The sequence below is a fragment of the Malurus melanocephalus genome, unplaced genomic scaffold (assembly GCF_030028575.1).
Source record: "Malurus melanocephalus ecotype Western Australia unplaced genomic scaffold, MMel_1.1 scaffold_596, whole genome shotgun sequence".
NCBI lineage: Eukaryota > Metazoa > Chordata > Aves > Passeriformes > Maluridae > Malurus > Malurus melanocephalus.
Window position 1 is genome coordinate 320,114 of NW_026623828.1, and position 68,245 is coordinate 388,358.

At 36.9% G+C, this 68,245-nt stretch overlaps 1 protein-coding gene across 1 annotated transcript; it reads right to left on the bottom strand.

Moving 5' to 3' along the window:
• Positions 1-23,403: 23,403 nt before the first annotated feature.
• On the bottom strand, positions 23,404-60,352 carry LOC130583539 (protein O-mannosyl-transferase TMTC2-like). The gene is made up of 4 exons (XM_057382973.1): positions 60,217-60,352; positions 58,893-59,007; positions 52,668-52,731; positions 23,404-25,275 (listed from the first exon to the last, which is right to left on the bottom strand). The coding sequence occupies exons 1-4, from the start codon at positions 60,350-60,352 to the stop codon at positions 25,096-25,098; spliced, it is 495 nt and encodes a 164-aa protein (XP_057238956.1). The 3' UTR covers positions 23,404-25,095.
• Between the last annotated feature and the right edge of the window lie 7,893 nt (positions 60,353-68,245).

The window sequence follows — 68,245 nt, forward strand, 5'->3', positions numbered from 1 at the left end:
CTCTTAGTTTTTAAACAAATACAGGGTTATTAACTCTTGAAATACAATTTTAAAGCAGCAATTGATTCTGAAGCAAGCACCAAAACAATTTATTTTTACATTGACAAATGAAACATTGTTCTTCATTATTTCTTAAGGCCTTCTTTTTTTTTTTGTTTTTCAGGAATATTGTTCATCAGATTAAGAATAAATTCTCAAGGTTTTTTTCCTTAGATCAGTATCTACTTAGTCAGTCGCAAACCTAGCAGAGTACCTGCATATGGGTAAATACAATAGCTGTTKCATTTTATTGTCAAAAAGTATTATGCAAGACTGCTGATTATATAAAGAGTCTAGATATTTGAAAGAAAGCCTGTGGCTAATTCTTTTTGCTATAGAAAGAAACACATCTCAAATGTGACAAGTCTGTGGCTTTTAAATTTCCTTAAACTCAGCCATTCTCCAATGTTCTGTGTAGGACCTGACATTGACAGTCTAGCATTATTCCACTAAACCACCTCCTGGGAACCCTGAGGTGTTGTCTTCTGTGTCAACCTCTGAGATGTGCTAGGAGGTTTTAATTTCATTTTATGTAGGAAATTTTTTGCTGAACAAGGTGTTTAAGAACTCTAGTTTTATGGGCACAATACTGCACCTGCAATAATTGTAAGCACCAGTTACAGTTACACATTTTCAGTGCTCAGCTGCATATAAAAATGCTGACATTTGCCCTAACTACTAGGTTGTGGAGATAAAACCATAATCATAGAGCAGCACACTGGCCCACGCTCACTTTAGCAATAGAAACCACCAAGAAAGCATCTTTAAAATGTCTTATTCTCAGCTAGAACCTCTCATTCCTCACAGCCTTCTAAAAGGATAGGTTAGCAACTGGCCCTCCTTCTTTAAGACTGCCAGAATTAATACTTGCTAAGTGTCTGAACTGTTTCATCACATTGTAGACCTCAAACAATAACTGAACTTACACCCTTTTTTTTTGGCCTGCATTAGAGTTACAGATATGGAACTAATTTCTCATTTGGGATTAATCGAAACAGGCCTTGCTCCTTAAAATTCTTGCTCATCGAGTGATTACTCGTTCAGTGAACATCCCTTCAAGAAGCTCCATTCTGTGAACACCTCAGCCACCCAACCTGGAAGTGCCATTTTCAACATTCACTTACATTTCTGGTGCAAGCAGAGCTGAAAAAAGAAGCTTATACAAATATTTATAGAGACTCTTTAGTCACACCWGGTAACTCATTAGTGCAAATTCAAAATTCTATAGAACCAAACTGTCCTAAAATATGCGGAAAAGACACGCAAATAAGAAACTATTCTGGTTTGTACAATAATTAGCACATCTTCTCAGTTCCTAATATGAGAGAGGATTTTTAAAACAGACTAGAATGCTGTTAAGGAGGATCAGTGTGAACGATGTGCCTGCTCCTTTGTTTCACTGCCCATTAAATCAATCTCAGTACTGTAAGTTGAAGGAAGAGACAAGCAGCATGAAAAGGAGTGACTGGGAATGCAAGACTCATGAATGAGAAGTAGATTCCACCGCACTGTTGTCAAATACAGCATTCTGTTGATAAATGAAGATGAATTCCTGGTTTCCTTTTTGTGCCTTTTCTTCAACCTTCTATTCTGTCTGTGGGGCATGGTTTGTTTTTCCTGACAGTTTGAGATTTCTGAGGTACCGCCTTATGGTGCCAACACACACTGTGCACAGTAAGTGAACAAGAAACAATCTGGCTGTTGTTTCTTGCTTTGCAAATAGCAATTTTCTTCCCATGACTGTATTTTAGATCCTAGTACCAGATACCTGCTTTTAGAAAGCTAAATGTTTCTGTCCTGATTTTATATGTCTATTTTAGATTACTATTCTGATGAAAAATCAAAATTGTCATCCAGTTAAATTAACAAACTATGCAAATAACCAGAATATGTCACAATACTATTTCAGCAAATTGGAGTGAAAATAATTACTGTTTCTACTTATTACTGACCTTGTTTTCTGAGCAATTAGGCTTCCAACATTGAATGGGTTCATCACAGTGAAGTTCATTCAACTAAATTTAAATCAAGGAGAAATTTAAAAGCAATTTTCATAAATTGTATGACTGTTATCTAGCACTAAAATAATAATAACTCAACAAGTCTCTCGTTTTTAACACAGATAAGTAACAAAAGTAATAGATTTACTACTACTACTTACTCTATTTAGACATGCACTGGCTTTGGTTAACTTGTAGCCAGATTTCCAACAGCAGATTTCAGATCTTTTGCCAGACAGTAATGATATCATTAGATATCCTAGACCAAACAGTGCCATAAATGATATGCCGTGTGCAATTAATGATACATTTCATTTCGTTTTAATAGGCTATTTACTGCATGATCTTCTTATGTTATAAATTAACTCAGCTCTGTTGAAGTCAATGGAGCCTGTTTATACCAGCTAAATCTCTTCTCCTTAYTATTGGATAATTAATATTGCTTTTCAATATTCAGTAAAAAAATACGTTGGGATACTGATAGACATGAAGAACAGGCAAATGAACATTAGAACTGCTTTGGGACTTTCCAAGAGATGTTGAGAGCCAAGATTCGAAAGCCAATACTTGTGTAGAAAATTAAAAGCAGAAATCTCATCATAATTGGTTTACAAGATGTTCTAGCTGCTTTATTTCAAAATCTTTAAATTAACTCCCAAGGAAAAAGGGGAGAAGGGAAGTAGTACCAAAAAYGAGCCCTGCATGAAAGTAGCAGTCAATCACACATGTGAGGTAAGATCACTAATTACCTAGTCTAGAGATTATTGAAGATCAGACTGATTCTGCAATAATGACCATTCTTAAACACTGGATTACACAAAATAATCCAGAATAATTCTGTTTAATTACTCGTACTTTTGTCTCTTCAAGAATGTGGCAACTTCATTTGTAAATGCTGTAATGAAGAATGTCAGCTGCTCACATACATCAGTATTAATTGCTCTGTGTTGTTACTGAAGTAATATGTTTTATCTCTTCTATTCCAACAGATTGCTTCCCTGTGTTTAAATTTCTGGAAAAAACAGAAGTCATAGCAACACTTACAAAATAATTAAATATGATAATTCTGGATTATCTCTTAATTAAACCAGAGCTTTGAAACACCCTTTGTGGTTCTATCAACAACTGATTCCAGATAATCTGGGGATAAAATAATTAATCTTTCCTTTTGATTGCATCCCTTAATCCACTTTCTGAAAGCCAGTATTAACATCATTTGCCTTCATCATCATCTGTCTGAGCTTTTGAACTTAGGTTTATTTATAGGTGTATTCAGACATTCCTGATGGATTTGGCACCTTTTCAAGCTGTTTCTGTAATTTATCAAGGATTTTCACACAAACAGAAGCTCCACACCAACCACTTGGGCTCCCCTTGTGTTACACTCTTCAGCTGGATCCTGAGAATAGCCATATTTTGATCTCTCAGTTTCAAAGGTCTGCTATATAGGCTTATTAGTTTCTGCATTTATTGTCATAATATCTGAATAGCTACTGTCAATCAGTCAAAAAGTAGTGGTAGATTTTGAAAAGGACAGAACATGTAAAGGAAATTGGAGCTGAAATGAAAATTTACGTCACATGATTATTTTAATTGACCTACTTAATTAATGGAAAACCACACAGAATTACTTAAAACCCCTGGAGATCAATATCATCCCTTTTACATTCTGTATTACCTCATTTTGGGAAACTGAAAGTCTGCCATTGAATTTGCTTTACTGGATGCAAAGGTTTTTTAATAGTTTGGAAAACAGGATTTATTTTAAAACTTTTCTGAAGAGGCTTACACATGTATTAGTGCTTTATTTCTCTTTCATCCCAATTAATCTCTATGAGGTTTGCTCATAAGGGCCAATATTATCCTAACAAGGTTCATCTCTCCCTGTATATTCAATTCAAAAAAGTGGAGGGCCCTTTAGAAGAGCTACGTCAGGTCTATCTTTCCCAGTTAAATTGTAGCAAGAGTGTAGGGAGTTTTATATCACCCTCTGTGAATATCCTTCTCCAAAACTTTCCCATGTAAAAATAGCTATAACAATTTCAGGCTGTTTCCTGCAAACTATAAAATAATTACCACTGCCATTTGTCTTTCTTTTCATATAGTTCATGTTATCCAGAAAAATATTAACACTGAAGCAGCAGTTGATTATTAACAGATACATTGCAGGGACAAATAAAGTTTCATAATGAGTTGGRATGTACTGAGTTATAACAAAACAAGGTCAAGACTAGTAAAAAGGACACATAGAAATTACTGCTCTATCAGCAGTCATAGGTAAAAAGTATTTGTATTACAACTTTTCATTATGACAGGCTTGCCAAAATGGTGCATGAATTTTCTTACTGGTAAAAGGAAATGGAAATTTTGTTTGCATTGATAAAGAATTTATAATACCTACACCTTGAAAGCTCCCATCTTTAAGGGATACTTTGACTTTAACGTAAGTGTCTTTATTAAATAATTTGTTAAGATGAGAGCAATATGTGGCCCAATAAAATCTACTAAAGAAATCTGCATTAGCTACACTTCTGACTATTATCACCAGGGAAAATGGAGAAATTATCATGTTTCATGTGGAATTTCTGCACATGAAGTACCTGATAAGTTTGTGGACTGATGAGAATAACTGAAACACATGRCAGAGTTGTAGAATTTAGTCCACTATGCTTTACTAGCCATGAATGATACTGAAGAAGATTGCCAAGTTTGAAAAAAAAATTTTGAAAAGTGCTTCCAAAACCAAGGCCATCTCTACCATGAAAGGATTTTCACAACTGTATCCTCTTCTCAGAATCACATACACACTCATATAATCACAGTAAAATGTCAAAAGGACGAGAATTTTTTAACATCATAAAATGCCTGTTGGTGGTAAGAAAATAGTCTCAGATTTTTATACAAAGTTAGTACATAGTTTAGGAAACAAGCAAAAACCTACAMCTGAACCCCGCAGCTGGAGTATGCAGCAGATAAGACTGTCAATCAGAATCTATCTGCCAGATCAATTGGCAAAGTTGTAAAAATTGCATTAATTGAAGTAATAATTCTGCATTGTCTTTCCTAACTTCTTTTTTCAAGAGATACTTGACAATAATCTAAAAATACAAACTAAATCATAAGCTATTCCCTATATCACAGGAAAAGTGAACTTCAGCATCTTAGACACAAAAGAAAAGAAGATATTATGCTTATCTCTCAACAGTTACATTTTTATATGTGGCAAGAAATTATTTTGTGGTAAAGTATATGAAGTTTCAATGCAAAAGTCAGAATTACCTGGTCCTTCAAGGAAATGCTTAACTGAAGCTTATTACAGAATTGCAAACATTGCCTGTGTTTCTTTAATTGTGATTTTGGTATGTATGTAATTAAAAAAAAAATTAACTCTACTTGTGAAGGTGAGGTTTTCCTTTTCTTTCATACTTTACAGAACTAGAATTTGATACTGGCTCCACTTTACCCTTCTAAGTCTTGTCAAACCATTGATTGGAATTTCATCCAAATGACCAAAAGGCCTCTGAACACTTCTTTCTCTCTGATTAGTCTGCAAACTCCTCGGAAAAGAGGTTGTGTCTTGTGTGTGTGAAGAGTAGCAAAGGTAAGCAAAAGTACTACTCTTGCTAAGGTAACAATGATGGCATTACCACTTCTGTCACTTTTCATAGCAATAGTCTGTCTTTCACTGCCCCTTCCTCGGGCTGGAGGAAGACAGGCAATCCAACCTGGAAACCGAACCAGGAACATCCAGAAGGTGGTCAATATGAGGATCTGTTTAGATTGAAGTTGTTACTAAGTTCAGACTGTCCCAAACTGATGGCTGATGACTTTCTTTTTGCCTAAAAGGCCAGCTGACTAGGTTGTAAGAGCACAGTCYAACACCCCCAAAGTCAATGAGAATACCATCATTTACCCCAAAAGGATGAAAACTGAACTCAAAGAAAGAAAAGCGTTATCATGCTGCTTAACTGTTATTTTTCCTGCTCCCAAAGGAAATGTTTCTCCTTTAAGGAATAAGAATGTGGGATTGTGGGGGAAAAAAGTGGCCCCACAAGCCCTGATTCTGAAACATTACTAATATTGTAGCTTTTACAAACGCACCAATTATGTTCTGATTACTAATTAAACAGCTGTCTCTTAACCAATGTATGTTTGACACAAATGTATATTCTGGTTGCTAAAGTGGATAAAAGAGGCTTTTCCCACAATAAAGTCCTTCTTTCTCTCTGTTTTTTTCACCCACTTTTGTATGTTTTTGTATCTATTCTTTTTTGTCGCTGTTTGGCCAGCAGAGACATGGGAGGCCAGTGTGTCTACAAATCGTGAGACTTTGTACAAAAAGGAGACACAACGAGCCTCAGGAGGTCCACAGCTCAAAGCAGCTATCTGGAGATGTAATACTCTCAAATCATTCACCCACTCAGAGACTCTGCTGCAACTTCAGCTCAAAGTGTAAGTACGTGTGTATGCACATGATTGGTGCTCCACTTGACATACCTCATATTATAATCATACTGTGAAGTTCCTCTTGTCTCAACAGCCACAACAAAGGAAGTTGCTGAACAGTACCCAGACCACCATTTGAAAAGAATTTGAAAAGAATTTGAAAAGAATTTGAAAAGAATTTGAAAAGAATTTGAAAAGAATGAGAGAGAGAATGCAAAAATGGCACTCTCTCCATTTTCTGACTTCAGATGGTGAGTAAAGTAGTCTGTGCCATATGCTGAACAATTTGCCTCCACACTGTCTTGTCTGCCACTTGTTTAACATGTAATGTTATATGTCACTCTGACAGGAGCGCAACATTAGCGGGCCCTAACAGGGAATGGGATCTCAATGGGATGACAGCTGACGCCGACTTTGCCTCTGAAATACCGCCAGTTTCATTCCTATCCTCCAGACTCATTTCTCAGGACTATTAATGATAGTTTGAGACTGAATTTGCAGCACACTGAGTTTAGCTCCTGACAATTACTCCCTGTCCTTTCCAGAAGGGAGGCCTGTCGGTGTTATGACAATATCATTTTATTCTTTTAGTTCACATCTTTTTTCCTAGCTGTTTTTTATCACACTCACTCTGTCATTCTCTGTCTTTCTATGTCATTTATTTTGATTTTTTTTCCAAACTTAACATTTCCTTCTTACAAAAGAAACGTCAAGAGTCTATGCTTAGTGTCTTCCCTCTCTGCCATCCCTACTTTTGATGCAGGGGCACACTGAGGAATCTCTGTGGCAGGGTACAGAAATTTTGGACAACAGATGGCTGCTCCAAATTATGCCTGTGATTAATCCAGACCACTAAATTAGAGCCTGAAGCTATGCCATACAATGTTATGATCCCCCAGATACTTCAAACAGAAAATTATCTATGATCACTCACTGTTTACTAGAACAACTCTCATGGTTGCTAGGTTTATCTCACTTTTGTACGCTCCTATCAGCCCTGGATCTTGTATTAAATTTTATGGGGTTTTTCCCAAGTAGAGCCAGAAAGGAATCAGATTTTTTAAGTAACAACTACTGATCAGTTTGCAGGTCCAGCAGCATTTAAAACATTTCATGCTTTCTCTCTTTGAAAATGTGATTTGCAGTCCTGTTAAAATAGAGTATTTTATATAGTAGTTGGAACAAACCATGGGAGCAACTTCATTAAAAAAACAGTTATAGCGAGGTTATTGAAACAAAAGTTGCCCYAGCACTGGTAAGGCTTATGAGCTCCAGCATGGCAATGCATTAATATGTCTTTATGGCTTCCAGGCCAGAGCTGGCTTCCATTCAGACAGCTCAGTGTGCAAGCACATCAAGAGCATGACTGTCTGCACCCGTCTGCACAGACAAAGTCTCGGCTGCTTTCTCTGGCTCATCCTGCTTAGCCTGGTTTTGATGCTCCCCGAAGAAAACACACTAAAGCCATTAAAAGTATTTATGTATGCTCTGCTCAGCATACAAAGGCCTCAAAAAGCTAAGTGTTGGTGGTCAGCAGGGTTTCCATCTCTTTCCTTTTGGCAAAGACTCTGCTAAGTAATCAGACCATAAGCTGAATGCTCATTCGATTACATAGAAAACACCAGCAAGAAATTACCAGTGACTGATAAAGGCTCAACATTAGCTTTACTAAAGAGCATGCCATCTTTCTGAATTTCGCTTACAAATGGAATTAACCACACTTTTCAACTCACTGTATACACAGACCATCTCAGCTCAGGTTTGATCTGGATGCAGTAGTCAGAACTGAGTGTATCAGCTCAATGATGAAACAAGCTTCCTTTTAAAAGCAGTGCATTTCTTCTAATTCCCAAACTGCAGAAAAAGTCCATGATCTTTATTTTATCAAGAAGGCTCATTACCACGTGCTGCTATCACGCCACATCTGAAGAGCAACAAAATGTTCCTTTGTCCTGTTGTGGAATCACAATCTCTTGGGAAATGTTACTTATGCTAAACATGCCTCTTCCTCCAATAACCACATAGACGAGCAAAAGTTATCCTTGGCTTTCTTCAGTGGAAAGAGTCAAGTTTCAGGTCAGATCAGCCAATAAGTTTTCAGATATTTATGCCTAGCATGTAAAATGTTTACATAAACCCCTTGACAAAAATCACAGTATACAGTTTTGCTTTTCTGGCACAACAGAGCACTTCAAAGTAAAGATAAATCTTGCCCAACCATTAGATAATATAATTACACAGCCTGGTCTGAAATTCTGTAATAAATTTCCATATGAGCTAAGGTCCAAAGCCCTCACTGGCTTCCATTCTGAGCATCAGACTCTCTTTTACATCTTTTTGTGCCAAATATGTCCAGCATAAGCACAAAATAGGGCACCTACATTAATGATATTTAAAAAAAAACAAAAAAAAAAACAAAAACAAAAACAAAACAACCTATTAGAAAAATAACTACAAAGCAGATTTTAATTATAAATTTAAGTCATTCACATACATTCATACTCTCTTGTGTCCCGGGAAGAAAATAAAAATGAGCTACAGGTCAATCCTTCAGGTCAGTTTATGAACTTCCAGAACCTATTCAGACACCATTGTAAAAAAAGAAAAAAAAAAAAAAAAAAAAAAAAAAAAAAAAAGCCACAGATAACACAATATAGCATTGCCAATGCTTAAAGCTATATGTAATAAACATAATACTAAATTCCAGTGGTCCATGCTCCCATTGAGTCTATAATTTTGCACCTCCCAAACAGTAACATAAAATAAGGAGATTCCCATTTGTTATGATTCTAAATAATTTTGGATACAGTAAGATGAAAGATACAACGTCAAGATACTATGTTTCTGGGTGGCCAGTTTCTAGTTCACTGCTTTTGATGGTTTGGTCCTTTATGTCAGTTTCAAAATATGGTTTTGTTTATTGGAAGATCTTTGTTATGGTATTTTACACTGATCTCATGACCTCCCTTGATCTCCAGAAATCCCATACTGCAGCAGGAAGTGGGTAACTGAGCAAGGAACTACCACACAGAACCTTGAACATAACACTATAAAGCAGTAAACTTCACAAGGATTCTCTCTCTCTCCAAGAAGAATTAACACAGAGTGTCTCCTCAGCTGTGGTTTGCAAAAGCTTTGTGAATGTTTGGTACAAGAATAGGGGACTAACCTCATTATCTTTCCAAATTTCTAGACACATAATTGCATCTTCCTGGCCTGCATTCCTGTGGCAGATGTAACTGGGTTTAGTACTGTTTCTCATTGACTACTGAAAATGCCTTTGAGGTTCAGTTGCTCTGAAGTATTAAACATGGCTTTGTTTTGCTTCAAAGGCATTTCTGCCATGGGAAAACTATCACTTTATGACCCTTCTGTATGCTGCAGAAGTGATGAGACTTTAAAACATTCTGATAGCCTCAGGAAAAGGTATTAAAGAATACACCAGTATTAATAAAATAGTGAGTGGTGTTTTAAATCTTTCCTTATATCAAAACTCCTAATGTGACAAAGAAATCTATGGAACACACAGTGTATGAGCAGATTGCCAGCATTTCCCAGCTTCTCATAGGGGGAATTGAAGTTTTAAAAACATCAAATGCACAACAATTTAACCAAGTGAAATTTTCCTGCACTGCTGGAAATCATGTCCAAAATACCTTACAGCATATGCCCCAAAACTATGCATCCAGATTTCAATTCTCAGAAGAAAAACCTGCTAGCATAACTGAACCTCTGTACATTAGAAAATCAGGCCTGGGGAGTGCAGAACAAATGAGACCTGGTTTCCTTTGGGTTGTGCCTAAGGGACAGGTCTTCTAATGTCTAAAGAGGGGCAAGCTCTTGTTTTCCAACACTGAGGTTCTCACTCTCCAGTCTGGATTTGCTTTCAACATTTCTCTCTCATAAAGGACTGAAAGAGGGGGACACTGGGGGAAAGCAAAATGAACAGATTTTTTTTTCCTATATTCAGCTGCTATTTTCTGGCTACTAACAGTACAATTACATGTTTGTCACTCATGGTAGAACTTGGCCAAGAAAGGTCCCAAGCTGGTAAGAGAGGGATAGACAGACATCTTGTAAGCCTCATCTCACTAAAAGAGAAGCCGAACTTTATCCATACCCTTGTACTTTCAGCCAGATCTTTCCAAAGTCTTCTACTTGATGTCGGTCTTCCTTAACCACTGTTTCTGTTTAGAAAGCTATTCCTCATCACAGCAGTGAGTGATCTGAGAGTGTGCAAGGAAACATCACTTGAACAGGTAAATGTGTTTTCTTATGTAAAACTACCAATGAGACAAGAAAGCTAAACTGCATGAGTGTCAGTTGAAAAAGGTGTTTTTCTACCTGACTTTGGGTAAAACATTTTGTTTCCTTTAATTTGTGGAGGGTTTTTCTGGTTTCATTTAAATGCTTGTACATCAGGGTTTTTGTTTTTTTTTTTTTTTTTTTTTTTTTCTCACTTTTTTTTTTTTTTTTTTTTTTTTTTTTTTTTTTTTTTTTTTTTTTTTTTTTTTTTTTTTTTTTTGCCTCCTCCCTCTTTTTTTATATTTCTGTCAGCACTTCATAGTCTTTGTTCAGCTAAGTTCACTTGTTCTGGGGAAATGGAATTCCTTTACCACATTAAAATGAATGCAGCAACAATGAAAGATGTAATCAATGTTTTAAATTGTGGAAGCTCAAAGATAAGTTAATCACAAAGAAATAATAAAATCTATTCTGTCAAAATATTGATTTAGACTCCTCTGTTAGAGGCTTCTGAAGCAGAAGTATGAGTAAATTGTTTTCTTAAATGTTTGAAATCAATTAACTATAATGAAATGGAAGAGCGTAATGATTAGTAATCTTGGTATTTTAAAGTAAACTTCTAAATGAAACATATTTATTGAGCAATTTTAAGTTGAGAATATTTTCAAAATATAGCATCTTGGAAATTAATTGCCTCTCAACCAACTGAATAATTCTGTCAAAGTCAAGAGCACTTGGGAAAAAAATCYATGAAGTGAGCAAGAACAGTTTAAAAATATGCTAAACAGAAAGCATGACAAAATTTCTCACTGATGTTAAAGGCTAAATTAAACATTAAAAAAATGAAGCATTWGTACCTCATATGTGCCAAAACCCAACTAGAGAATATAGGACAAATAGGATCAAGAAAAATATTGAACATTTACCTCTTTTGAGAACAAGTCCTATCCATATTTGAAAACACTGAGATGTTGCACGCTTTGTTATTGGGACAGCAGTGCTTCATCTCAGTTCTCTTGACATTGAAAATTAACTGTGCAGTGTCCTCCAAGCTGGAGACAGAAGTGAGGCTGCAAAACAGCACTGCTGGGTGTTACCACTGAGATACAGCCCTATCAGTGTGAAAAGAAATCCACTCTCTGTCGTGTTCAGAATTAGCATCCATATATTACTCTTAAACTGAAATGATTACTTGGAAAGTCCTCAGTACAAAATGTTTTAAATGTAATTAAATCTAATGCTACCCTTCTGAATTATGTGTAGTTGTGCGAAATCAGTTACCTTTAAATCCCACAAGAGGAGCAGACCTGTGGGTAAAATCCGACCTGCTCTTACATTGAAACACATTCCCTTAAGGTTAGTTTTGCCAGACTCGCCTTTGTTGTAAAACTCCAGCTCCAGAAGGCATTTAGCTAGAACCAAAGACAACTAGTGAGTGTTCCAGCTCTTTGAACGGCCAGCTTCAGTCAAAACTATCCTGAGTCCAAATGTAAGAAAAACAGGAATCCTCTTTTGTAACCTAAGAGTGCGGCAAAATGCAGTGACTAATAATAGTAGTGTCTCTAATCCACTGTAAAAAGGTAATTAAAACTAGTAATTCTGCTTTTTCATCTCTTTGCAAGCACTATGAAACAAGGATTAGCAAGTATGGAATCAAACACTGAGCTGGTAGCTATTCAAATAGTTTGGCATGTGTTTGTCATCACTGATTCATCTGTAGTGAATAAAAGATGCTGTTAACTTAGTATGGGGTTTTTTTAAGGGCTTGGAAATAAATCCATGTCCTATTGAATAATACTTATCCTTTACCATGATTACATTTACAAGTGTGCAGTAAAAGAAAATTATCACTTTTCATTATTATTGTTATAAGGAAAAATTGACATGATAAATAACAAGAAAAACCCGGGCCCTTGGGGTTCAATTCTGTGCCCAAGCCTGTAGTGGAACCTTACGATTTTTCTAGATAAGAAAGTGTAAATGTTGGCTTTGCTATAGAATGCAACAAGTTGGGGTTAATTTATCCTGTGACAGACAGCCAGTTTTCAAAAGGCTTACACATCCAATCCTCATTACAGCACTGGACTCAAAATCAGGTAGGATATAAAGGTCATTTTTGCTGTGTTTCTGTAACACATTCTTGTGTGACATTCTCTATCCTTGATGTATCCTATTCCTCCTAGTAATGAGGGATTGTATTAAGACCCACTAGCTTTCCTTTGACCAGTTTCAAATGATCTGTTTATTTCAGCCGGTGTTCTGCTATGCTCATGGCCTTCCCAACCAGACTATTGCATGTCCTGTTTGATCTCACTGGATCTCATTGAATTCACCCAAAATGGGGGAGAGCATATTACAGTTTGGTTTTTTAAAAGATTAGTGATTGCCCAGGCTGGAGTGAGTTCTGTGATCGATTACATTAAGGAAGGGCCTGTCAATAGATCCAATCATTCTGGTTTCTCAGATGGAATAATTGTCCCCATTCATGTCCTGCAAGCATGAAAGACATCAACTGGTACAATTATAGAAGCAGCTTCAACAAAATGAACTTGTCAATTTGCTTTGTTAACACTCTCAAAAATAATTCTAGGCCAGCCTAGGATCCAGCTGTATCACTTCTACTCGTTTTAACTTGTATTTCCCCAAAAAAGTAGATTTTTGCTTCCAGCATGGATAATATTACACAAGTTACTGTAGGTCAGCTGATATATAGCATACATCCATGAAAAAGAAGGAAGTTTAGATACATCAAAAGTGAGGTGACTAGCCTTAAATTAAGCTTCTTGCATTGTTGCTTAATTAAATTACTTTATATTTGACCGCTGACAGTGACTGAACCTCAGCTGGAAGACATCCTGTAATGGCCACAATAGTTTAAAATGAAATTTGGACCCTGCAATTAACTGTAAATTTTGTGCTGGTTTGTTGAGTTTGTATTTGTTTGGTATTTTTTTTAAGGAAAAAAAAAAAAAAAAAAAAAAAAAAAAGTCATTGATTTCTCTGTAAGGTGGTCCTGAAAGATAAGAACTTCTATGAGCTTCAAGCATCAAAACATTTTTTCTTAATCTAGCAAGCAAGTTTGTAATCAAAAGTGCTCTCATCACGAATGGGTTTGAGATTTGGAGTGGGAAGATTTCACATTTCAGGTATAGATGTTTAATCCATACTTCCACAAGAACATCAAACCCTGATGCTTTAAGCTCCACTAAAGCCCACTCCTGTCATTGCACAGACCTGCATTGAAGGGAGCAAAAGCAGCAGCACAGTGAGAGTCAGCTTCAAGCTGAGGAAGGCCCTGAGAAGTGGAGGGGTAATCTACATGCACAACAATAAACCCTTCCAACAGTTCTTTGAAAAGGTAGAGTTCATCAAAGATTAAAATAAGATTAAGGTAAGATTAAAATATTGCATTTTATATTCAAAAGAGAAACCCTCCTTAATAAGCCAGGTGATTCATGAATTTTGAAAAAGCAAGTTTACTGCTTCAGTCATTCTTCAGCTGAATCATTCAACTGTGCTGACAAATTATTTGCTTTGCCTTACCCTGCAAAACCGGAATCTGCCAGCTGAATGACTAGCACTGTGGCAGAAAGCAAACAAATCTGAACCTATTCAAGAGGTGGGAAGTGAGGCTGTTAGAGAATTCAGGGAGGGAGAAGATGCTTTGAGAAAAATCAAGYAAGCATGCAATAAATCACAACTGTGGCACCGAAGGTAGAGCTGAACTAAACATGAGAAACAATCACTGGGAAAAAAACCCAAAATTAGGACAGAAAAATATATCCATTACTGAAGTTATTTTTGGATATTCTTTTGTAAATAAAGTGAGGTACCTATTTTTTCATTGCAAGTTAACAATATGAAAGTCATAAAAGCATTAGCATTTCAGAGGAAAAGGTTGTTCAGCAAGTCTGTAATAAAACTAATTATTAACATACAAGAGTCATTATAACTGGACTTTGCAAAAGAAATGTGTAACAGGGATTAAGTAAACATTTTACCCTCATCCTCATGAGACAGCATATTTGGAACTAGATTCTTTGATTTTTTACCAACTAGAACCTGCTTTTTCTTTTTTTTTATCTACTTGAGTTTACAGAAATCCACATAATTTCAGGAGGCTTGGGATTTATTAGGGGTGCTGGCTTCTCTCTTTCTGTGTGTTAAAAAAACCAGTAAAACAACAACCTAACTCTCAGAAAATGYAGTTTTTTCTTTCAATTATTTTGCTAGAGCAGAAGTTTTAGGCTGAGAATCCTCCCCTTCCCCTTGTTTACTTGGCTTCACCCTATCAATCATGATTATGTTCCCTGTACAATAATAACAGTTTTTAATCAATTTTCAAACAACATTTCTCAGTGGACTGTGAAGTGCATTTGAAGTCAATCATAAGAGAAGTCATACTGAAGCAACTGAAAAATAATGKTTTTTACAGAGTGGAGGGAGAAGGGGTTATACATAGGAATGACAGATCATCCTATCAGGCTTTACTCTTAATTCAGTACAGCACTAAAATAATTACAAATGTGCATTTGACAAACTGAAACATAAATTAGTTCTTAACTCGCTACTCCAGTTGCCTTAACAACAGAACCTCTCCCAGCATTTGGAGGGAATATATCTTCCAACAAATTCTATTTTCCCCAAMTATACAAGAAGAAAATTACTTTTGCAAAACATCCTTGTTATAATTTGACAATGGGACATTGCACAGTGAAACAACAACTCACTGATTGTGCCCAGCCTTTCTCTGCTCCAGCACTGGGGCTTTAAAGCAGCTTCTGTCTTAATGCTCTTGAATAACACAGCTTCACACTGAGTGAAGCAGTAAGCTCTAGCAGAAAAACACAGTGTACCTGAGTGGTTTCTTGTGTAAGACTTCATGTCTTTGCTCCTGAACAAAGTATGTATAAGAGTAATTTTTACTGCACTAGGAGATCAGAAAAACAATCAGCAGAACCAGCATATAAATGTTAGTAAGTCCTTATTGCAAACAGCTTTCTACAGTGAAATTTTAGCCACTTCAGTCAATGACAAAACCATTATCATCTTCAACTGGGACAGAATTTCTCCCTGAGAAGCCTAGTGAGTGAAAAGCAGCAGCACATTGTCTGAAAAGCAGCAGAAACTGTACAGGAGCAATTTCTGAGCAGGCCGTCATGCAGAAGGACCCTTGAGAAGTTTCCTGTTTGAAATAATATGTTTATTTATTTTTTCCAGGTTTGTCACATATACTGCTATGTCTTGTTCTCTTAGGATTTTGTCAGTAATCAAAACTTCTCTCAAAGAGATTTATTGCCCTATTCCAGTTTTCAAAGTACTACCAAGACAGAAATGTCTGGCAGGGGAAATTACTGCCAGAAAAGTGCCAACATATTAAAGCATTTATTAAAAGACATAACTACCTGGACCTTTTCCAGCATTTCAGTATTTCAGACACAGGATATAATGTATCTAATATAGAAGGATTGGAACAAATCATTGTCATTGAGAGTGACACTCCACTAAAAAAACMTCTTCAGTTCTTCTAACTGGGTATCAAACTCCGTAATCCAAGTAGGCTCCAAGGACTTAGGTATACGCAGTTATCAACCCCCTAATACCAGGTCTGCTCCACATGTTCCTAGTAATCATCAATGTTTAATTTAACAGATGGTTGGATCCTGTACAATTCCTCTTACAAGGCACTGAGTATGGTTATATAATTTCCAATATTGAATTAAAAGTAGAAATCCAACACCAAGTGATGCTGCTTATTCAGAATAAGTTCATCTATCACTTCTACAGCTTTCTGAGTCTCTCTGATCTGGTATGTTGGAGGGAATTCTATGTTTTACATATTAATGTCTTTTCATGTCATTTAAGAGGCAAAACCAGAGGTGCATATTAAAAAACTATTAACACTGCAATGAAGTAATTTATATAAACGTTAGATTTGTGTACCCTGTTATTCTTACTTATAGTCCCTTGAATGAAGCAGAAAAACTAATTACTTTTATTTATACAGTCCCATTAGAGCACTTCACAGCCAACTGGAAGGAACAAATCACAGCTCTGGAGACCGTACTGTTTGCAATGATTACAGCAGGGCAAGCAGGGACACGAGCCAATGGTATGAATGGGGTATGGCAAGACAAAGGTTAGGGAAGTTTGAGAGATGATCTCCTCCTCTTGTCACTTACTGAGATTCTAAGGAGGGAACAGTCAAGATGGTCGTGACAATTTGGTATTTGCCAAAAAAATGTAGTTATGTAGTCCTATTCAGGCCAAATTTCTAGGAGCCCAAATATCAGTGAGCATTTTTACAATAAGAAATTAAAATGGTCAAAGCAAGAGCATTTTCCCACATTGCTTGTCTGCCTTTTTTTTTCTCCCTGATGCTATAAGAGATGTCCCAAGGAGCCACTTAAAAAAAAAAAAATAAATAAACCCTGTATAAATTATTAAAAGGCTGCTTTCCCCCTTGTTTTGCCTCTGAATGCCTTCTTTTCTGAAGTTTCTGTTTAATTCTGTTTTAAATATTACACATCTCCATCATGACAGTTTTGTTAGAGAATTTTCTCATCAGATCTTCAATTAAAATAGCTTCTGCTCTCACACCAATCTTCATAGAATTGCTTTTAGAAAGGCATTTTTGTTTTTGCCCTTAGGGCTTGGACTAAAACGGAGATTTCCTCCGTGCTTTTTCTTTAGCTGTTAACGAGTTGTTATGGCTACTTCATAACTTCGAAGTTATAAAAAGCCAACAAAACAAACCAACAGAAAACATCTTTTTGAACCCTTTAGCAAATGAGGACAGTAGGTTCAGCAAGGTTCTGATCTACTGAATACCTTTGCAAGGTAATAATACTTGATTTAAAAACAAAATAATCCTTCTTTTTATATTCTAGATGCTCCAGGGGTGACCATCATTTACTTTATGCGTTCCTCTCAGAAACAGACTTGACCTTGAGACTCAGATGGGCCCACCTGATTTCAGGATTAGCAAAATTACAGTAAATGTCTTAACAAACTCTAGCTGGCATAACTATAGTGTGGAGACTCTGCTTCACAATTTCATGCCTCTTCCAGAGAGAGGTGAGATTATGTTTCCATATCTTCCCTTGGAGTTACCTGTGTCCAGGTGCATGTGCCAGTTTTCTGTGGAACTCTGAAGGTTTTGTATAGCTAATTATTTATTTAAATAAGAACAAAGCTAAAAAAGAAACTAAATACAACCACAAGATTTCTCCTTATTCTCATTCCTAAACTTCCCTCAGAAGAAATATTAAAGAGTTGATCTGTTTGATGACATTTTTATTAGTGATTTCTCAATCAAATTTGAAAATAATATACCTTAATTTATAAATTAGAGATTAAAAAGTTGTTGTGGGTTAAAATTCTTCTCCTTTTGTTCCCTTTCTTTGGGAATTTTTACTTTCCCATTTGTTGCTGGGATACACTAATTGCTGGGTCATCCTTTAAATGGCTGGGTGATTAACAAAGACAATGATACCTATGCCCCACCCTAACGGTCTGGCCAAGCACTCGGACAGGGTGTTTTTGTGTGGTGGGAGGGATTTGCAGTTTTTTTTGCTGCTTCGCTGAGAGGAGGAGGTCTGTTTGCTGGCTGCTAGGGAGAAAGCTGGCCTGCCTTCTTTTCTGCGGGGACCAGCACTCCTGCTCATTTGGGCTCCTGCTTGCTGCACCGTGGTTTTCTCTCCTGTGCCTTGCCRGAGATTCCAGCTTCAGGGGTGAGCTCTGCTCCATCCCGTCTCGCAGCTGCGGGATTTCTGCTCGTCTCTTTGCCATCCTGGGTTTCTTGCTGTCCAGAGGAGCACCGAGATCGGCGTTTCCGCTGTGAGTTTTGCAGAGAAACTTTTCTCCATCCACCTCTGCCATTTTGTGTCAATCATTGGCGCCGCGGGAGATCTGAGCCAGCCGGGACCTGCGCCACCGCATCCCCTGCAGCCACCGGAGAATCGCTGCACAATAATAGATTTTAATGACAGAGCCACTATGCTCTATCAGTGAATTTTAAGGCATAAGTGCCATTTATAGAGCTCTGTTGTTATTAATAGCATGTTTATTAAGACAAAATCAATTGTTAAAAAGTCTTTCATGAAGGAGAAGGACATAAAAGCCTGTGAAATTATGGTGATAGAGAAAAAAAGAAGATCCTATTCTACCATCTTAGGTCTTTATGTTGTCATATAAAAACATTCTCTATCACGATAAGAAAAACAATGTTGTATGCCAGAAACTGTGGGTGTGCAGAAGTAATTCGCTCTGGCAGTGATTTGCTTTGCATTTTGGGTATAAACCAGAAGAGGGAATTGATTTAATATAAGGAACAATACTCTGTATTATACACTCATGCCCTGTCGAGAAACTTATGGTTGTGGTTGTAACAAATATGACAAAATAATAAATAAATCAATTGCATGAAAAACAAATTTCTCATTGTAATAAAGAAAAATACTGGTATGCAGGAACATCTGTTTTCAAGAAAACTAAAGACAAAATAAAATATTCTTCCAGAAAAGAATGAAAAATGCTTTGCTGACTGGAAAATAAAAAAATAGAGAAGAATCAACAAAGACTCTCAAATAATCTCTGCTTTCCAGGATTACTTGTTGCAGCAAAGCACTGTATTATTGGGTTGAAAAAGCTGATCACCTGGGTGAAATAATTCCTGAAATCAAAACTGAGGTCAAGCTTAGCCATCAGAGCCAAGCTCCATTTCTCCTTAGCTCAAAACAGAACTTGTAACTTAAACTACTGAAATTCTGCAAGAGGAAAAAAAAATATCCATGTAGAAATAAAATGTCATCAGCTAAAGGACCAGTGATGCAAGTAAGGGCAGGCTCATGCAGTTCTATCAAATGAAAAAATCCCACAACTGTTCTCACAGTCAATGTGGCTTCCACACCCATTTCTTCAAAAGCAAATCTCAAGTTTTTTTTAAAAATAAGTCTGTACTTAAATACACACAAAGTGATAGAAATTTGTACATATAAACAGAACTTTAATCTCCAGCCTTACACATAAATATCTGTAAACTCAGTAATTTTAGTAAGTAAAACAATGTTTTGTTACTGAAACTATATTCAAAATCATTTCAGTATACAGCAAGAGGGAATTATTTAATCTATTTCATTTTAGACCTTCATAGAAGGTGCACTGTGATGTTTCTGCCCTTCTGAAATGGTTTCTCATTTGTAACATTTAAAGCTGTCCAGCTCTAGAACTGTGCTACCACTAAAGAGACAGAGCACAACGACAGAGTAAATAAGATAAAGAATTTATCTTTAAGGGAATGGAGTAACATGAACTTGAAATGTAAATAAAAATGTAACTTTAGAGGTTTTACAATCAAGTGGCATAACTTGAATTACACATTCAGTCTTTCATGAGTGTCATGGTTTAAACCCTGCTGGCAACTAAGCACTTCAGACCTGCTCACTCACGGGATGGCTGATAAACTAGAAAGGTAAAACTTAGAAAAATCATAGGCTGATTAAGAAAAAAAATAATAATTGAAATTTAAATAAATTTAATACTAACACTAATATAAACAAAAATTACAAAAACATGAGAAAATAAAACTCAAGAAAAACAAGTGATACAAGTGAAAAACAATTGCTCACCATAAACAAACCAATTCCCAAATGGTTCCCAAGCAACAGCTGCCCCCTGCTAACCTCCACCCCAGTTTTATTGCTGAGCATGGCGCCATATGTCTGAAACATCCCTGTCGTCAGCTGTCCTGGCTGTGCCCTGTCCCAACTCCTTGTGCGCCCCCAGCCCCACTCTGGTGGGGAGTGTGAGGGGCAGAAAAGGCCTTGACTCTGTGTGARCTCTGCTCAGCAATGGYTGAAACAACCCTGTGACATCAGCACTGCTTCCAGCACAAATCTGAAACACAGCACCATTCTAGCTACGTGAAGAAAATTAACTCTATCCCAGCCAAAACCAGCACAATGGGGAATACATTTAAATGTCTTGAGCTTTATAATACTATGTTCCAAGGCCAGCTTCTCCTGTTGGCAGTGTTTCCTTTCGATTTATTATTATAACAGAAGAACTTACAAGTTTTTACAAGTCTGTATACTGTATAGCTTCGGGGCTTTGTTTTGTGGTTTTTGTTTGGTTTTTTTTTTGTTTTTTTTGTTTTTTTTTAAATTTATTGATACATATGATTTTCCATAGTTTATCCTAGAATAACTTGATCTTGGGGTTCCTCCTTTGTTGTTGGAATAAAGCCTGTCCCTCTACAGATTTCCTAATTTCCCCCAAAATGTCTGCCTGTGCTCCCTGAACCCAATCAGATGTATTCTATTCCTCTAACAAGATTATTCCATTACTGAATCTCAGGGTGATTGAATGTTCAGCATCTGTGTGAAACAAGGCAGGGACTTTACAAATTGCAGGGTCAGTCTAACTAAGGGAGCCKGAATAACATCTGATCATAATTCAGCTGCCAGTGACTTCCTAGATGTGAACTGGAAGCTCTTGCTACCTGCATTCACCACTGTCAGGCAAACTTGCTACGGGAGTGCCTACCACAGAGTCACAAGCCGGATCCAAATGAGCTGCTGTACTTACACAGAATAATTTGGTGTTTTACCTTTACATTGGTAGAAATCCCAGAAGTGACACAGCCATCCATGCCAACTACCAAGAGCAAGTTCATATGGGTCTGTAAAGCAGGACTAAAAGAAATCACCAGAGAGCTGCCGTCTGCCTCCATCAGAAATGGAGATGAAGCAAGCACCTGTTGCCTGAAAGCGTTATTCTTGGAAGAACAGAAAATTGGAAGGACAGCACAAGGGAGACAGAACAGGATCTCATAGAGAAGGGCTAAGGTGCCAAGCAGGAGCTCAAGCCCCTGCTCAGAACCTGTTTCCACAAGGAATGAGAGACATAGTTCAGATGATTCCTTGCATACTCTGCATTCATCACCTGCCATTTATCAAAACCTACTCAGGCAAGCAATGTCTGAAGGTGAGGCCTGACCTTCAGTAAAAATAAGGCATGACAGGTGAATTCACCAAACCCTATCAACGGGACTGGAATGCAACAGAACTAGGAAGGTGTAAGAATATAGGTGCTGCACTCAGCTAAGAAGGCTCTGTCCATACAAGATTAAGACAAAGCCAAAAGGCAAAAGAACCATGTCGTTTCATAATATCTCTGTGCAGGATGGCAGAAGATTTGAAACTCGCCATAGGCAGCATGAGAAAAAGGTGATCTCATGCATGCAAAACCTTCTCTCCAGCTTTTGTAACCAATTACATTTCAGCAACATTGTTACTGACGTCAATGTTTGTATGTCACGATAAAAGTATTTTATAAATGTATTTTATTTCAGCTTTTTTCCTGTAAACTTCAGATAGAATAATCAAATATGATAGTTATCACATCCCTAGGGCTAGATTTAGTGAGTGTAAATAAAAATTGCTTTTAGGAAACTTTTGAAAATAACCACTGAAGTCTATTTGCAACAGAGTGTAGAAGAAAGCCAAATTGTATTTTGTTGTGGTTGTATTTTACCTAAGCAATACAGTTCTCTCGTACATAAAATTAATCAAGACTACTCATTAAATTAGAACAATTAAAAAAACCCAAAGAGTTGTTACAGTAACACAAAGGAATACACAGTGTATTAGTTATCAATGCTTTATTATTGAAAACAAAATTGAAATTCTTTTATCTGGCACATAAACAATTATTTCTACAAAAAGGAAAGCCTACAAATCTGATAATTTATACAAATAACAGTTTTTCAAAAAATAAAATTTTAATTTAGTAAACTTGTCTTGTGCTCTTTTTTTTTTTTAGCACTGTCTGCAATAATCCACCACAAATCCCTGAGCAGTGAGACATATTTTAAACATGTTTTAAATTTATCCCAAAAGAAGAAAGTTATCAAGCCCAGACCTATATTAAAAAAATGTATTCAGGGACATTCTTGGTAGGTTCATGGTAGTCCTTTTTTCTTTCTTTTCTTTTTCTTTGTTGTTTTTTTTTTAAGAAACAAACAAAACCAGTTATCAATGCAAGCATGACACTGTATCATAGGAGTGCTCCCTCTTCCCCCTTTTGTGTAATGAATAAAAGTTACTAAACAAGAATAAGTACAAGTTGAAGGAGACAAATAACCTGGTGAGTGGTTAAGACCAAGAAGCCATCGAAGTTTGATGGCTGTTGAGCAAATAAAGCTGCAGGATACCACAGTTCTATACCAAGCTCAGTTTCAATTACTATCTATTTCTATATCTTTTCCCAGAAAGTCAGTAAAGCAGGAGAATAAGTTCAAGCTACCATTGTATTCTAACAATGGTTTCAGCAATAAAGTAGAAATTCAACTTTTCATCCTTCAATTTTGCTTTTCTAGCAATAATATTATTTGAGAAAAACTTGACACACTCCATAAAACCCAACAATCTTGCCCCTCAGGCCCTTCTGGTGGGCCAGTTGTAAACTTAGCAACTTATGGTATTTTAGTGAGCAAGAAGAAAGTAAAGGAAACACACATTACTACAGTTTTTCTACTATACTGACTTTGAAACAGCTATTCCCCTATCTATTTCAATATAGTTTTAAAATCCAAGTGTAACAGGAGAATGACCAAGAAGGTAGACTATAACTCAAGTGCTCCCTTTCCCATTAGGTATGTACACTAACCACAAAAAAAAAAAAAAATGCAAGGAAAACCAAATACAAGAAATAGAAAGACTTAGAGACTGTTGTGTTAATGGCAGGTAACATTGCTGCAGTCAAGTAATAAATAAATAAATACAGCAAAGTGTTCTTCTCTACATTTTTGTCGGAATGGTGTTCAACAGTTAAAAAGGAATACATAAACTAGGAACCCCAAACCTCTTCTCAGTAATAAAGAGTTTTTAACAGAAGATCCTGAAGAAGCTTCAGTTCAAGGTGCTCTACCATTTCAACATTTTATCTATCATTATGTAAGGAATACTGAAGCAGATACCAAAGGGCTATTAAATGAAATAGTAAATTTTCTTACAGCAATAATACTTATTCCAAAGAAAGAAAGCAGTTAACAAATGGCCTGGGAAAAAATTACTAAAGCTTCATACACTTCGATTTAAAATAAATTATTTTTACATTTAAAATCTGAAGACTAAAACAGTAATGAGATTAAATCATTCTGAAACATAAATAAATTGAACCTCACCAAAAGTGTAGATATTTAACAGCTTTGCTGCTAGCATGTGTCAGAATACAAACAGAATGCTAATATTTTGTTAGAATCTGAATAGGTTTGTTTAAGCACCAACAATGTGAAAAGTAACTGGCAACCACCGTTACTCATTCCTCTTAATCTACACTATGTTAAGCATAATTGAGTCCCTTCAGTTATTTCCTAGCCTCATCAATGTATAACACTCCCTTTCCTCTGAGTTGCTCATGAAGTCTCATTTTAGCATATCCGAACACTAATGTTTTCAAATCTCATTTTAAGTAGTTATTGTAAAATATCATATGTAGAGTCCAACTTAAAAGTTGGACTTACCTGACAGCAAAATAAAGAGAGTTAAACACATTATTCTATAATACCAATTATTTTTTCCAAGATTACAGTCKGACGACACTGATTTGGTATCAGAGCAAATATCATTCTTGCTTGTATTGCTAAATCACAACTCTGGACTTTTTTTTACAAGCTTAATACCACATCTGATGTAGAACACAGATAGTTCCTTGGTGATTCTGTCTACCTCACAGAAATTTGACTCTGTATCTCAAGAAAACTGCACCGTAACAAACTGAAGTAACAGACATATCTCAGTAAACAACTTTGAATTCTGTAATCTAATTATGTGACAGGTTTGAAAAAAAAAATTGGCCATATAAAATGTTAAATGGGTAAGCAAGTGGTTCAAAAGTGAGATACAGCATCATTAAGACAAACTGCAACACACTGAATTTAGTACACATTTTAATGAGTTAGAGTATCAGCCAAATACTTTAACCTACTATTACCACTTTAACTCCCATATGGCTTAGTGTATACTGTGCAATTTTCCCTTTGTATGTCTATGACAGTATACATTTCAAGTATACACCCAACCAAAAGTAAGCAATAAGGGATTTGCAATTGTTTATCAAATATGCYGAAACAACTTCTCTCATCTGTGATTGTTCCAAATATTTTTGTTGTGTAACAAGTCCTTCATGAATACCTCAAAGTCTCCTTTTTTCTATTTATCTAGCAGAATAGCTTCTCCTAGCAGCAATTAGGACCTCTGATCCTTGCCGTCAAGTCCAACCCGTTCTCTGACCTGACAATTGTGTGGAAGTTTCTTGTTCATGGATTTAATCAACTTAAGAAAAAAAAGTTCAGTTTCTATCATCATGTTTTGGATGTTTTCAAACCTTGTTTCTCCATGATGTTCCACAATTTGCGAAGATTGGACTGGGTGATCACATCATCAGGTTTAAGTTGAAGAGCAAGGAGATAGTTTTCTTCAGCCTCTTTCAGTTTACCATTTAGATGGAGAATGGCTCCAAGATTCATTAGGGCAGCCGGATACTGGTATAAGTAAAAGGAAAAAAAAAAAAGGAAGGAGGAATATTAGGAATATTTTCAATTTTTCCTTTTAGATAATCTTCTTTCACTTAACCAAATTATTCCCTTACGTTTGCCAACTTTTCATGGAAGCAATTTAATAATTTAAGCAAATACAGATAACAAGAAGAAGTTTCTGAACAGCTGCTGTGTACTGTGTCCTTTAAACAGGTCAAGCTCTGGTGTCTACATACACAGACTTCTCTCTCTAATGAGGAAACACAGAACTCAGAAAGATTTAAATGTGGTAATGCTGGCGTAACACAGGTTCCAAGAGAAAATTAAAGTAATCCAAGAGTGAATTAGCAACAGGAATTTAATTTTAATCAAACTTATTGCAAATGAAGAGTTTATAATCATTGGGAATAGTTAACACATTGGAACTCATCCCTTTCTTCTCTTTTTCTTAATTGTAACTGGTAGAAAATACAATCTGTCCTCAGATTCTAACGAAGTTCAGGGTATTCTAGGATATCCATTTAGATTCAGGCTGTGGCAATTATTTCTTAATGAATGATTGAATAAAATTAACAATGGTGGAAACAYGTTATTTTAATAACAAAGACGTTAAAATTTTGTAACAAATCCATTTAAAAGCTTCTTATGTTACTAACATTTTTTTCACATTTAGCTAAAATGAAATGCTTAGCTTGCTCTTATTTTTGCATGTCTAGGTATTCCATTATGAAATAATAGGTTCCTCATGATAATAACATGCCTGGTCATTGAAGTTAAGAAATATTACAAGGACAGAAAAGAACATTCATGAAGCTGAAGAGAGCTGTCTAGCCCACCTTTTGGCAAGTACCAAAGGTATCCACACCCTAGTGAGAGCATAGTAAAGGCATTTGTCAAACCAGTACCTTGCATTTTAAAGAAAAGGGGGGGAAAAATACCACACAATGTTCACTATGGTTCTCCCCCTTAGGTCAGTCAAAGTTTCAATGAGCTTCATGAAAACTCCCTTTGGAAATCACGTAGTTTTGCCTCAGAGGGTAAATGTTTCAAGCCACCACTCAACAGAGTTCTGCTCAAAATACAATACTCAAAAAGTGAAGCCACATGGCATATCAGCTTCAGACTACTGTCAAGGGGTGTTGGAATGCTTTACAAGCCCTTCAGTGACAATAACTTCAGGAAAATGATTAGACACTGGAACAGAGAAGCTGTGAATGTCCCATCCTCTGCAGTGTTGAAAGCCAGGCTGAAGGGGACTCTGAGCAACCTCATCTAGGTGCCCCTGCTCATGGCATGGACGTTGAAATTGGATGATCTTCAAGGTCTCTTCCAACTCAAAACATTCAATGATTCTATGAAAGTGTATTAGGTAGAAGGCCAATAAAACATTCACTGTAGTTGGTCTCCAAGACTGATGTGGTAATAGGAAATCATTATGATGAGGAACACTTACCTTTGTTCCAAACCTCTCCATTACAAAGCTAAGCTTATTACTCATCCATTTTAATCAACTTCAACAAAATCCCTATAATTCTAATACCTAAATTTTGTGGTGGAAATGTTTTTCAGATAATTGAAATGTTTTATATCCCATAAATATTGCATACGTTTTCAGCTTTCTTCTTGCGTCTTTTAACCTATTGATATATGCATCACAAAAACTCATAAAGAAATGTAACACATCTCATTTTCAGAACAAATGTCTTCCAGAGTTTCAAAATCAAACAAAACAAAATTAGTACAGCTCTCCTTCTTGTAAACATCACAATGTTAATGCAGTAGAATCTGAAGATGTTTTCGTTAGATTTAATTTTTCTTGCTTTACCCTGACAGATTTTTTCTACCTTCCCTAAGTCAGTTACTTCGTTCTATTGAGAATCAAGCAAACAAAAAAACCCAGCTGGGTTTCATATAGTTTTGCCAGTAAAATACTCTCCAGAAGAAGGGAAAGTAGGCCCCTGAAATATAATCTATGCTAACTCATACTGGCAGCCACATTTTCATAGCTCCACCTTTGAAATGCCAGTCTTGCAAGCTGTTTTATAATGAAATAATATACTCCTTAATTACAGATGTTTTGGGTGCTAATTGATGGTATTAAAGTGAAGAATGCTTTGGAAATCAGCTCCCATGTATAAAGATGACTGTCTAAATATCCCCATATGTAATTTATTTTTAGACTTCAGATTTTTTGAAAGAATTTTCTCAAATCATGTGTAGGAATGTCCATTCCCTCTAGTCATGCTATCTCTTCGTCTACTGAGAGTTCATGAATGAAAGAACTTTCTTCAAGAGCACAGTTATTGACACAGAGCTGCCTTCTCACTTGAATTATGACTACATGTGTATGTTTGCACCGAGACAAAGCTCACAATGGATAAGCACTAAAACAATCTTAAACCTAGAAAAACCCATATAAATAAGACAGAAGTTTAAATGTGCTCAGGGCTAGTTCTACAGCATTCACAAAACCCACTGTGCAGGAAGTAACTCAGTTGTCTCATATGGTTTCCAGAATTCCTCTCCATACCCTTCTGAAAATATGGTGAGTGTATGGCACTAATTAAGTACTCCAAAGAACATCATATATGTAAGACTATGCCTAGCTAAGAAACTCTTCCACCATCATGGCTTTAATTTGATATATCATTCCACAAGAGAAAGCAACAAAAATAAATAAAATTAACAAACTGCATGCCTTTTAACTGAGATTCTCCAGCTTCTACACATCATTCCTGATTTCCTGGAGGCCTAACAAATTCTAGGCCATTAATGTTCTACACAAATATATCCACAGAAAATGTGAACTGATAAATAATTTCAGATAGTACTGAGAGTTCATTCCTACTCCTATACATGTCAAATAAGGAAGTGCCCAGCATTTTGGAAAAACTGCTCCCTAATTTTCTACGGTATCAGTCACCCCAGTATCTTTGGCTTACTGTAACAGTCACAAGAATTTTTTATGTTTGCAAGATTCTACATCAGTGTCATTGCTCTCTGATGGCTATAAAAGATGGTCAGAGGACAAGAGCACAAGAGACATTTGCTACAGTTTTTCTCCACATAGATTGTCTTTTATTAAAGTCAGCTGATAAAACTTTTCTTTACGTTAACAAAGACAGTCAGCAGCTACCACTGCAATAGCATAGGACTTGCAGCATTGTATAACAAATGACACCACCTACTACTTCAGAGACTTGAAAGGAGAAACAGGCCTGCCTTCATTTCCTTCTGGAGACAGATGCTTTACATCAAAAATAGCTGACTGGCATTTCTATTGAGGTTATAAATACTGTCTTTTATGGTCTATTTGGAATTATTCCCTTTATTAGCATTTTATCGTGGTGTGCTTGTTTCCTTAGTTGTTTTTTGGGGGTGGTGGGGGAAAGCACTCATGGGGAGGAGTGGAGAGGAATAACAGAGAAGTTAATGAATAATGAAATAACACAAGGCAAGCATTTAGATGCCTGAGGTGTTCTTGGTTTACATTGATGACAATTTTTTCAAATTTTCCCCAGAGTACCAAAATAAAAGGAGAGCACTGGGCCATGTAAAAATCTTATCACAAAGTCCTCTCTAAAATTACAGAACTACAGAATCTTCAAATAATACAAAAGGATTCTGAGCAGTATGTCAGGATTACACCAATGTAACCACATCCAGTATTGGACTCACAAACAGATTCAATCTTARTGATACAGAAGATGAACTGCCTCCTTGTTTGTCATCTCTGGCTCCACACATAGCAAATGCCACTGCAGAAATACAGTCCCAAACACAAGAAGACAATTTTATTCTTACACGGCCGAAGAAGTAATGGAGAGAGGAGCAAATACACAAACACTTAACCTAGCACCATTATACCTTTTGCATGGCAGACAAGTATGAAAAAATAACAGTCAAAACACAAGCAAGGAAATCAGAAATTGTTTTCCTCAAAGCTCTGCTTACAGATGACCTTCCCTGCTCAACACCACAGAGTTTAGGGCAGCAGATTCTGAGATGAAAGTGCATTTTGTCGATGCTGTGGTACTTAAAAGGAAATTATGGCAATTTTTACTCCAATAGAATCACAAGGACAAGACACTTCTCACCCATTTTAAAAAGTCACTTAAAAGATGTTGCCAAAATCCATCTTGCTCTTAAGGAATTACTGCTGTTTGTGATAATGCATTCTATGAGTTAAGTCCATACTTAAAGAAGGACGCAAAACATCAGTCATAAATGAATATGTAATGACAGCACTTTGAGTTCAAAAAGGGTGAAGAATTCAGACATTTCTCTTTGAGAATTGAAGACACATAGGTGTTACAATGACTGAGTAGTCAAACAGCAGAGTATTTTCTATAGGATGGCTCACTAGGCATGAGAGAAAGACATGGTGGACTGCTGAATCTGATCAGTGACCACTGGATAATATGCTGTCATGACCTTTTTTACCCTCCTACAGTGATGGCAAGAATTTTCTCTTGATCTTTTATTACTTGTATTATTGCTCCAGCACAGCACAGTATCTTCTGAAACAGTGTCTACAGCTCTTTTTTATCACTAAAGATAAATGTGGACAACAGGATCGTTACAGGGGTGCCACTTACTTTTGACAGATGTCACAACTTCTAAGAAAAACCATGACCTTGGAGTTGCTCAAGGTGGAAACATGCTACTTCAAAGCATGGTGTGGACAGAGAAGGTAGAAGGAGGAGCAGGGGATGGACATGCAGCAAGATGTTTGCTGCCAGCTGGATCTTACTCTCCAATGTAATAAACTGACAATACCATAAATTCATCAGTGGCACATGGAAGCAGACCTTTTTATAGGAGTGATCTGGTGTTCCCACATAAACCAAGTGGCAGTTATAGAAAGAGACTCACGTTTCCATGTGGTTCTCTACACTAGAAGGCTTCTAAAGAACTGCTGTTTGTATATGCTGTGTCTGGTATTTTGTCCCAAACTGCACAGGAACCACAAGACACTGATGTCCAGTAAGATGGCTAAGACAACAAGAATAAATAGTCTAGGTACTGATAATTCAATGCAGAAAACATTCTGGATCAAGATGACAAGTCATATGTCAAAATAGTATGGATCAGACAGAATAAAAAAGTTAAAATTCAAAGTTGAAAGGGATTTCCTGTGTCATCATACCATACAGAAAAACATTCAGTTCTGCTGGAAAACAAATAAACAAAAAACCCAGCAGCTTTGCAAGTTCTTAAAATGGAAAAATATTCTGCAACTTTTTCTCTACAACAGTTAAGTACATCACTTACATTGCAAATCTGCTTATGAACAGTTTTAGTATGTATGCTTTGTGTCAACAACAGCTTTCAGCTTAAACAGTTAAGAGGGGAAATGGAGAGGAAAACATTTACCCTGCCAGTACTAATTTGAACACAGAGCACAGCTTCCACTACTGCATGAGTCAGAAATGGACCTAAACATCTCTGCTGCAAAGGGAACCCGTGTCCCTATCCAATTACCTTAAGAATGAGGAACATAAATAGCTATATAAATCTGCATAAAAACAAGCCAAGGCCCCAGAGGGGAGCGGATCCTTGGATTCAGTCATCATCTTTAAGAGCCGTATGTTGTTAACACCCAATAGAGAATAATCTTACCTATTATTTACTAATATGTTATTGAACAGAAAGTGACCTTATTTATTGTACAGCAAACTAACAAATTATTCATTTCCAGGGAAGATGAACAACTTGCAGAAAGAAAAGGACCTCCAAAGAAATAATGAATAAATAAATAGATGAAAAGAAAATAGGAATAAAACAGCTTCTGTTGAACCCTATTTATGTATAGTCTCAGGTTAGGATAATGCATCAAGTTAATATGGCAGAAGAACAGTAAGAGTTAATACCTGGTCACCTTAACACCTGATGATACTACAAATATATTAGGCCATGCTTTTTAAWTTTTTTTTTTATTCTTTTGCATTTGAATATTCTCATCTGGATGCCTAGAGCAGATGACACTTTAACCTGCCTGGTGAAAGCAGGAAATTGTTTGTAGGCATCTACCCTTGTATGTTTTGAAATGTTGGAGACTATCCCATCCCAAAACCTGCAAACTATATGATATGTACATTTAAAGCCAGAATTTAAAAAGTGAAGGAATGGTTTCTCACCATTTTTTTTGCTAATTATGGGTGACAGACGTGAGAGTCTTTACCCACAAGGATACCATGAAATTATTCCATTTGCTTGTAGATTGAGACATTGGCATCATTAAGGAAACCCACTGCTGTGAGTATGAGAAGAGCTCTAAATTTGGCATAGGAAGGAAGCATCAAGCAATCTACTTTGTTTCTCAAATTATCACATCAACAGGGGGCATTTTACTACCAGTGCTCTCAAGCCAGCGGAGACTTTTTTCCTCAACATCATGCTCATCTCAACCTTCAGAGACTGCTGAGCATATTATAAATATAGTTATCCAAAACCAAACAAGCATGTATGGATATATGTTGCATCTTGATGCTGAAAATCCATCTACCATTGGCCTTTATGCAGGTTCAGGGTAGCCAGTGGACACATCGGCAAGTTAACAAAAGCATGTGTTACAGCTCTTAAAGGCTGTGGATCAATAGCTGAAAATATCCCAAAAAAATGCACTTACACTTGTAATTTTTTTGAATTTAGACATTTTTCCCCAATGGTCACGCATCAATTGCTTTGGTTTGTGCTGAAGAAGTCTCCCAGTAATCACTCAGTTTATATGGAAACCGTGATGGACATTTTTAGATAATATACTTGTATTACCATAATAAAAGATAAAGAGCAACATACGTTATGAGCATTTCATATTATGGTTATATTAAAAAACAAAACAAAAAAAAAAAAAAAAAAAAAAAAAAAAAAAAAAAAAAAAAAAAAAAAAAAAAAAAACCAAAAGAGCAACATTTTCCAGACCTCAAAATGTTTCTAATTAAACTCCTTCGCTTTCCAGCTCAACTGTTGTCATCACCATAGGATAATTTTATTCCCTTTTCCTCACACTTTAGGATTCCATTAAAAAAAAACAAAAACACATAAAATGATCTATTTTTGTTTACAGAAATACAAYTGTGTTCTAATATCTGCAATTTGATGATTTTAATATATAGCTACAATTATGTTATAAAACATGTAATCACTTATTTACCTTATCCAACACAAATATGCTGCATACTAACTAGGAAGTCTGTACTCCAAGCAAATGAGAAACTTGGTGAACAGAAATGTCACCTGTATTACAAACAACACACAGAAATTGCTCAAAATCTTTCAGTAACAGAATTTTGTCCTATTAAGACAAAGCAAGTTTATTAAAATGAAAATCAATCTGTGAGTAATTTTTTTTGCACACGTTTTCTTTCTAAACCTTGAAAACCAATAAAGCCAAGGGCTTACTGTTGCTGCCTAAAGATAAAGCCCACTTTTAATTTAAAAGACATGTCAAGTATTAAAAAAAAAAGAATATAATGGACTTCACCCAGCAAGTCACATGCAGGACTGCTTAGATTAGCTGTTCATATTAACACAATCAAAACTGGTTAACCTTCAAAGAAAACTCTAATGTATTGATCATCTGAGTTTTTAATCAGAATTATATTCACACTTCTACCGTTAAAAAATGTTTATTTTTTTAATCAAATAAAATGTCATTTAAAAAAAAAAAGTCTGCTCAAAGTGAATGCAATATTCATCTATTTTTGCCCAGACACTCATCAAATACATCAGTACATAGAGAAGGTTGTATGTTTTTTCCAAGACGCTGGTAACAGGCAAATCACACTACAGTTTCTATTTTTGAATAGAATACCCCAGTAAGTTTCAGAAAGAAGTAGTGTTGATTTCTAGAATTGAAAATTTAACAAATTTCTAATTAAGGGAATCTCAATACCACGAGATTTCCAGTATTTCCAAATGTTCAGTAGAACGTTACAAATCCAACAAGCATTTGCACYTGGCTGACAACTGTAGTCCGCTGATGTCAATGCTTGAGAACTACATGACTGTTGGTATGACTGTATGATTTTCCAAACTATTGAGGTACTTGTAGTCATAAGGCATTGCTTTCAGGGACATTGTGAAAACCATTATGCAGCTTGACATACTTTCTCTGAGCACAAAGAACGATCATTTTGTTAATTTTTTTAAAGCTTCTATCGGGCATAATCATTATTCAGATAGCTCACAGACGAAGTGTGGTCTTAGAGCATCACAGAAAAGAAAACATCAGGAGATTTTGAGTAATTGTGTATTCTATTTCAACCTTTATTCCACTCCTCCATTGAAATGCTTTCTGTTGGCCAACTTTCCCTAGACAACAGAACCAACCATTATACCTCTACTGGTAATAATTTCCTTGGCAGGGAAGGACAATGGATGTCTTACCACGTGAATTGATACAACTTCCATATTAGCATGGTTTATGAATAGTATCTGAAGGTAGTTTCTAATTGGTCAAAAATGCAACTTTAACATGTGGTAATGTTATGAAAACAATTTTGAAAATAAAAAAATAACTATGCAACTTTGTAAATAAAATTTTTAAAAATCCTTGAGATGACATATTAAAGAATGACATTCTCATTACAGAGTAGATGCTACTGAAAAGACTTGAAAAACTCTTGCTAATAAATATTTTCTTATCTCAGATTTCAACATGAAAAACCTCAAAGTATTTGCATGTCCATCTTTTTTTCTTCCCCTTTGTCTTTTTTCATCTGGCTCCTATCATTTCCATGCTTCTTACCTAATGCAATAAGGTTTGCCCACACTTTTCTTGAGTTTGATTTTTACCTACTGAATTATGAGAGCAGCTGAGAAGAGAGGCACTTATTAAAGGTCCTTTGCAAAATGCTGAATTAGTGGTCTGTGTAATTCATAAAAAATCATGCCGTACTTTTTGGCAGCTAGTAACTTGCAGGTGTTCTCTATACAGTATTTAGCAAATAAATACACAGTACATATTAAAATTATTAACTTCCACAGTAAGTGCACAGATTTAATTTTTATTCTTACAGCTGAAAGATTTCAGGGCTGCAGTTTCTAAAATTTGGTCTTTTGATCACTAATAGTTAAGACCATTGGGCACTAATTGATCATTGTGCTGTTACATGGTTGTGACTTTTAAAAAATTAGRATTACCAGGGGCTAGAGTGGCCTGATTTACCACATCTGAACAGTGACATGTGTTTACAGCAATTAATATCAATAATAGCAGGACATGTTCAGTGGTAGATCTACACATTCTACTCTGAAAGACCGCACTTGATGCAGCATACACTGACAAATGTTGGTTCATCAAAGAGAAGCTTTCTATATTTTTCAAACTAAGGCTTTAAGAAATGGACATGTGAAGCAACAATTTGAATAATATTTTTCTTTTTTAAAGGGTCGAATTAATTTTTTCTGAAGGCACAAGAGGACAATAAATTTGCAGGACTAGGACCAAGAAATCAAAGTTCAATTCCTGCCTCTGAAATTCAATGTAGAAATTATTTCAGTGAAACCAGATRCTTGCTCCAAACTTGCCCAGAAAAAAGGTCTCTGTGGCTGGACCAAACTACAATCCAGGGCCGTAGAATTGCTATGTAATTTTGTAGTTGATGGCTCAGGTTATTTTGCCCTAATTTTCACTACATGTATCACTCATTCTATACAAGCACCACAGGATCCCACAAAAGTTTGCTTTGGGTTCTACCAATGTTCATTTCCACCCAAACAAAAACGTTTTGTCTCCTGTACAATTTCCATAATCTGTGTTTGGGGAGCATTTTCTTCCTCTGTTATGGGTAAGCATCTCTGTTTTTATGTTATGGGTAAGCATCCACTTGTGAACTAATCAGCAAAAAACTCTTATCAATGAAGTTATCTGAACAGAATTTTCTAAACAGAGTTACTGAAGGATCATGTATTGATTTTCAAAAATGATAGAAAATAAGTCTGATAATTTTAAATGTATTTAAATGAAGTCAGAATGTGAAAAAAATTAAGTGGAACTACTGAGTTTCAATAAAACTCCATCAAATGACTCCACCATAAATATATCAATCATTCATCCCCATAGAGTCTGAGACATACAGCAAATCTTCCTATGGAATTTAATTTAGGGGTTTTATTGCGTGTTTCATTTACTGTTGTTGTTTTATTGGGAAAAGTTTATATTTTCTTTCATGCTGTAATTATTTGCAGTGAGCTTGAGGCAGCCAGATGTTGAGGCAACTAGCACCGTTACAAACCACARTGTCAGATGAAAGTTATTTATTGTTAAGGAAGACAATCCTTACTGGAACACCTGAAGGATTAGTAAAAACTTCCTCAGCTTGGCAATAAAACTGTTCATTGTATGTGAGACATTTCAGTAGGGTAGGCACACTAGAATATACATTTGCTCTCCAGTAAAACTAACCACATGAAAGTAAAATTAAGAGGTAACCAATATACAGTGGTTCAGTCTCAAGAAGGGCTGTTCTTTGGGGGAAGCAAGCAGCTATCCATATCCTCCCCGCTGCATCTTCTCAGTTGCAGGCATCTGATCTCTAGACTAACTTTCAGAGGCAAAAATATGCTCAAACTGGTACTGAAGTTACTCTTAAAAACAGATTCCAAGAAAATKACTTCATCCAGACACCCGCCACCCATCCCCTTCCTAGCAGTCTGCAAACACAGTTCTCAGGCAAATCTCAGATCAAAACCAGCCTCTGTACAGGGCATTTCTCTTCTATACACAAAATTACATTAAACTCAAAGGTGTGGATGGGGAGAAGACCAGTAGCATCAAAACCATCTTGTGAGAAAGAAACTTTCTCCAGAACTTGTGGGGGGAAAAAAATCTAACAGGAAATGGCAACACACAACTAAAAATCATTCCTAGAATGAGAAATACATCTGAACTATAGATTAGGAAGAAAATTGGGAAGTTATTTACTGCAAAACATCCTAATGAGAATGTACAGTTGCTGGGTTTATTTAATGAGCATTAAAACCACTTTCTTATCAGTTCTAACTGCACAATAAATCCATTGCATTGTTTCTGGAATCAGCACTAGAACATTCTATTACGATAAACCTTGCTGGATTCTCTTTTAATTGAGTTCAAACAGATGGTTTGACTTCTGAAATGCGAATCTACTGGTGTGAGTTCTCTTATTGCATGGCACTTTATTTCTGAGTGACACCAAGGGCTACATTTACAAGGCAAAAGCAATCTTGCTCTCTCCAGGAAGTGACGCAGGCAGCACAGTATCCCCTGCTACTATCAGACTGTAAATCATAATCAAGTGCATTAATCTACCCATGATACATCATTTCAATTCCACAATTTCAGCAAACACTGCATCTGTACAAACTACCTCTCATCATCTCAATTCATAATGATTGATTTTATTTAACTCGGTAATACAAACCTAGACTATTAATTAGTTTCCTATTAATTAGTTTCAAAAATGTATTTAGAAGTTTTTGAATTATTCAATAAATGGACATCACATTTGAATACCATCACAACCGTTCTGCAGTTTTTTTCATTCTTGAAGAGTAAGCACAGGAAAAAAAAAAACTGTCGACTAAGATGTGGATGGAAAACAATAAAATGCTGGATGAAACAAATCTTCACTCCAGGAGACAGGCCTAGCTGACTTCACATATTTCCTTTTCTTCAAGCAATTTTGATGGTTGACTAAACATATCTACACATGAGATAAAGACTTCAGATTTGCACAATGAAAATACATATTTTTAAAAAGTGAGATTTCTGTTCAAGTTAACCGAGGTACAGGCCTACAAAATTTCTGAATCAAGGTCTTGACAATGATATAGCTCAAGTATTATTTGGTATGAGAATGCCTTCACTTTGTAGAATTTATGACCTATCCATGTAGAATTACATCATCCAATGGTATTGGAAGAACATGGGTAGGTGCCCGGACAGAAAACAGAATCTATAGAAACATACTAAACCAATAATAAACATGAATGATTTTTGTGAAAAATGTTTTTCTGTTTGAAGATTTAGACACATAGCATTGTGAACCTGTGGGCAACAGAGCCCACAATGGAAAATGGATGCATAAGCCAAAATACCCTGGGGTACTTCTCTTTTTGTGAAGACTTTATTAGCATCTCCAAGAAGCACAAGAGATTGTCATCAGACATACTAAAAACCTGATATGACCTATGTGCTAAGTGAATAGTGCATGGATTACTGGAGAGATTTTTTTTTGTCAAATTACACATTTAGCACAAAGTTACTGTTCCAACATGAGTGGCAATTATTCAATAAAGTTCTAAAGGTTAATTAAATTAGATAAGGGGAGCCAGTATATAGATGCCTATTTCTAGCTTTTGTTTCCCCATTAAGTAGAAGCATGTGTATAATTTCACTGTTCATGAAGCTGAACAACTTGGAAAATACATTATGTCAATAATTAGACTTTTGAAGGACTAATATTTATGGGAARTTTGTAAACATTTTTGTAACTAAAAACAAAATGAAAAGCACTCTGAATTACCATGACAATGAGATTCTGGCTTACTTTGCTGAGTGTTTCTGAGTACACAACTTACTGCTTGGAAAACTTTAAGCTAAGAGCAGCTCACAGCTGCTTAAATAAGAACCTACAGAGTACAATTTATCTCTCATATGCAGGAGAAACAGAAGCAAATCTAAACAAGTCAATGGTGGTACTGCAATGCAATATCTATAAAAGCAGAAAAAAACCCAAACGTATTTTCATTTCAGTCATTTAGAACTGCCATAGACAGAATAGTTCTGTATTGATTAGAATATCAATGTACAACAAATTATTCTAGATGGGAAATAAACAGCAACTTAAAGGCATTTTAATTCAATTTCAAAGCTCACAAATTACACTGAGCAAGCCAATTGATCTCAGACACTTGTGTGTTTAACTGCTTGCATAATCAGGAGAGTACAAATCAACTCCCCATAACCTAACTCTCACAAAACTGAAGATGAGAACTCTAATGACATGATTTCCATCCTTCTCCTCTGCATCTTACACAAAGACGGATCACAACACTGCAAACATTCAATGTTTGCTTTTACAGAGCTTCTACAATGCAGGAAAAAACACATGTAGAATTTTCTGGGGTAAGGCAATAAATATTCTCAGGTATTTCCCAAAGGAAATTCAGTGTTTTCCACAGCTGAGTAAATCAGTTTTAAAATTATACAACTCATCCTGATATTGTGCTTCAATATTACAGGTAAATATCCCCATTCCAACAGCCTGTATTTTCTTTGTCCCCTGATGGAAACCACAGGGATGGAAAACACTATACAGGGTTTTTTGTTCTCTCTGTTGAGTTTTTTTAAGGTTGGAGACACTAATGTCTGCTGAAGTAGGAATACTTTAAGATTCAGAGCAACAGCCTGTATGGAAGCCTCTCTTGAAGCTGACAAGTGTGCACAAAAAAATCCCCCAAAATATGTCTTAAAAATTTTTGGAGGGCTGTAAACAAATATAATTGCAAATATAGAAAGAAATTGTTTTGTCCAAAAGAATAAACACTGTTTTTTTTCCGCATAGCTGGATGTAAATAATATATATGCCTTAGACTGAAAGGGGTGAAGCAAAACAACAACAAAAGAAAATTGAGCTGGGGACTAATTAGATTTCAAAAAGCCCAGGAGAAGCAGAGAGATTGTGCATGGATAAACTCTTTACTTGGGAAGTATTGCTGTTTCTGTGCAAACACTGAAGTGTCTTTCGACCTGAAATGAAGGGAAGCTTGCATTCAGGCAATATTAATTTTCTGGAATTTTTCCATTCTGTACAGCCTTTAGGCTAGGTCACCCTTGTGCTGTGCAGACTGAAAAATGCCACAGCCATTCTGATATCAAATCTCAGGGACATTTTTTAATGGTGCTTTAACAGGGACAGTCTAACCAATTTACAATACTCAATGAAGTGCTCTTTTATCCTTTTGAGACCAGAGAGTTATGCCCTCTTTTTAATAAGAGTGTTCCACTATCTCCTCTCCCAGTGCAGACAATCCATGCCTAAGCCTCCCACCCCTGCTTCTGTCTGAAGTCAAACTATTAAAAATGTGCCATCTGGAAATACAGTTCACATTAGTCATGCCTACCTTCTTATTAGGAAGCTAATCTACCCATCTTAGTCCCTAAAAGTCCTGCATGCCCTACAACAATTGGTTCAGTCTTTAGCAGGAAGAGAGGAAGAACTAGCTCCTGGGAAGTTTTCTTTTTCCTTACACTTTCAACAGGAGAAAAGAAGGAGGAATTTTCAAGAGGACAAGAGCACTGCTGGGCTGGAAGGAATTCACAGCAATTCATATTATTGAGGCAGAAAGTTTGGCACACTTAAGAGGAAGACTTAAAGAATGCAAGCAGCTGGTAGTAGGATGTGCAGCCCTGACACAGGGCAGGGGGACCTGGGAGCATCTCAGAGGGCACACAGGCACTCAATAGAAACCGCTTCTGCTCCACAGGGCCCACTTTTCAATTTTCAGTACAGCCAGACAACTGAACAGGTGAATCTGCTGGAAGTTAACTACTTACAGCTCTGAGGCCATGCCATGGCACCATTAGATACAGATAAAACACTACTATGTGTTCATTATTTTGAATAAAGAACTAAACAGACAGAATAACATTTTAAAACAAGGATTTGCAGCCAGAAATTGTCCTGCTTTACTGGCAATAATACAGTGTTAAAACCATACATGTACTGTTTCTCCAGGGAACTGTCAGCTTTATTCGTACTATGCTCCAGAAATCAGGAGTACAAATGCAAGGCACTGCAGTTGCATTCGGTTAAGAGAGACTAGGTCGACCTGCTCGAAAGAGCTGCAGGTGCAATAGATACATTACTGGTATGTATCTATCTATGCAGGATCTGCTGTATCCCTGGAGAAGTGTCAGGATGATACCAGATTCAGCATAGCCAGTTTTTCTGTCAATTATGGATCAGCTGCAGACAATGTAAGAATCGCTGTTAACTCATCCATTACTCCCATCAGCAGCAGAATTAACACAGCAGAAGCCCTTAAAAAAGTTTATGAAAATTACCCCTGGCAAAAACAGGACATGACCTTAACAAAGCTGGGAAAATGCATTAAAACTTTTTCCCTCATAATTACTCCAAACCCAGTAAAGCTGCATGAGACGATTACTGAACGTTCATAACGTTTTCTGAGAAAATCAGATAGGAGAATTTGGCATGGACACATCAAAGGAAAAAACACATAATAAACCAGACCTTGATTACAGATGTTTCAAGACAAAAATGCAACATTTACTTCATTTTTTAAAGATGTATGTACTATTAGAAGTATATTTTTTAGAAGTCCCGTCATGAATAAACCCTATGCATTATGAACACTTTCCCTAAGAAGGCAGTGAAAGCATGTTATCTCTAAGGTGGCTATGAAATTACAGTCAATTATGTAGAAATCACTAGCATTCTTTCATCAGTTAGACAGCTTGAGGTAAAGCTTATTGCAAGCCTGGAGCCCTTGGCACGAAATCTGTACTTCAGCATTGAGAAGAAAAAAAAAAAAAGAATCACTTGTAGAAACTGCTTTTTAATGTGATATTGTGTTAACTGATTACATAAGCCCTTCATGTAAAAAAATGGTTTAGTCCCCCACATCATGATTAAACCATCTAGTGGAAATTGTATTTATTTTGCTTATAGGTACATTTCTCCTTTCCCCCTCCTTCTCTCTGTGTGTCTTTATGTATGTTATTACAGTAAGACATTTAATCAAGCCCTTTTGAAGTGGTAGAGTGGAAACAGCTGCATGCGACAATGTGCTGATGACATGGGGCTTAGAGCTGTCATGAGCCCCAGACTGCAAGCAGCACTAAGATGTGGTTGGGGTGGCAGTGACTCGCAGGTCACAGCACATCCTCAAGGAATGCTTCTAAGCCAATCAGCTCAAGGTGGTGGCTCAAAGTCGTAAAACGCTGGTGAGCTCTGTCTCATTTAATACTCTTGAGTTCACACTTCAAAGTGCCCTTTCTTCTAAAAAGCCATCGGCCATATGTGGGGGCTCTAGAGCAGCTTTTTTAAGGCTGGCTGCTTCAGGCTCAGACTTAAAAAATTAGAAATATAGTTCTATTACACAAATGATATCTTAAAAGTTTAACAAAGGCTGAAGCTTAAGTCAACATCTCACATCCCAGTAAAGAATGCCAATTTAAAAAGAGTTTCCGGATGACTGGTATTTCCACAACAAAGCAAACCTAAAGCTCACATTTTAGAGTGCCTAACAAGTTGTTATAACAATTTCATCATCTGTAAAGATTACAATATGTAGGGCACCCAGAAATCCTCTCTGAATACAGCTTTTCTGCAGCATAAAAATTATTGTATAAATGTCCAGGAAACTTACAGTTTCATTTCTTCATGCAACTGAATTTGTTAAAATTAGACCAATATGATTAATGTAAACTCAAGCCAACATTGCTAGAACACACACATATGCGTTTCTCACTAAGATTGCTCTAAAATGATTTTGTTTTGATCATGGTACAATACAGAATGCAGCAACATAATTTTTGGAAAGCATTCATAAAGATCAAGGGGATAGGGAGGCTACTCTCTGCAGGTTACCTATAGAGTTGAAGGAAGAAAAGAGAGTCCTGTAAGAAATAATTGCTAATAAAGGTAGATTTGTTTTCTGAACTGCTTCTTGTATTCCTCTCACCCTCTTGGCTGTCCAGGGGACGTCAACTCTCAGAAACTTATTTGGAAATAGATATGCCTAACCTTGAGAATGCTTACTTTTTCAGTAAAGTCAAATTGTTCCCATCTTCAAAGCGGCAGTGTGTCCTACGGAAAATACTGCTCTTCTGAAGTTTGTCTGGAAATTACTTTCACAGAGGATAAATACCCACCTACTGCAAATAAGGCCAACTGTGAACATTATTAAGACAACACCTAGGTCTAAATCTCCAACAATAACACAGTCAGACTTGTTTTTAATTTGCACCCAAGCTCCTTTTCAGTTGGTGCAGCTATTCTACCAAAGTGTTTTAATTCTTTTACCATCTACAGACAGAATGCATATCCAAAAGCAAAGACGGCATTCAAGATGTGTGGGGAATATCTATGGCATGGCTTCGTGACAAGGGTCACATAGGCAGCATGAAGCTGCCTAGCTACAGAACCAGCAGCCAACCACAGTAGAGCTGATGTAACATCGAGCAGCTCCTGCCCCCTCTCCATTAGATCATATAGCAACGGACACATGGCTGATGCAACACCTGCGACTGATTGCAATACCCCTGCCTTATAAGGAAGTTAGTGACGCTGTTYGAATGTTCTCCAATGAGAAGTTGTGATTTTGTAATATTCATGAGGTTCATTATCACAGTTATAAAAGGCGTRTTCTGATGTAATAAAGTTGAGTTCAGCCGATCATTCTGTGGTGGTCTGTGTGCTGTCTCCTGGTGCTTCTCGTCAAATGGTGATCCTGACGTGATACATCGGGGAACAAGGTGGACACGCGGACGGTGGACACTGGATTCCACGGTCGAGCTGGAGTGAATGATCTACGGATCACGGCTGAGCGTCGTAAGTGAAACCGGGTCTCTAAGCAGCGGAGACGGCCAAAAGTACCACTAAAAAGGGGGGTTTGGTACCGGGCCCTGGAAGAGCCTCATCTGAGGGTCCAGCCGAAGATGTGCCGCAAGACCTTGTAAGGCTGCAAAGCGCGCGCTAAGGGAAATATAAATGGAAAGGCAAGCGGCATACAACTTATTTACTTGCTTTCTAAGAAAGCGCCAAGCTAGAAATACTGACCTCCGTAAGGAGTCACCAAGTTTTCTCTGTAAGGAGTTATCAGATCTTTTAAATCATTGTTGTGATCAGGGTTGTTTTCAGAACCCTCATACAGTACTCGGGTTAAGCGAATGGGAAAGGCTGGGTAATAAGATTCAGGAAGCCTTACTSGAGGACGATAAAATGGCTAAAAGAATGGGAATGTTATGGAGGGTGGTACACAAGGAGCTGTTACAATATCAGGCGGAAGGGAAAGCGGTCCAGCAGGCTACTGCTGCCCGCGAGAAAAACATGAGGTTTGTTTCTAGCTGGTCTGATTGTCCCCTGCCCTCCGTTGTCTCCACTGTCAGGCTGCCAGCGTYGGCCATTGGGGGAGTTACTGAATCTCCCCAAGCGGTTGCTCCGCCCACACTAATGGCCTCCCTCCTACCGGAGCAGGAAGTGCCTCTGCCACTGTCACCGCCCACATCCGGGGGTGGGGCAGGAAGTGGCTCACAGGAAGTCACAGGATGGAGGAGGCCGGAAGTCCCTCATCCAGGAAGTGTTCGGGTGGTTTCCATCTCCTGGAACAGGAGGGACGTATGGGGCGCGGTGGCAAAGGACTGCTTATATAGTGGAGACAGTGAGGGCCCAGAGGCAATCAAAGAAGCAATTAGGGGACTCAGGTTAGATCTTAAGGAACAAACCCAAGCTGCTCAACATCAGGCCTTAGCCGCTTTTGCGCCCTTACAAGCTGCAGCCACTTTCAGTCCTGGTCCCCCATCCAGTGGCAAAGCAAAGTGTTTCCGCTGCGGGGAACCCGGTCACTTGCGCCGCCAATGCCGAGCCCAAGGACTGTGGTGCTACCATTGCCAGTCCAGCTCCCACAACATCAGAGCCTGCCGTCGGCGGTCGGGAAGCAGTGTGCCAAACCACCACAGCCACCTTCGCAAAGATACTGTGGATTTGCGGGCTCTGCTGGCAGAGCTGCGCTCCGAGAACCTTGCCAAGGATGCTGAGATTTGCAGGCTGCAGAGGATTATTAACGCCACCAGACAGCAGCTAAGTGAAACCGTTAATGACTTTAGAAATCAACTAGAGAAATTACATGTTGAAATGACAAAAGGAAAAAGTAGTAYACTATCACAATATTCTTTTGACTGAAAGTGATCAGAAACTGTGGAGCCAAAACTTGTCACCAGGCAACTGACAGACAGTGACAATTTTAAGAAGTTACAGCTTGAGAGGGCTAATATTATAACTAAAGAAAAGGATGCGGAACTGCAGGAGCTCCAGAATAAATACAAGTCCCTTCTGAGAGCTAATGCAGAAAGGGGACTAAACAATATTTACATGTCAAGAAAACAACTGAAAGAGGACATTTTAGGTAACAGGAATTTCCAACAGATTCTACAGGATCGGGTTAAGGACATGAGAAGCCAGCCAGATGAGACACTGTCTCCCTGTGGAGATCAAACATCTCGTACGAGTATTTGCTTAAGAGAACAACACCATTTAAGCCTTCAGGTATCTTGGGATTTTCCTGGAGAGGTGGATAAGCAGATAACTCTATCGGACTATTCAGAGCGTTTCTGCAGAGACGGACACTCGGGGAGAACAGTAATGGGTGAACATAATGCAGAAGAGAACTTGCCCACATCTCTTCTAAAAGAGGATAGAACATCTGCGTTGGAAGTCCTTCTTTTATTAAAACAGATGAAGTTGTCTCTGCTTTCCTGCCCAAGAAGTCAGGTCTGCCTGTGCCCTTGGGATCCTGCGTACCTTTAGAAAAAATGTGCCTTTGAGCTCCTGGGTGCAGAAATTGGCACCACAACCTTGTCCCAGGGCACCCCATGGAGGCCTATCTGGCTTAGCCTTGTACTGGGGTTGGGGATGTCTTTGTGTTTCTTTTTCCACAGGACTCTTTTAGGTACCAGCGAAAGGGACCAAGGTGACGGTGGCTGGAACACCCAGGTCAGCATCAGTGGAGCAGGACCACGTGAGGATCACCAAGAGGGCACTATCAACCTCACCCTCCTCACATACAGGATAACTTAATTCAATTGCAGAGAACTTCAGATATTCTGTCAAGAGACTGATATCTCCTATATTGACACTTTCATTGATGATGGTACAATCCTTAAGGTGCATGGGTAAAAAGGTGTTTTGGTTTCAAGAGGTGATACAGGTACCATTGTAATCAGAAACACTAAGCATTTGTATAACAGAAACATCTTTCCAAATATTCTCTTTGTGAAAAGTAATTTTGTGTTTTTGCAAAATGCTTGCTTGTCTTTGCCTGACTCAGAGTCTTTTACGAGACTCAGAGGGGGAATATATATTGGGCTACAAAAGGTCACTTATCTGACCACCTGATTGGAGGTGCTGATCCCAYTCTACCTTAGTGGAGAGGGAATCCTTTTCCCTTGGAGTTTCCTCTTCCCCGAAAATTGCSAAATGCAATTTTCTAACTTGCCCTCTTCATACACCGGGGCCTTGAACTATCCTGCAGTAATATTGACACTTAAAAACATCATTTGTTCACGTGGGCAGAACCTGCCAGTTTGTCTCGACCAAAATGCACAGATCTTATTGGAGAGAGGAATTCTCTTTAGGGATAAAATTAACTGAATGGAGCTGACAGCTCTTAGTTGCTAGTTGTCTTGGTGACAGTGTTCTTCATGTTGTCACGAAATTTGGTGTTTACCTGATCAGACAAGGAATATAATACTCCGGGATTTCTATGATTGACAATTTCTGTGGTATGGTTTGAACCAGTCTATTTTAGAGAGTGTATCTCACATTGTATAACCAGTTCCCAATTACAGGATCAAAGTTCTGCTTTAAAAAGGGGAGTGTGAACTGGTTGATGATATAAGCTTGATCTTGAAACTTAAAATAAGCAGAACCTTAAAACATTGTGGTCAGGACCAACAGAAGTCTATAGGTTCTGGGGACTCAGAAATGCCATACCTCTGCAGAGACCATGTTGCTTTTCGGTATACCTTATTTCACGAGCAGGGTTTATACTGGGATGTTAACAAGCATACACATAGTATGGAGCACAAATGATGCAGCACATCGTGTCTGTTGGTTGCAGCGAACTAAACAGCTATTTCCAGCATTGCACATCTTAATATGAATGATAATTAGAATGATGTCTTTCTGTTTGGATTTTTATTTTTGAAAATAGCTGTCACAAGGATGGATCTGTTGACCATGCCCGTATGTTATTAAAAATACACTTTGGTATGGGCTTCTCTTCCTAATCGCAGGGCATTTTCCCCTGTGAATAGGATTGAAATTGGATCTGGAATATTACTTGAAACTTCCTTTAACAACAGTCTGTTTCTGTCTTTTAGTATTATTAAGAGCGTTCTGTTGCTTCTGTATTTGTATTTTGTGATTAGGTTTTTGGTAGTTATTGCATCTTCTCATCTGCAATGCTATACTTTGGGAAAGGAGGTATGGTTCTTCTCCTGGAAGTGCTTGCTGCTCCAGGATACAAGTGCATTAACTGTCTGCCTTATTAACATGAATGGGCTTTGCTCCCAAGAGTTATAAGAAAATAGATAAGTTGCTCTGTGTATTTCAGAAGATTTAAGATCGCAAATCACACATAGAAGAACAGTGTGAGGTTGGGAAATCATAATATTCAATCTAGCAATGACGTCTTAACCATGGAGAAAAACGGGTTTTGTGTGGGTCTATACCAGTGTGAGATGACACAGAGAATTGAAATGTTGGGATTTAACATTTAGGAGTCTATAGAACACAATGCCATACAGAGTTGACACAGTGCATCATCTCCCAAGGATGTGGGCTTGTATACTTCAGCCCATACTGAATACTGGGAGAAGACAAGAGACCTCATGCCAACATTTGCCCAGTGTTGGTGAATTGCCTTTACTGCTGTAAGCACGAGAAAGGTGCAGTTGTCTGTATATCCGCAATGAGGGCAGTATTTAAGTTGAGTTTCCTAAATTGCTTCTGAAGTATCTTTGAAAGAGCTTTGGTTGTTACCACATGGCTCTGACATAAAAGTGATACTCTTATGGGTATGGTATGTGAACAAAAGGAGCCAAACTTCTTACCCCTATGGACTTGACCTCAAAGTGAGTTGTATTCTACCCCTATTTTCTCAACAGCTTTGTGATTTAACTATTGCAGCAGGTGCAAAATGGGCTGCAGTTCTGTGTGCTGTTTATAGCAGCACATTACTGATTCTCTCAGCCCTCCTTTATTAGATACACTTGCTTCCTTAACTTAAATAACAAAGGCATTTTTTAGGGTAGAAGAGAGTTGCAAGAATATAATCCACATTGATTCAAAGACTGCTTCTTGAGTTGTAAGCTACTGCATTTTATGAGACCTGGTCGAGACCCACAGACTGRTATCTGGCAGGGAGCAACTGAAGGTATCGTTCAGGGCAGAGAATATTTGCGCATTTCTACCCCGACAGGCTCTAGGTGGATTCCAGCTTGCTGGATGAAGCCAGCTGTGGGACCCGGCCAGTCCCCAAAAGCTGCTTTGGAAGCCGTCAGAGAATCATCTAAAGAAACAGCACAAAGGACTGCCCCTGTCCCTGCCGCTGASCAGTGACAGCTTACAGACTTCAGTTATTGTTTTGAAAAATTTACTGTTGTAACCTTGTTACAGTTACTGTTTTGGAGTTCATTGATGCTATTTTGCTTGTTCCTTTTGCTTCTTTGATCACTATAGGATAACAGGGATGGGAAAAAGTTGGTTGATTGTCTTCGTTGTATTAATGTCAAGAGGGTTACTAAGTGATGACATTCTGAAGGAAGGCAATGCTAAGTTTGGTCAGTTCTAAGGAAAATGGAAATGGTCCCATGACACTAGACAAAAATGGTGTTGTGATGGCCAGTGATGAATCTAATCCTGCAGAAAGGCAGTGTCATAATGTCTTTCAGCACATAGAGTGTATATCTTGTAATGGTTTTTATGCTTTGAATCCAAAAACCTTACTAMATCATCGATATTGTTCCGGTACACTCCTTCAAGCCTCTCTGCAGGAAAGCCCATAGCAATTGTGTTTGGATAAATATAGGTCAAGTCCAGGTCGAAGCCATCCTCCTGGTATCGAAAGCGTGGTGTCTCTTGTCTAATTGGGAATCTGAAAAGGCACTTAATTGTAGAACTTCTGACCTTTTTGAGGCCCCCTTTTTGCCAGACTCTAGCTTATATAATAACCCAATTACTCTTTCACACTGATAAGAGTTTTGGTATTTATTTTGTCATTTTATGTCTTAATGGTATCCTACAAAGCATTTGTACCTCTGTTTATTTCACACAGTGAAGCAATTCTATCTAGTATAACCGGAATTACTGCTTATTCCATAACAACATACATGCGCTTTTTCTGTTTTGTTTGGGTGCAGTGAAGTTTTGCTGGCCATAGTGGCCTTCGGGTCCTAAATCTCGAATGCTAGGCCAGATGGATTCTTTCTACCACTGATATTGTACCCCTTCATGTCATATTTATCACTTAGTGATCACATCACAATTTTGATAACTATGCAGAAGGTATAAMAGCCTTGTGGAGCTAAGACAATTATTTCTGTATTGTTTCAAATTACTGTGTTGTAAAACACATTGTTAAGCAATGTGTTAGTATCTGTCAGTTTTGCTCTTTGGACCTTGTTTCTTGATTTGTTTATAAGGGATGTTGAATCGGCTGTTGCATCGGGCCTTTCAAGCAAATTTATCGTTGCCTAAAGAAAACGGGGGAGATGTGGGGAATATCCATGGCATGGCTTCGTGACAAGGGTCACGTAGGCAGCATGAAGCTGCCTAGCTACAGAACCAGCAGCCAACCACAGTAGAGCTGATGTAACATCGAGCAGCTCCTGCCCCCTCTCCATTAGATCATATAGCAACGGACACATGGCTGATGCAACACCTGCGACTGATTGCAATACCCCTGCCTTATAAGGAAGTTAGTGACGCTGTTTGAATGTTCTCCAATGAGAAGTTGTGATTTTGTAATATTCATGAGGTTCATTATCACAGTTATAAAAGGCGTGTTCTGATGTAATAAAGTTGAGTTCAGCCTATCATTCTGTGGTGGTCTGTGTGCTGTCTCCCGGCGCTTCTCGTCAAAGATGGGCATATACATTTTAACATACCTTTGCTATATTCAGTCATTCTTTTACTGTGTATCTTTTTCTTGCAAATACTTTATTAAGTGTAACAAAGCTTGTCAGGAAAAAAAATTGTCTTCTCAGACCTCTCCAAATTAATTCAGTGATGGATGAATCACCCCTAATACTGTAAAACTAAAATCTTTTAATGCTTGCTTTCTTAAAAACAAGACCCTGCATTTTTCAGAGAAGTTACATTTTCTGTAACTGAATACTGTGCTTCTGGCAATGTTTTTAGCTGCCTTAGTCACAACTTTTCTAAAAATGGATCAGTTGAATGAGAATGTGACTCAGACATGCAGGCAATATTGTTTGCTCACTGTTGTTCTCCCATTCTGAGACAGTAAAATAAAAGCGCTTGTCTAGGAGACAAATGAAAGAGTGGAGACTGCTGTCTGAAAAAGCACTAAAATAGCCAATTAAGTATCTCTGAAAGTAGTAACTCAGATGATCATTTAAACTGGACATGGGTGTAGAAAAGCTCAGCAGAGGAGTTTCTGTATCCAAAGGGCTTATCCATGAGGGAGTAGATGAGAAATTGATGTGAATGAAGTATTGCATCATTCCAAAAGCAACAGGGATAGTTGAGAAATGAAAGAAAGGGATGCAAAAGGAAAACGAAGAATGTCAAGAACAAAACTGCATCATGATAGCTAAATGAGCATAAAAAATTCACTAACAATCAGTAAAAGATTGAGTTTATCTCTCATTGCTGTCAAGGACGGTATCTTATAGTAGTGATTTTACAGTTATTATACAATGTGTTATATTTGTAAAGAAACGGATGCAAGAGCGTGAAAATCTGAGTTCTGTTTCAAGCTGTGCTAGCTGAAAAATACTCAGGAGCCAGGTGTTGGTCTAATTCTAAAGAATAACTGATAATTTAATTATCTTGGCACAGCAAAAGAAAGAAGTGTATAACAGAGCAATGGATCTTCAACCTGGGATCTGGCTAAGTGACTGGGGAAGCAAAGAAAATAAGTAATACTAAAAAAAAGCAGAGTAAGTTTACTTGGTATGCTGATCCATAATTCACTCATATCACAAGGTAGTGTCTCAAGCCTCAGAAGAAAGAAGATTCTTGTTAAACAGACACTTTGACCACTTACCTATACTAGTAACAAGGGTGATTCACTGCATAGAATGAGACTTCAGTGCTGCCACAGTATTCTCATTGAGAGGCATTTTGGGAACAGACCTCAGAAGCTAAAGAGGTGCACACAAATATACATATAGGTATGTGTATACACCCACAGAATGGTAGGTATCCCTATTTTACATCACATGAACACATATGGTATTTTGACTTTTCTGTCAAAAAGTGCTTCTAGACCATTAGAGATGGATATAAACAAATTAAAACAAAAATCCTTCAAGCACTTATTCTGCTTAAGGATATCTCTTTATTAYCTTGACTCATATAATTTTGCTGATCCTTCATACTCATAAGACAGTGAGAGGATACACAGGCCATATACAAAAATAACAAAATCATCTGTGGGCATTTTCAGGCTGTGAGGATGGTTCCTATTCCAGACTGGGCCACTGCAGTCTCTAGGACAACACCTGGACACACTCTAAGCAGCCGGTTCAACCAGCATTAGAGAATAGTTCTGGGTACATTTAAGGGTTACATTTAATTCATCTGTACAGATGGAGCCATGAAGTACACTGCTCTTCACTAACCTGCATTCYATGTTCCTTTGGAAAGATGGGGAGCCTCTGTCTTACCATGTATGCATTAAATTGCTTACTAACAAGTAAGCCTTCTCCAGTGGCTTTTTTTCCTCCCAGTCTGAAACTGTTACGGCAAATTTGATAGCTAATAACAATAAGAAAAGTATGTGTGACTACTTCTGGTTTTGTTTACCTTTATGAGAAACACCCTTGGAAAAGTCAGACACTTGATAATGGCTGTGAAAATGGATACAAGTTTCCCACTCTGCATCAATAAAATATCCTTAAAAAGCCATGAACCATGTGCAAACCATGCTTAGGTAGAAAATGAAACTATCATCTTGAACATTAGAGTGAAATTATCTTTCGAAGAAAGCTGAAAACCAGTACCTATTAGATTTTTACTGACATTAATCAAAGTTAGAATGAAGTTTATATAATAAATTGTTTTGACAATCTTATTCTTCAAAAAGGATACTTTGCTCATATCCTGTAAAGCTTATCATTAATAATCAGAAATACCTAACCTTTAGAGTACCACTGCTATGAGCTTGCTGTCAGTCACTTTCAAAGGTCTCTGAGAAACCTCACACATATAACCATATACACATATGGTTATACACAACAAACTTATTTCTGAGGTTCTGAGAAACATTAAGAGCATTCAATGAACTGTAGAAAAGAGAAAAGGAATTGTCCCAATTTGCAGACAATTAAGGGAATCTTTTCAACATTGAGGTATCCTCTCAGAAAAAAAAAAAGCCAAAATAGTCTTGCATCTGAAAGCATTATTAATCACGAAGTCTTTATTATTATTTCACAAAGTATGAAGTAATGAAATAAGCTGGTTTTTGACAGTTTTTAGGAAAAAGTGTGGAAGTCTGTAATTTCATGTGAGTAAGCTATTTTGTGTTTTTTTTGGATTATATTTTGTTAACTTGTTTTGAATCTTACTTTTTCTTATTAGGTCTGAAAACTCTTTTAGGTCTGTGTCTTCAATTTTTTTTTTTACTTGCCTTTTTCCTTTTTTTTTTTACTGCATTTGCTGACTTGTATCCTCAAATTTGGCACTGAAGACTTCTGTAGCAGAAATTTTCCAGGATTTGATTTCTTGCTACACAAAGTGTTATCTCTGCCCCATTTATATTAATGATTTTTTTTTTCCACAAAATGTGATGGCAATTGAAAGGAAATATAAAATTAATTAAAAAATGGTAAGTAAAAATATTTCTTAATTGCTGATGTAAATTGGAAATGAGCTTTCCTTTTTAAAAAAATCTGTCACTTACTCCTACATGTATCTGCTTCAAAGAATAAGTATTTCTTTGTTAATATACAACTACATTAGAGACAAATATCTTTAAGTTTATTGAATAATATTTACCACAAGTTCATGACAGATGAAATGCCATAAATGTATTATTAAAAATTACTTAAACAGTGGATCAAGAATAGCCTTTCATTCTCTTTTACTAGTGAAAAGAGATGGAATTGGAAAAGTTTTTCAAACTTAACACATTTAAACGTAGATAAATAAATCTAAATCGAGAAGTGTTTTCCAAGTACATCAGCCAAGTAAGACTTATGGCTAGAYAACTTCGCTGAGGCAACTTGAAAGTACAGTGACTGGTTTGACAAATGAACAGCTTTGTCTGACTACCCAATATTTAACCATTAAAAGAACACATGTAACACAGGCTGAGGGATCAAATGCTCCAGCAAGAAGTTCTCCTCAACACAAAGGATTCAGTATTGCAGCACATTCATCAACTTAATTAATGGATATCATTAAGAAGGTACTTACATTAGGTCTTAATCCTGCTGCCATTTCATAATACTTCTCGGCCTCTTCATTAAGACTGGCTTGTCTATCAGGAGAGAAAAGAACAGAGTTACACCTCACATTTCTTGGGTTGAAAGGAAATCGTACCTAAAGAAGCATAGTTAAAACCCAAATGCTGCAACTACTCCTTGCTGGTTAAAGACACTCCCCTAACAAATGCACAAAATACATAAATCTAAAAGTTTTCTTATAGCTCACAATTTCCATTAGCACAAATCCTCTTTGCCTACTTCATTTTCTTTTTAGTTCTGAAGTGATATTAGCACACAATTGAAAGAAATACAGAAGGCTGAACACTCATCTCAGGCAAAAACAGAGACATACCAGTCTTCAACAGAAGAAAATGTGGTTCATTTTTTGTAATCAGACATACTTTAAATTCTGAAACTGCATCATATACAGGAATGTAGTTTCTCGCTTTACACCTTGCCAAAACAACTATAATTCCAGTAAGAAAAGGAAAAAAAAGTCAGAGAACATAGATTTCTGAAAGCAAAGTTTCCATGATTGAGGAAAGAGTTCTGATTTCAACATTTACTCACATCATTCTGTGACGGGATTTAAATCCTTATAACCCAAGAGAATAAGATGAGTTTCTGGGTGCCTGAGGCAATTTCAGCTCAACACTTTTTCTTCTTCTTACTACTGTTGAGACCGTCTACACGCTCCTAGTAGTTTAGCTTTTATTTCTTCTCCTGAGTTTTTAGTCCTCAAACAAAAATGCAGCATGTTGCCAAAGAAATCCAAACATGTTTTTGTCTCAACAGGCCCTTTTAATCTCTTGTCTCAAATTCCTCTCTTCCCCTTTCGTCCCCACATTCTTAATTTTCCCTCAACTATTCATTTTGGCTACTGGTCCAATGAATATCATTTGATCACATACATGTCACGAGAGAGATGGTAAATCTGTAAGAACAACCAAGCAGAACTCTCAGGCAGGCTACATATCTTCTAGTAAAATTATTTGCTATTTTCCTACAATGAGTTAAGTCCTTTCATAGGAGAGTTAGGACAGGAGATCTGCAATGTATTTGTGTTTGATGCATTTCTGTGATACAAAATGGAAACATTAGAAAACAAGGATAAGACGTGTCAAATTGGCTCTTTGATTTCTTTTTCCTTTTTATTTCTGCTTTTAAGAACCGTTACTAGTTCAAAAAGTATCAATCAACTGAGCACTTGTATCTGGAGATTTTACCTTGTTTATCACATGAGCCTTTACATGCTTTGTTAACAAATTATGTTCTAGTTTTGTTTTTATTCACCCAAATTTTAAACATTAGCCACGTAACACATGATAGGCAATTAATCCAAATCAACACATTTTGACAGCTATTGGCCTTGGGAGAAGAAAGGAAGAAAGTATAATCCCTTTGAAGTTTCTCACATAATTCCTGTGCAAACTGAAACCACTTCATGACTAACAATTTTCTAAGTAGAACCTGGTTTATACCTGTTAACTGTTTTAAATTACTTTGCACACATGTCATTGACTCAGCGGTTGCAGTGGTTAGAAATGATTGAATGTCTAAAAATATTAATTCAACCTGCTTCTGAATCACTCCTGCTAGGCATCAGTAGCACTTCAAATGACTGCAAAAAAAAATCTCATACTTAAGAATTTCAGGATTTACAACAAGGCACTATAAAATGAAACATGTTACAGAGCTTTTTTTCCCCCCTGTTTGCACAAAACTATCAGGACACAAATCACGTCTGAAAGAAGTGAAATAACATACAATAAACAAGGTGTCTTACCCAAGAGGCAAATACAAATTATATACTTCACCTTCAAAAAGAGTTGCTGGCACATGAGTGTRGAACACATTAAAATCCTGTCCCCCTTTTAGCCCAGTGGAAATACATGGCTTGCTTTCCTGCCACGTGTACATGCTGAAACATGGATCATTAATTGCTAAATTGAAATCAGTTTGAATGAACAGTTCTCCATTAAAAACAGTTTATAGAAATGAATGCACCACACAGCAACCTGGTCAGAAAAACGACAGCTCCTTTTTTGGGGCATTCAGCAAGTGTTCCTTTAGTTAAGGTGCGGCAGAATTCTGGTTCCCATTTTCACTGCAAATCTAAGCTAGAAATAATTATGTTAAGCTCTAAAACAGCTTTCCCTTGAGAAAAAGGCACAGAGGTAGGAAATTGCAGTAACCCTATGCCACTGTGCAGTAAAGAGATCTGGATCAATGTCAGATAATGGCAGGACACTATTAATAAAGTAACGTAACTAACATTAGAGTAAAATATTAGATAAAATGTTGACTGTAAAACAGAGAGGAATGAAAGGGAGAAAAGAGAAGTTCAGAAGAGAGTCTTTTTCATAGTTATGAGTGATATTTTAATCTCTATCCTAAATCTTTTTATGAGGACTGACCCTGAAAATGCACCTGATTTTCCCCACTAACAACCAGGATCCATTGTAAGGGAAAAAATATTTCTGCTTTTTATTCTCATATTTCTTAGCATGAGCTTCTAGAGCAACCAATTCCCCATATTTAGTTCCAGCTGACTGACAGTGACACCTCATAAATGTGCTTGTCAACACATCACCCTTAGATTCTCCTGACACCTACCTATAATCAGTTTACATTCATTTTGAATTTTCACATTGTTTACTGGAAAAAAAAAAAATACTGTTGTAAGAGAAAAGCACCACCAATGTTGACTGGTTTAGATATATGTGAGTGGGAAAGGGCTAGTTTTAACCTGCCTATTCCTTGGTACAAGGATTCAGACTGTTGATTTTTACAGTAAAATCATGGGTGTCAGCCCACCTACAAAGACTTTTTTCAGCAATTCCTATTTTAAAATAGTAAATGCTGATACATGGCATTCTTAATGGAGCTTTTTGTGTAACAACAACATTTTAATCAGGTTTTATATGTGTAACCTTTCATCCACTTTTTTTAAAATTTATGTAGACTATATGCTTTGCCATATAGACATACATACCTAAGCACATAGATAGTAATTAAAAAATTAATATAATCCATTCAGACAAGAATATAGGGTTAAGTTGTGCCTATGATACTGTATCAGCAATTACACTCCATGTCTGGTCAGTGTACTGTGGAGAGCCAAAATACTCTTGCAGAAATTCACTGAAAAATGAAGACCATATCATGCAGTATTGCTCTAATTTAGACTTCTGTTTCCAAACAGCCCATAAACATGTTGAAACTTCATGTCATATGAGATTTTCCCAAAACAATCACTTACAAAAGCATGGGAAAACTAGTTTTTCTTACAGAATGTGCTTTTAAACAAATAGGTCTTCTTCCTAAATTTGTTTTCATGTGGAGACAAGGTGAAGCTTTTCCTGTTTCCAATTAGTATGTCAGTGCCACCAGGTTGCCATCCCTCATTCTAAAAGCAATCCCTCTCAAGCCCACAGCAAACCAGGCTGCTGGCAGCTCCCCCAGCCTGCAAGAGCAAAGTGAGCTCAGACCCTGTTAACACTGCAGCAAAGTGAGCTCAGACCTTGTTAACACTGTAGCTCCAGCCACCGCAGCCTGCATACTACAAACATAAAACACATCACCAGATACTGTCTCAAGAACCATCTAAACAGCGGCATGATCCTTTAAGAAAGCTGTCTGGAAAACAAATTTCCTGAGAAAATGAATTTTACAGGCAACTACTGTGCAAGTTAAAAGTTACCAGACTGTTGCAAAGAAATTAATTGCCTTTATCCCATATCTCACCCTCACAGATTATTTGAATCATCTCACGTTGCATTAACAGGATGCTACAGAAGTCATTTAGAAAAAAACTTAATAACTACCACATAGTTATCCCATCTCTCTCACAAGAGTCATTTAATTTTCATGCTCTGTGAACTTCTCTAATGTATTTTCTATATCACAGCTGTGCAATTCATTCAAAATTCTTACTTACCAGTCAGTTTTTATAGCTCTCCAGGGTATCTAAAGAGCAGTTGGTCATCTACATGAAACTATGTCAGCCTTTCATTTACAACTGCCTTCACTCTTCAGTTTCTAGCTGTGTCACTCTGTGCCAGTTGGAGTACTSTCCCTTCTTTCCATCCTCCTCTGTGTCTTGGTTTCTGTTTTCCTCTTGGATTCACCTCAGCACTCCATTGTCCTAAAGATTCTAAAAATCATCTGCTTCTGTAGAGCCAGACTCACGGTGGATTTGCAGCTGCTCTGTTACAATGAATGAATATACATTGCCCTTGTCCAACAAGTATTATGGAAGCAATATATTTGACTCAATTGCTAAGTAAAGCAGTGAACAAGGACAGACAACAAAACCCTAACCTTTTAGCAAAAATCAGTCAGATGCTAACACATGGAACTTTAAGCAAATACTTGTCAGCACTGAATTCAACTTTGCCACCCTGACTTTTCCTAAATCTGCCAGACCATTTTAGAATCTCTGAGAGTATTAGGAAGACTATATAATCTTCCACAGAGAGAGCTGAGTATTTAAGTGAAAAATTAGATCAGCTGGGTATCCTAAAGGAGTACACTGGACTCTAATTAAACTAAAGCAGGCTCCCTTCTATTTTTTTTTAAGGGTTTCAGTTTGGGACATTTTCTTTGTTTTTAAAGGTTTTGGTTTTTCACTTACAGTAAAAATCAAGAATCCAGCTAAGAATCACTGAACTCATTGCTTGTCAAGGCCTCCCAAAACCATTCCATTCCCAACCAGATCAAGCAGGATAACCACGGTTGATGGACAGCACAGCAGCATAGCTGTTACTTTAAAAGTGAAAAAATACTCATATGCAGATGTAAATACATGTCCCTGAAATACCTAGAATGCTTAACTCAGTGCTCACAAAGAAAGCAGGGGATTTATTAAACCTATTTCTAAAATAGTATTGATCGACACCAGCACATTTTAAAATATACACAATCAAACCACTAAATCATCTTCTACAACACTCACTAAAACCAGGAATCTGACCCCTCCTTTCTAAATTCACCTGTCATGCCTATCTTGCTATGCTTCTGTCTGTGAATTCGTAATATTAATCTAAATGTTTCAAATTACTGAATTATATCTTGAGAGATATCATTCACAACATAATCATGAGGAAGGGAAGGATCCTTAAAATAGCTCATACACCTCTGTCAGGTCAATCTATTATTTATCAATGAGTCATTTGTCTTGGTTTCTTTTCTAATCTACAAGCAGTTAAGAGTTATTTTTAGAAAGGTGTTTGGGAGCTTATTTCAAAATCATGGTATAGAAAGCATAATTCTGAAACACAGGTCAVTTGCCTGAAGCTGATTCTACCTTATCTTTTATACTATTTTCTTTTTCTTTCATTTTTAATTTAAAATGATAGAAGCATAAAGCAGCCTAGTAAGGTATCTTCATCAGAGAAATTATCACAAGAACTGTTTCATGCTAATGAAGTATATTTATTTGATTTCCTTTTTCATGCATTTTCTATGCTTAGATACCATCTAAATGAAATCAAGTATCCTTATAGCTGTTAAGTGGACAATCAACAATAATTAGATAGTTATCCTAGAAATAAGCATGGAGGATACCCATTACAGTAATGTGAATGTTAAACTCACAGACAGAAATTAATGCTACTGAATAACCAGATCTCACAGCTTTAAAAGCTAAAATAGAAGTCTAAAGTTTTATTCTATTCAGAGTGTACAGAATTAAATATAAGACCACATTTTAAATCACAGATTCTGAGAATACCATTGAGTGCTCCTATGACTCTCGAAGTCATTATAGTCTGGGAATATTTAGATTTCTAATTATCATAGTGTTCCCTACTGATATTAATAGAAATTTTCAATATTCTTTATTTGCATCCAAATAAGAAATATGGTCTCCTCTTTTCAGTTGCTATGCACACTAAAATTTGAAAAATCAGGTGAAAAGAGATCCTGCAGAAGGTTCTTCACAAAGAAACACTTATTCTCATATGCAAGCAAAATGGATTACCTGCTTGTGAACAGAACCTTTGAAGGTAAGAAATTAAGACAAAATACTTAGAATTTTAGAAATGGAAAGTGATACATGCCACAACAATTTCATTCTACTTCTTTGTATCTTATTAGCAATAATATTGAATTATTCAAAAGAGTTGCTGGGCTTTAAAAAGCGAAGGCTATAAAGACTTTTTTCCTCCAAATGAAGAGAAAAATCAAGTGAGGTAGATGTAAAAGCACTAACCTGAGCATATGGGCTGCATTGAAAACAACATCAAACTCCGTATTATCAAGTTCAGCTGCTTTTTTTGCCATTTCAGCTGCTTCGATCAGGCGGGATTCTTCTAGGAGGAACTGACCTGCAATGGAGTGCATGAACATGAGACCACAGGAGATAACTGATGTAATATACTTCAGACTGTATAGCCAGGGAAAGGAAGAAAAACCAAAACCAAAAAAAAAAAAAAAAAAAAAAAAAAAAAAAAAAGAACAAAAACCAAACAAACAAAAAACCCCCAAAACAACAACAAAAAAAACACCCAAACCGCCCAAACTCAAACAAAACCAACACAAAAACAAACAAAACTTCCCCAAACTAACCAACCAAAAAAACAGATGCCTCAGATTCAATGTTTAGTTATTTATTGATATGCTCTGCATTTCAATATCTTTAATATATAGTCAATGTAGAAAAACTGTAATAAATATGACAGGTAATATCAATATCTGTGGAATATATTTAGGAAAAGTCAGATTGCTAAAATAAAGCTCAGGCATCAAGAAACAATACTCCCAATCCCCAAGAATCCTGCCATTTGAGAACTTGTCTTTCTGCCAATACAAKGACAAATTATATTTGCTTCCACAAAAACAAATTGAAATAAAATGATATCTACAAACAGAATTCATTCCCATTTTAAAAGAATAGCTCAAAATCATAGATAAAGTTAAATCTTTGTATACATACATGAAAACATACTTTTTCAGCTTTAGAATTCTAAATTGTATTTGCTTTAAAACCTTTATATACATATAATGAATGTGTGTATGTATGCATACCTTAATGGACCAGTATTTTTTTATTTTATTTCAGTAACACTAAAAGAAACTTAACAAGTAGCTTTTTACAAGTTTCCTATATGATATTTACCTCTCGCATTAAACAAGGATGGCTAAAGATGGCTAAAATCAAGTGACTGAGTTTTTACAAATGAAATTTCATAATCATTAAACTAAACATGAACCGGTAAGAATGAATAATTAGCATTAAATAAGCTTTAACTGAAGTACAGTAGTTTCAAAATGAAACATGTAACATACAGTAGAACTCTATCAGTCTTCCTTTGAAGAAGATGAAAAAAATAATTTCGAAGGTGCTTAAGCAACATTATTTTTGCTCCTTTCAATGCTTTTTCATGCCTAATTTTAGTGTGCCATTTTTTGCAACGACTTTTTAAAGGAATTCAGCCATCTAATCTCTGTGCTTACATAACTTTACATTTGGGAAAGCTGTCCTAAAGCATAGTGATTATACATTCAAGTATCCCACCCTTCCCTTTTTATCTCACTTTGTAAAGTAAGATCGGTCCACCAAAACTCTGACGTGCCACCACTAACCACAATCCTCATCAGGAACAACACACCATGAGCAAATGATTTCCTCTCATGGTGAGGGGTTTTCTCTTTTTCCTTTCCTCCTGTCATCATGCACTCCCTGTTGCTCACACACTTGCTAGATGCTTATACAAAAAAATCCCCTTAAGCACAGCTAGCAAGGTCTGTACAACCATCGTGAACCTGGTGATGCTTTGGTACAACAAAGACATTTGCAGAAGGAATAATTTCAATATAAAAGGCGATGAAAGGCAGCTTTCTTGGCTTTTTGTTTTCTCTGTGGATATATTTCAGCTTAGGAGAGTTGGCAAATTATTTACTCAATCTCCTATATCTTAATTATTCAGATCTGCAAAGCTTGTAAAAACATTGTGGTGCCTTCCTGCATTCACAGCATAAGATTTGTTTGCTTTAGTTAAATCCATACTCTAATGCATGCCACACTTTGATGCAGTACACTGCTTTGTGCTTATTGTGCTCAGAAACAGATGATTAACAAACAAAAAGCTTTCTCACACAAAGAAAAATAAGCAAATGAATATATAAAAAGAGAGAAAAAACATAATAAGAAAACACAGTTGGAGAACACTTTGGACCACAAGAAATTAATCTGTCTTCAGAATTATAAATCATTGGTTGAACTATTAGTGGAAGACTCTTCATTGAAGTCTCTTTTTTTTAACTTTTTTTTTTCTTTTGGATACCACATCAGGGTATGCCTTATATACAGCAGGACAAACTCAGATTTAAATCTGAAAATTCTCCAAGTTAATCTACCAAATAAAATAGTTCATATGTCTCAATTTGGGCTGAATTCCTATTCTCCTTACAGAGAAATCTTTGAAATACGCTTGTCCAGCGTATTCCAGCTTGTCCTTGTTTCAGTTTTCTTCCAACAAATGAGGTTTAAGAGCATCCCTAAACTCTATGTCCACATTAAAGCAAACTGGCCATAAATTGTGMACATTAAGGTACTTTTACTAATGAAAGCCCTGGATTAGTAGAGTGAAACACTGGTAAGTGGATGTGCTACTAATACATTCAATCTGGGAAGGAAGATACAAAGTTTTCGATTTCAATGCACAGTGAACATTCAAGATCATTCTCAAATAAATATATACTTAACTTAGGAAAAAATATTTTGCCTCTTAGAATTTAAAAATAAAGTCAACTGCTCCTTAAGCAAATTAGTTGCATAAGGAGAATAAATCTCTCATTATTGTCACAATAAGAGGCTATCAAACATTTCCTTAATTGCAGGGCTACAAATAAAATTCACTGCAACTTTCTCAATCTGGTGAAAAAGTCAATACCTGAGTGTACAGGTGTGTGGTGGCTTGTCTCCTGCCAGTATCCAAGCACTCACGCAGCTGCTCACCCCCACCCACCCCAGCAGGGTGAGGGAAGAAAACAGAAGAACAAAAGCAAGAAAATCTCTGCATCAAAATACAGACAGTTTAATAAGGGGAAGGAAGAGATCCCAAAAACTAAAACAGCAAATAGAAGGAAATTTCTCACTACTTCTCACAGGTAGACTGATGCCCCGCCAGTCTCCAAACAAAGAGCCACCTCAGAAGCCAAAGCCTCTTCTTTCTCTACCCCAGTTTTTATTGCTGCACATGATGTTATATAGACTGTTATATCTATCCCTTTGGACAGCTCAGGTCAGCTGTCCAAGCCATGTCCCCTCCCAAAAAGAGAAAGCCCTGACACTGCTCAAGCACTACTTTGCAAGAGCCGAAACATCGGTGTATTATCAAGGCTTGTTTAGTCACAAATCCAAACCAAGGGATCATCCAGGCCACTATAAAGTTAACACTATCCCAGCCAGACACAGTACAAGGAGGGAACATTCAGCTGAAAATTGATTTGCCAAGTTCTCCTGAAAGGCAGATCAATTTTTTTCACACATGTCAATTTAATTTAAAGCACCTAAGTAGAGAAATACTATTTTGAAAACATTGGCTGACATTCCTTTTAATCTGATATACTACATTCATACAAGAATGAAGTAGATTGGCAGTTTACTGCTACACTTTCTTCATTAAAAAAACAGACTTCTGAACCTTTCCTGTCAAAGCCATAAAGAGGTTTTCCCAAGAGAAGAGCACTAGCAGGGTGTAATATTGGCAAGGTGTTGAAGGTGGATCAGAAGGTATGATCCACWAGCCCCTAGATCCAGGAACCACTTGTGTGGGTCTAAGTTTATATGCAGGATTTTCTTTTCTGTCAAGGAGCTGGCAAACCTCATGATTTATGACATACTGCCCAATATCACATACAGAGCTTACTTATTGCAGGTGTCAYGATTCCGACTCTTGCCAATAATATAAATTAGGGTAGCCTGACTGCTTTTTGGAAGCTCCAAATACCACATTTTTCTGCCCAAAGGAAAGCACATTTTTCATTACTCTTCCTCTAAACTGGAAGTGGGAAATCCATAGCCCAGGTTCAGATGTGACTTCCAGAAACATTGTTCTTTGCCTGAAATGTTACTATTTCAAACAAAATTTTCCATCTTTCTTGCTAGACAGCACAGGGGTGAGCGTAAATGTGCTGTCAAGAGTTTTTAAAGATCTTTGATAGCAGAGAACTGGTTCGTTATTTCATAATCCTTTCAGTCATTTCCCCTAACTAGCTAAGACTCAGAAATAGCATTAAAGCTGCTGAATTCTGTACCTGGAGCCTTGCTCAAACTTCCTTTTCATTAAAAATCATCACTGGTTTTGAACAGTGGTTTTGAGTCTATATTTGATCAAAACATTTTGGGGCAATATAGGCAAACTACTGAAAAGTAAGATAAAAGTATGTATGTAATTTAAACAAGTACAAAATTTTTCCAGTTCCTAGCAAAAGAAAATAACAATTTATTTTCATCTCTTGCCAAATTAAAAAAAAAAATTACCCAAAGAAATGAAAGAACACAGCTCTCTATACTTTATAATTAATTGTATCTCTAAAATGATCACAAATATTTGTAAAGCATTTATTAAGACACACACCACCAACACTTTAAAAGCCATACATCTGAACTGGTGAACAGCTGTAAGTTCAGCTGCCTTATTGTAACAAGAAAGGTATTAATTGGTTGGTTATATCTATGTGTAAAAAACTTTTATGTTTGGAGCACAAAGGCATTAGTGTGTTGCTCTAGAATGGGCTTAACTATTCCTTGAAGGCACTGTGAGCTTTTATTTTACTAGATAAAAGAGTAATTTACTTAATTTACCAGATAATAGTGCAATTTGCACCAATCTTTCTTTAGTTGAAATGTTCCCTCTCTTACTCACTGGCAAACATACTCTGTCCCAGAACAGAGCAGATTTCTGAAATCGATCATCTTGAAGCTATTGCTTTTGAAAAGAACCATTTTAARTGTTCTCAGAATGCTGCTGGTTCTGCAATAACTTAGACGTGTGTGGTGATATCTTTAGTAAGCCAAGCAAAAATGAATAAACTACCTTCTGAATAATAATGAAGAAACTTCAATTCTAATAGGAATTTGCCTCTTTTAAAATATATTTCTCACCAAGTCTTCTGCTTCTTATCCTCTTCAAAAGTTTTTTACTTCCACAACATGAAAAGTGGCTCTATCAAGACTCAAAAGTAAAATCTGTCATAAATTTCACTAGAAGTTCTTTCAGTACATTCAGCATCGAAGATTTGAAGCTGAATACACACTGGTGCTTTCAAATTTCACCTGAAACCAGAATAGGGAGAGGATTCCAGCTGACTCAATGCATTGTATCTTGGTTTTGATGCAGACGATATCTTGAGAACGGAATTATATTCTCAGTGGCATGAGCAGAACCATCACTGAAGTTACTGTCAACTTCAGCTCTGCTCTGGCAATGCAGAGCTACAGAGCTGATGCAACCAAAGATTTCTAAATGGAAAATTTAAATTACATTCGGTGGACCAAGTGAGGAGAGACCTTGTCTGCAAGGTGATTTCCAAAGTATTTCAGGTGATGAATCAATGTTGCAAGATGCAAAGTCAACAGATATGACCTAATACACCTGTTTAAGAGTTTCAAAACAGATTCATTGGCTGTGAAGAGGCAGTTCCCAGAGCAAGGTAATTTCTGCTTAAATATTCTGCTTTTCCAGGCCCGTTTACATAATTTCATGCCAAATGTGGAGGATGTGATAGGAGAAACAAAGGCAACTTAGATTACAATCACCTAAATGGTAGCACCATTTCAGTTTTTGCTGCTCCTTATATCCCATTTCGTCTTAATCTGTTTCCTGCTGGAAGGATTTCTGGAGACTTCCTCCCTTTAATTAGTTCCCAGAGAGAAAATCATTCCATGCAAATAAAATATATAGAAACACTATGCAAGTCAGTGGGGGCTGCAATGCCAATATATGCACTGGCTTGGAAAAGACTTTTTTTTATTAGCCTTTTTCTTGGTATGAAAAGCTCATCTGTTGCAGTTGTACTAAATATACCACTGGATGTCATCCAGAGCATGATCACAGATAAGAGAGAAAAGATTAACTAGCAAACGTTTGGGACTTGATGACTAAACTTTTGACCACATCTGGATCACTGGAAGCTCTCACCAAACCAAAAGATTAATGATGAAAATATATACTACAGAGGACCTCATGATTTACAAATTCTGAGGAAGATCTATATAATTTCCCAGACACCTAGTGATGTATAAGGTTTAGAAATGTGAAATTTGGATGAAAAAGAACTATCCAGACACACTTTTGTAGCAGCTTCATGCTATTCTACAAAAAAATCATCATGAGATAGTGCTCATAGGTCAAAACGTACGGCCATTAGCAAAGAAGCCTCCAGCATTGTTCACACACAGGCTTTTTCAGTCCCTGCAGAAACCCTACATCTTGGCAATATGGAAGAAGCATAAAGACACATTTCTAACCCTGTCTCTGATCTGCAATATCTATATCACATCTCTTGAGCAGTCTAGTATATAGTGCTGAGGAAGCAGAGTCAACTAGGTATTTCAGATGTCAGAATGATTAGATTTAAGGCTAAACCCAAGGGAAGAGCCAGAAACATGGAAATTCCACAGCATTTCAGGTCAGTTACCTAGCTTGTTTGGAAATATTCCACTGCATTCTACTTGAGTGATTGGTTCTAAAGGGAGTTTGGAAAAAATAGTTATTATAGGGGTCTGTAGCAAAGTTCTTTTAATGTGTGACAATAGTAGCCTAGAGAGTGACAAAAGGGACATATAATAGGTAGATTGTTCAGAACAGGTCAGCATCTGGTGTATTTTTTGTCTTCAGTTTGGAAGGAATTAATATTGTTGCTTAATAGAGCTAAAGACTTTTTTAAAGTTATTAAAGAGAGTTCTGGGAGCAGAAAGGTCAGAAACTTAGTGAAGTCTTTCTGCAAGACACTTTTATCTCCTTCCTGTTTCAGGTCTAGGAATCATGTCTTCTTTGAATTACATTCACTGATATTGTAGAAGCAGATATAAGCCACAGACCAAAGTCATGACCCTGATTTGATGTCACTACATGTTCAGGACAGAGACCCTTCCTCTAAAGAGCACACATATTCTGAACAGTTATTATGTTTAGTATCATAAACTCATTTATAGTTTCCCTACAAAATCATTATATACCAATGTTAGAATTTCCAAAAGATTTAGAATGGCAAAACCCCTTACATTGGCAGAAAGGTTTATAAGTGAATATTGGGAAGGCTGGCAAAGTGACTTAGTGATGGAAATACCCCAGCTCATCAAGGAATTTAATTTCTCAATACAAAATCACCACGTAGCATCTGGTGTTCCCAGTGTAGCAGATCCATGCACTGTTTCATTTATCATTTGGTATATATTGCATTTAGCTAACCTGCCAGTCAGAAATGGAATTATGGCTTGTAAAGTTTTATTCATTTCATTGACAGAAATAAACACTAACCAACCTATGGACTAGGGTGACATTTCTTCCATCAACATAAAACTCCCCTGAAGAAATCAGTAAGATTTCATTAGCAAGTCATGATTGATGTTTCACTTTCTTAAAAATACAACATTGCTACAACATCCCAAGGTCCTTTCCATTTGCGCAGTTTTCCAGCCACTCTGCCCCCAGCCTGTAGCGCTGCATGGGTGTCCACGTTTGAAAGACAGGTATTTGCTAATGAAGGCAGGGACCCCCCTTGGAGTGGTGGCTATGAGCCCCCTTCCCTCCGAATTATTATAGCTTTGAAAAAAAAATCACGGGCTTTCAGGCAGGAATATGGGTAAAAAGGAATAACAGTTTTTACTAATATATATATATATATATATATATAAAACAAGGTGAAACAAGTAGCAATAACAATGCAACACACAGCCCAGTCCAAACCTAGTGACAGCCTTATAGAAACAGTGTCCTTCTTGGCGAGATTACAGTTTGGTTGGCAGCGGCGCCGCTGGCCCCCGGCTGAGCAGGGAGGGCGCGACGACTCCTTGGAGACTGCAGGGGACGTGGTGGTGCGGGTCCCGGCTAGCCAAGATCTCCCGCGGCTGGGATGATCGATACAAGATGGCAGAGGTGGATGAAGAAAAGTTTCTCTGCAAAACTCACAGCGGAAAACGCCAGTGCTCTTCTGGACAGCAAGAAATCCAGGACCTCCAAAAAAGAGACGAGCAGGAATCCCGCGGCCGCGAGATGGGACGGAGCAGAGTTCACCCCCCTGAAGCTGGAATCCTCCGGCCAGCCACAGCAGAGTCAAACCACTCCGCCGCAAGCAGGAAAAAMCCCCTCCTCTCTCCCAAACCGCGAAAAAATCCCCACTCCCCAATCCCCACCCCACCACATAAAAGCTGTCTCCCCATTTAGGGTGTGGCCATAGGTGTCATTGTCCCTTCAATCACCCGGCCATTAACAAGGCGGCTCGGCCATCAAGGTATCCCAGCAACAAATGGGATGAAAAAATTCCAAGAAAAGGAACAAAAGGAGAAGAATTTCAACCCACGACAGTGGGGTTGTTGTGACTGAAGTCCAGCACCCTGCACTTCACTTACTGAATCTCAGTCTAAGCAGAAACATCTAAGAAAAAAGCTGAATATAACCTGTAAATATAAAGAAATTCTCACACTCACTAACACATGTAAGCTTAAGATTTAAAGACTGACAAATGATGCTTGAAAATTCACTGCTATCATATTTCAGTGAAGTGTACTTTGATCCTTAACCCATAGCAATTCCAACCCATTTTCAAGCTGTGACAATACAGGAGTGGTAAAGCAGCCATCTCTGGAAGCAAAACAGATACAAAATGCTCATCTAGATTTAGATGAAAATTTGGGCATTGAAAAGGACTAAGAGTCCTTTGCAGAAACAGTGAACAGAAAGATGAGGGTGAAACTGAAAAGCGATAAAAAACAGTTAACAAATTAAACTTGCTTAAAAAGAAACTGATAAGAAAATCTATAAAAATATCTCTGAAATTATCACAAATTCAAAAGTGAAAGACAATGTAAAAAATAGAAGTATATTTGTGAACATGTTAATCTGTTCTTTGTTCAATGAGGATATAGTTAATACACTTCAGTTTTATATAATCTGAAAGTCTCTTTTTGTTTCACATCTCTTAACAGGGAATGCACTTAAAAAGGCAGATGATCAATGTGAACTGCCAAATTAAGTGAATGCATAATTAATATAACGAGAATAATCCATTTTTATAACGAAAAAGGAATCTAAACAATTTAGAGTTATTAGAAACAATGTATTATTCAAAGGAAACTATTTTAAAAGGAGGTCTCAGCAGTTATTAATAAAACAGAGTTAATTTGCATATCCTGTTGGGTTCTAGGCTTTTCTATTCCAATTAAACGATGACAAATATAAGGGAGAAGGGACCACTATACACACATTTATCTTGAAAGTTCACTCCTGTCTCTCTTTTATTCCCTACTCTATTTTCATCATATTGGAGAGAGGCCATGACATGCACTTTAAGAGGCATGGTGGCAAAAGTTACTTTTAGCAAACAAGTAAAATGAAG

Bases quoted from the DNA above. Each gene is read 5' to 3' on its own strand.
- LOC130583539 (XM_057382973.1), bottom strand. From the start codon at position 60,352: ATGACAGGAGGAAAGGAAAAAGAGAAAACCCCTCACCATGAGAGGAAA. The intron at 52,732-58,892 runs GTTAGTGCTTTT...CTCTCCTGATAG, and splicing joins AATGCAGCCCATATGCTCAG to ACAAGCCAGTCTTAATGAAG. The intron at 25,276-52,667 runs GTAAGTACCTTC...TACTTATACCAG, and splicing joins CAGCAGGATTAAGACCTAAT to TATCCGGCTGCCCTAATGAA.